The 72,089-nt window shown below is 24.9% G+C and overlaps 1 protein-coding gene across 3 annotated transcripts; it reads left to right on the plus strand.

Annotated features, from left to right (window-relative positions):
- Positions 1 to 8,069: 8,069 nt before the first annotated feature.
- LOC145849920 (furin-like protease kpc-1) lies at positions 8,070 to 38,251 on the plus strand. Of its 3 annotated transcripts, none has more exons than XM_082955027.1 (16): positions 8,070 to 8,268; positions 9,835 to 9,942; positions 10,861 to 11,004; positions 12,534 to 12,668; positions 17,600 to 17,765; positions 19,235 to 19,407; positions 24,583 to 24,795; positions 26,212 to 26,312; positions 28,071 to 28,171; positions 28,243 to 28,409; positions 30,003 to 30,148; positions 31,011 to 31,156; positions 31,803 to 31,942; positions 34,306 to 34,384; positions 34,483 to 34,533; positions 36,852 to 38,251. In XM_082955027.1, the coding sequence occupies exons 1-16, from the start codon at positions 8,080 to 8,082 to the stop codon at positions 37,376 to 37,378; spliced, it is 2,586 nt and encodes an 861-aa protein (XP_082811153.1). In that variant the 5' UTR covers positions 8,070 to 8,079; the 3' UTR covers positions 37,379 to 38,251. The 3 variants fall into 3 exon arrangements, with proteins under 3 accessions (XP_082811153.1, XP_082811154.1, XP_082811155.1); XM_082955028.1 differs by having other exon boundaries at positions 31,803 to 31,897; XM_082955029.1 differs by having other exon boundaries at positions 36,705 to 36,857.
- The last annotated feature ends 33,838 nt before the right edge of the window (positions 38,252 to 72,089 follow it).

Genomic DNA, 72,089 nt, shown 5'->3' on the forward strand with positions numbered 1-72,089 from the left:
ACACTCTAATTTAAAACTTCCCACTTATTTGATTAACTTTGTTGTTATTATACACTTTTTTATTCATAAATTAATTAAATGTTTTTATTTTTATTTTAGTATTAAATTGTACTGGAAACTGTTATAAAAATAGATTTTGAATATTTTTAAAAATCAAGAAACAACTTTGTGGCCAACAGATATACAAAAACAAATAACTTAAATAATAATATTGAAATACCATTAAATGATAAAAGAATAAATTGTCAGTTGGTGTAGTGGTCTAAAGATGATTTTAAAAACTCTCTGAATTGAACTTTTCAAGGTTTAAAAACTTCACACAACATTACTAATTAACTAAGTAAAATAAAACTTTAGTGATTATATTTGACATTTTTAAGGTAAAATTGTACTTACTAGTTAAAAAACAATACTTAATCAAAAGTTATTTACTCTAAGTAACAATTTGAAATGGGAACTAATAGCATCTTAGTAAAAAGAATCCTAGAAAAATACTAATTTTAAACTTTTACCTATTATCACGTCACAATTAAAATTTTATTTGAAATCTACTTCAGCTGGGCAAAAACGAGCATTTTTTGTTAAGGAAACTTTTATAATCTTTCAGTGTTATAAATTCAGTATTCATTATTCAAAGTTTATCAAATAACCAAAACAAAGTCAATAAACAACGTTTTTAGTGATATTCTATGAATCTTATTTTCTTTTTTCTTTTATTTTTTTTTTTCAGGGGGTTCACAGGAAATAGGAAACCAGTCTAAACACGCCCCTTAATTAAACTAAAATGCTTTTACATTAACAGATGACTCACTAATCTAAATTGATGACTTAATTAAGTTATCTCAAAAATAATGATAAAATACGTTTATCTACTCAAAACTTTAGCTGTTTTACGAACATTTGAACTCATTGTAATGCAATTTATAAAGAAATTTAAAATTAAACCGGTTGTGTTAACTATTTAAACCAAAATTAAAAAAAACCATATAATATATTTTATTAAATGAACAGCGTAATTATAAGTTTATATTACATAATCTTCTTTAATGCTTTAAAAGTTTGTTTTAATCTAAAAAGGACATTGCCACACATTTTTTGTTTTGACATGCAAGTCGAAGTTTGCCAATACAAGTAATAAAACTTGTAGTTCATTTACAAAAAAAAAAAAACTTCCTTTTGTTAATCAGAAAATTTTAAAACAATAATAATTACAAACTAATGATTAAGTACATTTTTTTGATCTTAATCTTAAATGTTATATTCAAAAGATTGTCGAAGCGTTTCTAATGCATTTGATGACAATTTTATGACATAAATTATATACAAGGAGTTTAGTTATAGGGTATATAAGAATTTAAAAGACATTTTAAAATAATATAAAAAGCGTAAAAAACTTATTTTTTTACTTACAATCTATGAACACACAAAAAAAAAACTGAAAATAATAACAACATAGTCAAAACACATTATTTTTACTACCGCCTAACTAAAATAAAATTCGCTTCTCTATTACATAATCCAAACTAAATAAAACACATTCTTCATTTTTTTTCGATTAATAAAATTTGAGTCATTTATGCGCTACAAAGTATTATTCTTCTATGATAAAAGCTGTTTTACCAATCTTTACATTAACAAAAAAATAAAAGTTGGCTTTGTATTATATATAAATATTTGTTATGTTGTTTATATTTTATTATGATTTTTTTAAATATTATAAACACAATAGTAGTTAGAGTCAGTTCATTTTTATACAATAAGCAATCATAATTACTTTAGTACAGTTTTGCTACCTTAGTTTATTTATAGTTAAGTTTAAAATTTAAAAAAGAAGTTGATAAAAATTAGAAAGTGTTTTTATTCGTTAATTTGTAGCTTATAATGGTTTTTAAATGTTAATTACATTTTGAAACGTATTTTGTCTTTAGTTTATATTAAAGAGTCACCATCATTTAAATAAAGTTAAAAAGGTTTGTAAAGATAATTTGTAAATTGTATTAGTTTATTGAGCTTAGTTCTTATAATGATATAATATCTTAACAGTAACTACATAAATTATAACTCTTTTAGTGTAGGAACAAACTTAAAATGATATATCAGCATAATAAAAGTACAATATTAAAATTATAGTAAGAAAAAAGCATAGAATTTGTTTTAACTATTAAGATGATATAAATGTTTATAAGTAAAAAAAAAACAACAATAATTACGAAGTAAGGTGATGTATCATGTTATTAAAAAAAAATTACAATTGTCCTTGCAATTTTTGATTTATATTTTTTAATTTCAAACTATTTAGCTTTGCTTTGATGGTTCAAACAAGATAAATTTTATTACAGAAAAGGCTTTAAATTTAGCATTTAAATAAATAATTTCAAGTTAGCAGTTAGAATGTCATTAGAAATTGAAATTTACTTTGTAAAAAAGACATTAAGGTTTGCACTTAGTAATAAAGTCTTTTTATTTGACCCTGGTATTAAGCAACTAATGAAATAACGAATATGAATTTTAAGTAATGAATATCGAAATGAAATGCGTACGGACGTTTCGTACTTCAATAACCAATTTAAGTTGTAGTGATTATGTTATCTCCTTCCTTAGTTTTTTTAATGTGAACTAAGCTTGAGAGCGTTTTTTAGGAATTTTATAAAAATGTCCAAACTTAAGACTTAATTATGTCCTTATCTTTTGAGCTAATTATATTATTCTAAAGAACGGTCCTTTGTCTTTAACAAAAAAAATAATTCATTGAATTGGGGTTTGACTTTTTGAATGGGCCCCTTTAAAAATGTTGTGTTTTTTTCTAGTTTTTTACTTATATAACTTTTTCTTAAAAAATAATTATTTTTTTTCAAAATTTTATTTTTAAACATACTTAATAAAATGAGTTTAATGATATTGAAAATTTTTCTCAATTTTTTTTAATACCATAAGCCTAAATAAACTTTTCAGAAAAATTCTAATTTTGCACGATTTTTATTTTTCAGATAAACAACCTTTTATGCAAAAATATTTTTTTTTTTAGTAATTTTTATTTTTAACAGACTTGTATAGTTATGTTTTATAATGTTGTGATTTTTTTTTTCCAGTTTACTTTTGCTTTTAAAATATGTGACCCATACAAATTTTACCTAAATTCTTAGCAATGCTATTTGAGGGATTTCTTGCTCAAGTGCTAAGAGTTTAGGTAAAACTTGAATGGTTTCAATTTTTATTTTTGCATGAAAGGTTGTATATCTGAAAAACAAAAATTGTGCAAAATTGGAATTTTTTTGAAAAGTTTATTCAGGCTTATGGAATAAAAAAAATTAAAAAATAAATTGAAAAAAAAAATTAACAACATTAGTAAACTCATTTTAATAAGTATGTTTGAAAACAAAATTTGGTTATGCTTACGAATCGGGGCACACGCTTTTCAACATTATTTGAAGGAACTTTTTCCTAATTTTAAAGATATTCAACATACTTTTGCTAACAGGTCCAAATTTCAAAAAGTAAAGACGTCGTAAGGTAAGAACTTTGAGAGGTACGCACCCGCGTAAGGTACGCACCCGCGTAAGGTACGCAAATTAGAAATTATCTTTTTATAGTTGGTTTTTAAAACTAAACATTTAAAAATTTTTTACAGGTATTATCAGAGACGAAGACAAGCTCTTTAAAGCAAAGTTAGAAAACTGTAACAGTAACTACCAGTGACATTTCAACTACGTTTGACATTTTTACTATATCAAAACTTTATCGTCAAATAAATGAAAATTTTAATTTTGTGAAACTTGTATTTGACTAAAACGAAATAAAATTAAAAAAAAAGTTTAGTAATATATTTAGTTAAACCAAAGTTTAGTCAAACTTGTACTAGAACTGTTTTAAAAAGAAAATTAATTATTATTATCAGTAGATAGAAATAAGAATGCAACTCTTCAAAAGAAATTAAACTCTAAAATTTATCAATATTTTTAAGTTTTAACTAACTAAGTTTAAATAACTTTTTAAGTTTAAACCACAGACCATTTTTTAAATAAATATAAAAACAACTTAAACATTGTTTTCAAAACTAATTAAGTATAACAAATATACTGTATTTTTAAAGTAAAGATACTACTCAAAGATTTTGTTTAACTTCGTTTCTTTTTTCGTTTGCTTTGTTTGCTGAAAATTAAATTAAAAAAATATTAGATCGTTTTTATACAGCATGATCTGAACATCATCTAAGTTGACAGCACAGCAGAAGTATTAAAATAGTTTCAAGTCAAATTAGTTCTAAAATATTTGAACAATTGTCAAAAGCTGAACCTGGAAATTTCGAAATTATTTTCTTATATATGATTATTTAACTAAAATAATTCTATAAAAATAAGTTTCATGGCAATTAAGAGGCGACTGCTACGCTCTTTTTATTTTTTTTTAATATAAGAAACAAAAGTAAAACATTGATGTTAACAATATTAAAAACGTATGTTAAAAAAACCACTAAAGACATTGCTATTTTTTGCTTTATTTTGTTTATATATGTTTAATCAATACTTATGTTAAATCAATTATTTAATTACTAATCAATTTAAATAAAAGTTTTGAAACCGGCCGAAATCTAATTTTATGGAAACAGTTGATCGCTTTTTTAAATCCTTCAACTTCACAAAATTTATCAAGTCTGAGAATTTTAGATGTAGATTGAGACATGTCAGATGTTTAAATAGTGTCTACAAAATAGAACTGACATTATAATTGACAAAGGTACGTATGTAAAAAATTGTCCTAAAAAAAAACTTTGCTTGGGGTAGTTTAACAAAAAGATATTCAAACTAAGTTTAAACAACAAAATACATTAGACTTAGTGGTGTAACTATTAGTACACATTAATTTATAAAGTAATTTTTTAGCATGTTTTTAATATCAGATTCTTATAGTTTTGTTTTGTAAAAATATGATACATATTTTTATAAAAAAAAATGTTGTATTGTCCCTTTTCGGGCCTGTCACTTTGCTCGTAAGTCGTATACTTATACTGATACTGTTATAGTCCCTAATATAGTAGGTGTAAAAACAAATAACAACTACTAAACTCATTTTATGTTAATTTTTAAAATACTTATGTTAAATAAACTTGTGTTTATATATTAGATTAGTTGTTGTATTATAGTTAATTAGTTAAACTTGTACCGCTTTAATCAAGGTTTTTTCTGACAAAAATTTTGAATCAAATTTGAAAATTAAATTCAAGTTGATTATTTAATAAAATGGTCTGTAGTTTAAACTTAAAAAGTTATTAGATTTTATTATTTATATAAACGATGTAGCCTTAGAGGTTATATCGCTAGGTTATATCCTTAGTTGATTCTAAAAGCAACATTAAGCTTTTTGCAGACGACACAAAAATATTTAGCCAATCTAACTTAGTTTTACAATAATCTTTAGATAAAATCTACCATTGATTAAAAGAAAGGAGATTAAACCTAAATCCCAGCAATGTCATGTTTTGAATATTCAGAAAAGTACACCTATTCCAACGTTTGATTTTAAAATAAACAATGCAATCTTACATAAAACTGAAGTATTTAAAGACCTTGGAATTTTTATTTCAGATAATTTAAAATGAACCCATCACATTAACTATATTTACCGTACTGCATCAATTTTATCTCTTAAGCACTAAAAAGCTTTATATCTACGGATTTGGTAATTCTTAAAAAACTGTACCTAGTTTACATCCGTCCTAAGATGGAATACAACACACCTTTATGGTCTCCATATTCTATAAAAGACATCAACCAAATAGAATCTATACAAAGAAAATTTACGAGATTAATCTTTAATCGGTGCAACATTTCATATACGTCATACATAGACAGACTAAAAAAGCTTAATATAAAAACTTTAGAGTACAGAAGACTTGAATTTGATCTCATTACTTTTTTTAAACTGATTAACAATGAAACTACTATTGATTCTCAAACTTTCTTTAAACCTTATGAAAATAATTACTCACTCAGAGGTAATAGTAGAAAATATACATGCAAATATCATTTCTACTATGTTGGTTGGCACAAATCTTTTTTCTATCGTTCGGTAAAAATGTAGATCAAACTTCTAAATGAACTAGTATCGTGCAAAAATCTTAAACATTTTCGATTAAACTTAAAAAAATTTGATTTAAATAAAATATTTACCAGTAAAATTTATAAGTGATTAGTTTTGTTCATCTCTTTAGCCATTGATTTGGTGTGTGGTATGTAGTTTATTGGTAGTTTAATCTGTAAGCTACACCTTCCCCTTATAGATTTTAGGTACTTTTTCAACTTTGATATTTTGGAAGGGCTATTGTTAGTGTGCTTTAGGCCTTAGATTTTAAAATTATTGGATACTCAGTTGATTCCTAAGCTAAATTTGTGAACTGTTGCTGCCACATTTTTGAAGTGATTTTTGACTGAATTTGACGTGGTGAAACTTTAAAACATAACGAGTGGCAAATAGTAGCTGAGATCAATGTTCTGCAAGATGAAGACAGGTTCTGAAGAATTTTGACAGGAGTTGCTTGTTACAGGGATTTGTTGCTTTGGAACGTATAATTGGAGATTGGTGACTTTGGAATCGTTGAATATTTGTTTGTTAAAGTTTTAGTTTATTCAGTGTGTGCCTTGTATAAGTTTTATGTTTATTTAATCACTGTAATTTGTTTTCTTTTTCTTTTTATTTTAGTGTCTTTCAGTTTAAGTGGCTTAAGTTTTAATGCCTAGGTCCTTCGTTGGACAATAAACTTAATAATAATTTAATTTTTAATTATTTCTAATTTAATTTTTATCTACTGATAAATATAATAAATATCTTATCTTAAACTAATATGAACTAATTATTAATTTTTTTTTGAACTTATTTGGTTTTAATAAAATAAATGTTTCACAAAATTAAAATTTTCATTTATTTGACGATAAAGTTTTGATATAGTAAAAATGTCAAACGTAGTTGAAATGTCACTGGTAGTTACTGTTACAGTTTTCTAACTTTGCTTTAAAGAGCTTGTCTTCGTCTCTGATAATACCTGTAAAAAATTTTTAAATGTTTAGTTTTAAAAACCAACTATAAAAAGATAATTTCTAATTTGCGTACCTTACGCGGGTGCGTACCTTACGCGGGTGCGTACCTCTCAAAGTTCTTACCTTACGACGTCTTTACTTTTTGAAATTTGGACCTGTTAGCAAAAGTATGTTGAATATCTTTAAAATTAGGAAAAAGTTCCTTCAAATAATGTTGAAAAGCGTGTGCCCCGATTCGTAAGCATAACCCAAAATTTTGTAAAAAAAGAATTATTTTTTAAGAATAGGTTGTATAAATAAAAAACTATAAAAAAACACAAAATTTTTAAACGGGCTCCATTCAATAAGTCAAACCCTAATTCAATGGATTTATTTTAAAATTAAAGACAAAGGACCGTTCTTTAGAATAAAAAAAAAGTTTTCAATTAGCTATTAAGATAAGGACATAATTGCATTTTATGTTTGGACATTTTTATTAAATTCCTAAAAACGCTCTCAAGCTAAGTTCACGCTTGTCCTTAGTTTTTTTAATTCATTTATATTTACACTTACTCTTGTGGTGGCTTCAGATTTCCACTTCTGTTTTTAGTAGCTTGTTAATCATGCAAATCATTTGCATATTTGCTGAATCAGTAAAATTTTTACGAAGAATTTTTTGTATTATTTAAAAATTAAAACTTTTTTTTGGTTTTTTTTATGTTTGGGTAAGTTGAGTTAGGGATAAGGGTATAAATATAAAAAAAAGAACAAAAAGTGCTTTATAAAAATTTTGCTGATTCAGCAAATATGCAAATGATTTGCATGATTTTCAAGCTACTAAAAAAACAGTGGAAATCGTAACATTATTCTTGTTGCCCTTTCAACAAGAGTAACCATAAAAAATGAAACAAATAACTTGTTATGAAGAAATAGATAGAGTAGTAATATCAAGCTAATTATAAACAAGTTTTTAGTATAAATGTAAGTTGCCTAAAACATAATGAACTATTTTTTAACTACTAAACAAGATCTGTTTATCATTAATATATCTACAGTTTAAGTGAATAATATGAATGAAATTAAATTAATGAATAATGTGATAGCCATTGTACTATTTCTATTAGTCTCAACCTCAGCATTAGACTTGGACAAAACAAAAGGTGAACACTATATACTTGAATGGGCAGTCAAAATACCTGGAGGCCAGAATAGAGCAGATGAAGTAGCTAAAGAACATGGATTATTAAACAGAGGATTAGTAAGTAATGTTCTATTAATATTATAATAATCAAACTTTTAGTACTATAAATGTTGTATAACAAATAGTTTATCTTTAATAACTAGGTTTTATTATGTCAGTTAAATGCTTGAAAACTTATTAATTTATCTGATAGTAGCAAAAGAATTTTAATAAATTAATAGTAAGTATTACTTAAATATATTTATACTATTTTAAGGTATTGTATTAAAGTGTTTAAAGTTCAAAAAATTTTTTAATGTAAATTTTAAAAATAAAAACAAATTGAAAAGTAATCTTTCTTTATTGTACCAATAAAGGAAGATTACTGTACAATTTGTTTTTATTTATATTCCAATGAAGTTATTTTACTAGGATCTTTTGTTAGCAAACGTTTAAACCTATATTTTGAACAGTTAAATTTTATAAACTAATTATTAATACTATTTATAAAAATGTAACAAAACACATTTCATTTTTTCTTTAAATTTATTTGAGATCTTTTGTAGTAAGTCTTATCAAAAATTATATCTTACTAAATTAAACTGAGTTGAAATTGAAATAAGAATATACTGTAATTAGAGTTTTAAAATATAAAATGACATAATAATCAAATGCAAAAACTAACTAAATGTTTACACTGTAGAACTTTGTTATACTAATAAAATTTGTTAGATTAAAATCAAACTAAAATAAACCAGCGATAAAAATATGTGTTTTTTTATATATATTTTAAATAAGTTATGCACTGGAAAAAAGCTGTTCAAATAATTCTACTTTAAACTCAATCATAAGTTTAATTTTTTTATCTTGGTAAGGGTAGGGGGTACAGCATATTTTTTTGGTCATATTGTAAAATTCATATGAGAAAATATGATTTGGATGCGTTTTTGCTTCATTAAGAAGAATCAAATAAAAAAAATAAAAAACAAAAACTTGCTGCCTCAAAAAATTATTTCAATCCCCAAAAATCACATGTTTTTTGATTTTTTGACTTAAACAGTAATATAATCACTTATACATGTCCTAGAATTATAATTTATATCTTAAATGAAAGCTTATAATTATAGGCATAAATTAAAGACATTTCAACTACTTTTGATGTATTATGACATCATTATTACACAAAATATGTAAACTTTGTCTGCAAAATCCTACTCTTTTTTAATTTAAAAAGTCATATATTTGTGGAGTCAGCTAGTCAGAAAGGTATTACTGATGTAATGTCATTTCAATTGCAAGTTGATATAGGTATAAAATACATTTTAATCACTTTCCGTTATTAGATATTATGACTATTGTGAGCACCTGTCTAAGAGTAAAAGATCTAGAAATATATATCATAGAAACTGCATGTAAATTGATTAAAACTAGTGGAATTTTATTGTTTAAATATAAAAAGTTTTTATTTATTTTAGCAATAATCATTTATTAATATTTAGTTAATTAATAAAAAAATATTAACCTAAAGAATATTTATAGTAGAAGAATATTATAAGAAATCTGAGTTGATAATAAAAATTTCAAATATCTTTTCATAGTTTAAACATGTTCTATAAATTAAATAAAACTTCAAAAAAATTTCAGATAGTGGAAGGTGATGATTACTACCGTTTTGTTCATGAAAAATCTAAATCTCACAAATCACTAACTCCAAATTTAGAGTTTCATCAAAAATTAAACAATCATCCACATGTAAGATTTTTTGTGTATATACTTTTATTTTTTTAACATTTTCATTATTGTATCAATTTTTTAACTTATTAACACATGCTCATTCATAAATAAAAATTAACAAAACAGAAAAAAGTTAAAGCATTTATCTTATAAATTATTTTATTGTTAATGGAAATCAATATAGGTTTGATGTTTATACTTTCAAAACATGATAACAATGAAGTATTCATAAGCAATTAGATATAGATCTAATAATTTTTTATAACTTGCTATTTTATAAGAAATATACTTTTTTTAATGTATCAAAAAATTTAAGTTTTTTAGTATACCTTCAATGTATACCCAAGTTATCTTATCACATAATTTTTAGTTGTATTTTTTTAGAAAATTAACGTTAAAAATTATTGATTAGAAGCGCTTGAAATATGAGCTACCATTAGTCCACTACACAAAGTAAAAGTTTTAATTAGTTTTTGCATTATAGTCAGTTTTCCAAAAAAAATTCAATACAAGTTTATAAAAGTGTTCCTACAAGTTTATAAAGTATTTTAACATTCTAAAATAAATTTAAATGTGTTGTTATATACTTTAATTTATTTTTAGTTTTTGAAAAAAAAAACTTAAATAATCTCCAGATACATTTGCTTAAAAACTGTATTTTTTTTGATTAAAGTATCCTATTTTGACTTCTTAGTTTCGCATTTCCATAAAGTATTTATCAATTCCCCATTTTTGATCTGCTATATCTCAAAAAATATTTTAATTTTTGAAAGTAGTAATAAACAACTTTTATCTTGTTTGAAAATCTGCAATTTCAAATTAAGTTTTGAAAAAACTGTCTTAACTTGATATGGCCTTTGTTCACTAATTACTAATAAACATGAATAAAGTATTAGTTAAATGTTACTTGATTACAACTAGATACTATGTACACAGATTCATTGGTTTGAACAGCAAGTTCACAGACATCGGCCAAAAAGAAGAAATATTGATAGAAATCAAAATGAAAATAATGAAAACTTACGGTTAAAACGTAACTCAGAAGATTTTCCAGATAGTTTTAATCAGCAGTGGTACTTGGTAGCTTTCTGTTTTACTTATTGTTTAATTAATACTTTTACAAGTAGTTTTATGCGTAGTTTATAAATATGATTTAGTATTTTACTATAATAATTTGTAAAAAAAAAACTTTTAAGTGCTTAAATTCAATAAAACTATTTATATATATACTCTAGTACAGTGCTTCTGAACCTTTTTCTAGTGGCGGAGCCCTTTTCTAAAGTTCAACTTTTCCGCGGAACTTCTAATTTAATTTTACATAAAATGGTAAATTAAATAAATGTTCTTTTTTAAATTTCAAAAGGCTTCGCGGAACCCCTGAGAGGTGTCGCGGAACCCTAAGGTTCCGCGGAACCCCATTTCAGAAGCACTGCTCTAGTATATATATATATATATATATATAAAATAAAGTTAATGTTTAAACGTAAACACTTTCAACTGAGCCCACATATGTTCCAGAATTTTTAAAATCGCCATTTGAATAAATTATATATATATATATATATATATATATATATATAAAGGTTTATTTAAAGATGCAAAACTCAAAGGACTCGAGTTTTTAAACCTTTTTATTAATAAAGCCCTCAAGGTGGGCTCAGTGTGAAAAATTTAATTTATTAAGTTAAATAACTTAATTCTATATATATATACTCTAGTATATCTTCCTTCTTTTCTAAAAAGCCAAAAATCTTCTACACTCTTTGGGACATGCTCTTTTGTTCTCTTTTTCCTTAGATGTCTTGTTGTTAATCTGATATAGCTTGCTTTACATCAGTAGCTGATTTGGTAAATTACTATACTTTTGTTTAAGTCTGATATTGGATCTTTACCACCTGGTGTTAATAGTAGTTTTGACGTGAAGACAATCCTAGGGTTTGCTGCATAAAAAGTATTTCTTATCAGTCGTCTAATCTGGGATTTTATTAATGTATGGGAGTTTTAAAGTAACTACACATTTTTCAAGTCCTAATGTCTTTATTTTATCCAAGTTTTCAAATGTTAATGAATTGTTTTGTTAAGTAACTCTTGTGGCAAATTCTGACAACTCAAACTCTACTATTTTTTTAAAGGGTCACATTTCAATAAGTAATATATATTTGAAAAAAAATAAAAAAGGCATATATAGGTCTTATAGATATTTATAAACACTTTTTATCTTTGAAAAATGTTGAATATTTTAAAAATATAGCTAAAATAAATTTTTATATATTTCAATAAGAATAAAATAATAAATATTTTTTCTAAAGACAAAAAATGTGTTTATAAATATTTATAAGACCTATATATGCCTTTTTTATCTTTTTGAATATATATTACTTTTCGGTTTGTGGTCCTTTGAACGTTTTTTAAGAATTTGAGTTGTCATGTAACCATTAAGACATGATTATATAATTGTATGTTTCGAATTATTGATATAAAAATTAATTTGTTTGGCTATTTTTTTAGTCAATATGAATTGATTTCAATAAAATTAAATTTGTTTTACTACTAAGATAGTAGATATAACTAGTTATGGAAACTGGTGATATAGATATATTTTAAAACAGAATGAAAAAGATAAAACCAAACCAAGTATGGGAGTAAAAGAAGCTTGGGAGGCAGGTTTCACTGGCAAAGGTGTAAAAGTAACAATTTTAGATGATGGATTGGATTACACACATAAAGATTTGGCTGATAATTATGTGAGTGATGAGCTCTGACTTAACAAATTTAAAATTTAAAACATTATATTTATAAAACTTGCTTTGTTTAACTTTCATATGTTTTCATTCAAGTCTTTATGAAAAGTTACATGGTTTAGCTGTATAAAAGTAAATTTATTTTGTTTTCTATATTGTTTTCTGTTACTTATGGTTTAAATTTCATACTTTTATTTTATTTAGAGGGTTTATTATTTTAAACGTTTTGTATGATAAATGAAGGTAAAAATATTTCACTAATTTCATAAAATGCTTAAAAAATGTCTGTTAATTATATTAGTTATACTTTTGTTGTAAAATTAATTTCTCAATACTATTTTTGCCTAATAGTGAAATATTTGATAAAATGTTTATACTTAGAATTTTTTGTAAACATGTTCTTTTCATAAAACAATAGGTTTTATAGAAAATTTAAGTATACTTTTTCAAATATATAATTACCCTCATAAAATTAATATAATTCTGATCATTGTAAATATTTTGTAGTATAGTGTCTGCTTTTTTTGTAAAACACTAAAAAAATACTCAATAAAATATCATAAACAAATGTTTTTATTTATTTTCGTAATAGTTTTAAGTATTAATAAAATAAGTATTTTCGTTCTTGAAAGTAATTTAGCTTATTTGATTTTAGAGTTATCTATTATATAGTTAGTAAGTATAATAAAATAGTTTTATAAATAATTAAATAATAAAAATATTGCAAAATTTTTTATAACTTTTTATACAGCTTTACTTAATAGAGAATAACAAAGTTTTGTCATACCATACTTATTCAAAAGCTTATTAGTTTTTACAAGCTTCACATATCTAAAAACTACTTTTCACCCTAAAGTGTTAAGTGTTGGTAATTTTTATTGGAAACCCTTATTATTTTAATGACAAATATACTGTTTTAGTTAAGTTATTTAAGGGCATAAGGGGGGGGGTAAACACCCTTTTTTGGTTTTTGATCTTATTTTATATAGTTTTTACTAAGCTACAAGATACTTTTTACAGATTTTAAAAATTCAAAATAATTTTTGAGATATAGCCGGTCAAAGTCGGAGGCAACAATAGGGATCCTTATGGGAGGCGCAAACTAAAACGGCAAATAACAAGAAATCACTAAAAATCTATCTCCTCCTATGTTTTTTGAGATAACTAACTCAAATTTTCGGGAAATGTTCCTTGCAATATTTAAAAAATTCTGTCAGAACAGATTTTGAAAAAATTAAAAAATAAAAATTTTATAAAAAAAAACAATAAAAACACTGTTTTTTTTGTTTATTTTTTATATAAAATTTTTATTTTTCAATTTTTAAAAATTCTTTCCGACAGAATTTTCTAAATATATCAAGGAACATTTCCTGAAAGTTTGAGGTAGTTATCTCAAAAAACGTAGGAGAAGATAGATTTTTAGTGAAATAGCCTATTTTTGCCGTTTTAGTTTGCGCCTCCCATAAGGAACCTACTGTTGCCTCCGACTTTGACCGGCTATATCTCAAAAATTATTTCGAATTTGTTTAATCTGTAAAAAGCATCTTGTAGCTTAGTAAAAACTATATAAAATAATATCAAAAACCAAAAAAGGGTGTTTACCCCCCTATGCCCTTAATAAACTAAATGGGGAAAATGTTGTTAGATAATCAAATGTTCTGGTGTTATTTTGTATTTTAGTTCTTAGATTTTAATTAGCAAATTTGTTTTGGTTTATTTCCTTATTTGCCTGTACACTAATTAAGCAATTACAAAACTTTTTTTTTTTGCTCTTGGTTTATTGACAACTAATGATAAACGCAAATAAATAAGTTATACATAAATCTGATGAATGTTTATAAAACTTTAATTGATGATCATAATGTATAAGGTAAAATACTAGATTGGTAAGTTTTAGAGTGGTGCTTAATTAAAACAATAGAGACTAAATAAAATTAAAACTTACGTTTAACTTATATTCTATATACGCATTAAAACATTATTTTAAATTAAAGTAAATACTTGTATACTAATCTATTAAACTACTTAGTTTTGTACATAAATTTATTTTGCATGGTTGCCAAACACTCAAGCTACTCAAGGATAACTCATGCTAGGTTTAATTTTTGATAAAATTGTACAGACTAGTAGAACTTTTTTAATCTCAAACTAGTGTTTTTTAAACTTGAATAAGTTATTATTTTAAATTTTATTGTTATTTAGTTTTATTTCAGTTTTGTTTGATTTATAGTTTTTGTTTTAGTTTTTCAATCAAATGGCTCACTTTTTAGCTAGCTTTACTTTAATAAAACTTTTCAAACTTTAATTTGAGTGCTGAAATTGAAAATGATGATGAGAACGTTAACAGTTTATACTAAAAGTAAGTGAAATGTAATTAAATTGTGCAAGTATAAATTATAAAAATATATATTCATATTTTTATAAAATTTAATTGAAATTGATCAAAGTATATGAAGGTCTTAAGTAAAAGTTAGTTTCGCCAAACACCCAACATTTTAAGTTTTAGATAATATAAGGTAAGATTCAAGGTAACTTATAGTGACTCAGGCTAGCTTTTTGACATTAAGAGTGGCAACCCTACTTTTGTTTACAGTTTTAAGTTTGGATTTAGATTCAGTCTAGATAGTGTAATTCAAAATCATTACGAGAAAGGGCAACTATACTAAAATGAATGCTAGTTTAGTTTTCTAGCAAGTTGTTTCTGATTACCAAACAATAGATGTTTTCCAGCTATAATCGCCTTCTGCTATTTAGTTTTAATTAGTTTTAGGTACGTATTATTAAGGGTATTCGTATGGTAGTCCACCTGGTATAATATAAGTCAATATTTCTTTGTTACTACAAAATATGTACTTTATTAAACTTGCGTTGGCTTAAAAACTTGTGTGAAAAACATTTATGACAGTTTTGTAATTTTTAAGGATTACGATTTGAAGAATTTATACTTCGTTATATCTATTTAAAAATAAATAATAAAAATTCTATCTACCTTTATCATACACTAATTGAGAAAAACAACAAAATATTATGTTTATTCTTTATGTAGCTTATCAAAAAGATTAGCCGTAAATTTTTATTAGACTTTATTGATAAAAAAAGCTCTCAATCTTTATTTCATGGTCATCTATCTTTTATAAAAGAAGTACAATCAAAGATTTAATTGTAACAATTAAAAGATCTTCAAAATATTTTTTCTGTAACACCAAAATAATGAGTTAAGGCCATAGGGGGGGGTCCACTTTGTTTTTTACAACTTGATCTTATTTTGTAGAATTTAATCTGAGCTATCAGACACTTTTAACCGCTTAAAAAAACTCAAAGTAACTTTTGAGATATAAGCGATCAAAGAAAGGGCGTTCAATAGGTTCCTTATGGAAGGCAAAAACTAAAAATGCGAAAAAAGACTATTTCACTAAAAAATTATCTCCTCCTTCATTTTTTGAGTAATCTTTCTCAAATTTTTACAGAATGTGTATCATTAAACTTTAAAGAGATCTATTGTAGGAATTTTTTTTAATTTTGAGTAAAAAAAAAATTATTGTCAAAAAACTACCCTTTCTTTTAGTTTTTTTTGGATAAAATTTTTATTTTTCAAAATTTCAAAAATTCCAACATTCAGATTCTTCAAAATATTAAAAGGAACATTTCCTGAAAATTTGAAGTCTCTAGGTCAAAAAATGAAGGAGGAGATAGGTTTTTAGTGAATTTTAAAATTTCCGAGAAAATTGACCGCAAAAAATTTGCGGTCCATACGTTTATATTGGAAAATTTTTAAAAAAAGTTAAATATCTCAAAAGTTAAATAAGAATATTTTTGAATTCTATAAAAACTGGCTTATAGTTTGTACTTTAAGCTTTCATATAAAAGTCAAAGTTAATTTAAGTAAAAAAAAAATGTTGGACCCCCCCCCCCCCTATGGCCTTAAAAGCACTGTTTTTACTTCTTTATCATATCAAGGGAAATATTGATCAAATGTGTGGAACAAAAAATAAATTTTAGATAGATAAGACTCTCTGAAATGTCTTATATTCTTTCTCGTAACGAGTTCGAATTACACTATCTAGACTTAACTTACATCAAGCTCAAAAATCAGAGCTGTGTGAACAAAATTAATTAGTTTAGTCGTAAAACTAGATTGTTTAAAATGCTATTGTAGCGCTAATAATTTTAATGATTTATTGTTCGTTTGTCTGTAAAGAAGTTTCATATAAATTATTTAATTTTTTAAAGTTTATATTGCATAACTTTAGTAACATCGTATATTTCTAAAAACTAAGTTTAAAGTTATACTTATTACGTCATAACTCATTGATAAGCGTTTCGTAAAAGTTCATTACATTTGTTCTTTATTACTAAACTTTCAGAAAAAGTAGTCGAGATGCCTAAACAAAAATGTTTCTACTGTTATAATTTAAATAAATTATGGTTATCTGTTCATTATTTTTATGTTAGTAATTACTATTATAAATCATTAATAATACCAGCAGTGCTAAAGAATTATAAAGTTTTTGATATACAAATATAGCATGTTGTATAAAGGTGAATTTCTTTGATAGTTCAAAAGTTATTATAATAGAATCTTGTTTAGTGAACAGCAGTCTAAAACAATAAAGGAAGTATATTTAAAAAAACCACTGTAATAAAAGATAATCTGAAGAAAGTTTTACTTAACAACAAAATATCTGAAATGACAAAAATTACATTATTACTGTATCAAATTCTAACTCTTAAAGAAATATTACAACTTATAATGATGCTGCTTGACGAAGAGTCTGTATGATAACTAACATATTTTTTTAAACTAAGTTGTTGTTAATAAAATTAAATAAATTTGTTGTTTTACAAGTTTTTTTACACAAGTTAAATATTTTTTAAACCCTTTTGCTGTATTTCATAGCATGACTCTAAGTTTTATAAAAATAAACACATCTCAGTGCGCAAACGCTTCTAAAGATTTGAACGATGGCGACAATGATCCGATGCCCAGAGCGACACATAATGATGAGAATAAGCACGGAACAAGGTGTGCTGGTGAGGTTGCTAGCAGAAGATCAGAAAGTACTTGTGGTGTTGGCATTGCGTATAATGCTGGTATTGGCGGTAAGCTAAGTATACAATAAAACGGTAACTAACCGATTAAACTGTCTTGTTTTTGACTATGCAAACTAAAAACAAAAGAACATTAAACAAGTGTTAATTAGTTGATATATGTTTATATATATTATAAAATAATGTGATTATGTAAACTAGATCACCTTCCACAGAGCCCACTTAAAGGGCTTTTAAATATTTTTTGCAAAAATTTGGATTTAAAAGTACAGATCATATGTTTCATAAAAACAATAAAATTATTTTTAATCATCAGCTGAAGGTTCAAAATTAATTGAACTTTAAGAATGTATATATATATTATTAAACTTAAGCTACTTTTTATGACTAATAACGATCCAACTGAAAAAGAGTAAAAAGCCTTGTTTAGTATCTTTCTTGACATACTATTTATTTTTTTTTTACTCTTATACTTTAATTGTGTTATATTTAAAGTTTTTTTTTCTTGTATATAGAAACTACATTTCAAGACTTTCTTAGAATAAATTAACTAAGGTGCATTATTTTTCACGGTCGTATTTTTATTCTATATCTAAACAAATATTGAAGTTTAAAAACTACTGATATAACCACTCTTGAAACATTATATGTGGTTCAGGTTCCTAAGTTAAATTAAATTATAAATCTCTAGAGTATAGGAGACTTAAGCTTGACCTTACTACATTTTTAAAATTAGTCAACGGTGAAGCTAAAATTAACAAAAAAATATTTTTTAAAAGATAGTAACAAAAAACTTTCATTAAGATATTATTTCAATAGTGATGTTTAGCATAACTCTTTATTTAACTGTCAAATTATTTTGTTGAATAAGGTCTCAAATGAAATAGTTTCTTAGGTTATTAAAATGTAACAGTTATCTTACTGAGTCATTGAATTTGGATAAATATCTATTTACTAATTAAAAGTGTAATAGAGTTTACTATAGCACTTTTTATATAAGTTACGTACTTTGTCTAAGTTGCAACACAAAAAAGTAGTGTAAGAGACATTTAAAAATTTATCTTAGCAAGTTTTGAACTTTTTTAAGTTTAACATAACTTTAACAAGTTAAAAATATATCACACCAAAAAACTTTTACAAAGCTTTGTTATAGATTATAAAATTATTAAAAACTTTTAATCCTAATCGAAAAAATTAAAACAATTAGTTTAGTACAAAAAGAGTGTAATGAACACATTATTCTGATTAATACAATTGTAATTAAACTGAATAAATTTTAGGGCAAAAATTAAACAACATTTTTAACCAGTATTAACCTGTAGATTTATTTTAGCTATAACTAAACTAAGTAAGGCAAGTAAACAATTTTATTGCTTGTGTATTTAGATAGTATGAAAAACAAACTTCTAAATTTGTTTAAAAAAAATTCATGTCCAATTTTATTTTTTTGTACTATGCTTAATAATGTAAAGAACCTACTTGTAAGCTTAGAACCTTATCTAATATGATAGTTTTATTAGGAGTGCGAATGTTGGATGGTGGAGTTACAGACAGTGTCGAAGCAGGTGCTATTGGATTTGCACCACAGGTGGTAGATATTTACTCAGCGTCATGGGGTCCTGATGATGATGGAAGGACAGTTGATGGACCCGCAAAACTTGCCAAAAATGCTTTTAAAACTGGCATTGAAAAGGTTTTATAAATTTATAGGACTGTTGTTATATTTCCGCCTTTAAATGGCTTTTTATAATTTAAAAAAATTTATTTTACTTAAATTATTTTTTCTTCAAATTTTTATGCTTTATTTATTTAAATGACTTCTTACATGAGTCATTTGATTAGACTAGGGGTGGGCAACGTCCCGGCTGGTGGTATATTTTTTACTGGAAAAAAAATTGTGCAAAATAAATAAAGTTGAACTTTTTATAAAAAAATTTTTGAAGTGTGCTGTTTATATTTAACAATTTTTTCAATTTTTAGAGTATAATTTCTCAAAACTCTGCGCCTTGCAAATATTCACCAAACACGCTAAAGACTATTTATGCTAAATCTTGTTTGTGGACTAGACAAGTCACCACCCCTGATTTAAATCTTCAAGCTATTAGGCCAATTTATTCATTTTTATACTCATCGGTTTAATCATATATACTTTTAAGTAACATTTGTATTTTTAATTACTCATTTTTTAACTTTTGATTTTGTTAATTAGTAATAGTTTTCTAATTTACTTATAAGTTCATTAACCCCATTGTGGCTACAACTGTATAACATTTTAGTTGTTAACATATTTTATTTTTATAAATTTATTTTAATTATGTGACATGAAGAACAAGTTACATAAGTTACTGTATCCCTTGTTAGTTTTTGAACATAATAAGCCATGAGATATATTCTCGGAAAAGTTTCTGATTTTCCTACTCTGAGCAGTGTGTCGGGAAGGGAAGACAGTTTGGTAAATAGCTGCTATTTCCGCAGCGAGATAGGTCATTGAAATCAGTGAAGGTTTAAAAGTCTACACAAACATTTCAATATCTAGCATTTTACAGTAAAGGTACTTTAATATCCGGCGAAACCCATCTTCGTCTGAGCTTGTAAAAACCATACGGTACAGAAGTCTCCATTTTACTGGCTCCTACAAAAAAAAACCTTTTAAGCTTAAATTTTTTTTACCCTTTTGTTTTTAGGAATGCGCGTTAGCATAAACCTCCAAAGTTTAAGCTAAACGGTGTTAGAGACAAAAATAGCTATCCAATGTGTTCGATATCACATCAGTATCTTTAAAAAAAGTTGCTGATTTTATTACTAAATAAACATTTTATGAAAACACAAAACCATCAAGTATTATACACTACTATTTAAACAAAAATATAAGGAAAGTCATTAAACAATATATGTGTCGTATATTAGCCTATCTTACATAAAAGCACGGCCAATTTTTATAGCGAGTGTAGATCCAATAGAGAATGCCAGATAAGAAACAGAAGATAACGGCCTGTATTGGAAAAAATACGTACTACATTTGGTTAAGGGCTACATGATTACGAAAGTCTCTTAAGTAGGCCTGACCACACATGCTTCCTATGTAACTAGGAACCACAAGATTGTCAGGATCCTAAACAAATTTCTTGGCGACAGAGAAAATGCGACTTGAATGTGTTGATGAAGATCCAGGATGAATAATTTGTATCAGTGGCGTCGCGTGGTATTTTTCTTAGGTGGTGCAGAAAAAAAATCCGAGTTACCGGTGCTCGAATTGCCAGTGATCGATTTGCCCCTACTAGAGTTGTCCCTGCTCGAGTTGCTTCTGCTCGAGTTGCCTCTGCTCGAGTTGCTTCTGTTTGAGTTGCTTCTGCTCGAGTTGCTTCTGCTCGAGTTGCTTCTGCTCAAATTGCCTGTGCTCAAATTGCCTGTGCTCGAGTTGCCGGTGATCGAGTTGCCTCTGCTCCAGTCACCCCTGCTCAGCTTAGCTTTGTTTTAATTTTTTTGTTTACAATAGCTTGTGGAATGATACTTAAGCATGTACTGTTTTCGGGAGTTTTCAACTTAGCTTACTTACCGCAAAATTTTATTTTGCGGTAATTATTGAAGAAATTTTGCTTTTTTGAGTTCATTTGCGGCAGCCAGCTAAGAGTTTGCGGCAGTGTAGTGAGCAAAATGGTCGTTTTCTAAATTGGAGTTATATATGAGATTTTGTTCTAAAAAATAACGAAAATGTTATAGATACTTAATTTTTTCTTACGAAATTTTAAGGTGGTGCAATTGCGGCAGTGCAACACCCCACGCGACGCCCCTGATTTGTATAAATAGCATGTGAACATTTATTAAATGATTTACAAGCAACAATAGCTGTTGCTTTTTCATTTATTAGTTTTTAGTTAGTCAATTAGTTATAATTTTTTGATTTGGGTTAGCTACCTTATCTCATAGCAGGAATCTATGCAATCCGATATACACATAATTTGTTGAATTCTACAAAAAAATGACTAATTCATTTTTCTTTAATCAAAAGATGACGCGATTTTCATTAAAAACAATACCTTTTACTTTTGAGTATTTTAGTTTTATTTGTCATGATTTACAATATAAATTATATAAATAATATAAAATCTTTTTATACGAAAAATAAATTTATTGAATACTTAAAAAATATGTTTTGTGAAACTTATTCTTTAAAAATTGTGGGTATCAAAGCATTTTTTGTACAAAAACAACTCTTGGCTCCTACAAAAATACTTCAAATATAAGCCATAAGTAAATAAACTTGTTAGAATATAAAAGTTGTCTTCTGAAACACAGACAGTTTTGTTAGAAGTTTTGCATATAAAAGTATTAGTGAAAGTTTTATTAGAATTTTGAATAACTATATTTTATAAATTATATTCTTCTAAACTTTTTAGGCTACGCATCAAATCTACCAAAATGAAATTGGTTTGAAAAAAAGTAGATTTATTGGGCTTAAAAATTATACTGAACTATTCTTTTATATTGACTAGTATTTAATTAAAAGTAAAATTTACTGGTAATTGTTTTCTAGTGTTTTTTTTTGCGCTGTCTTAGTTATAAATTTTTTTTTTTTACCACCAAAAAGAAAATTATGTTGTTAATGTTTTTGTATTCATTGTTGTAAAGCAAGAAAAATCATTATATATTTTAATAACAAGTTTAAACAAATTTTATGTAATAAAATTTTAAGTGATAGGTTATTCTAAAAACATAACTGTATTTCTCTTTATTCTAATGTTAAAGTTTAATTTAATTTACTATGTTCAATATTTATTTTATTTGTTAATACAATATTGTTTTATTTAGTATTTTAAAATATTAAAGAAATATTAAATTTAGCAAATAATAGAAATTAATGTAATGTTTTCAACAGTTTAAGTTATATTATGATAACTAAGTTAATTTAGTACAGAACATCTTAATACTTCAGTCTTTTGCATTTTAATGATCAGTTTTATAAAAATTATTGCAGACTAAAATCAAATTGTATTGATGAAATTACGTTTGATTTTATAAAATTAATTTTTGATGAAGTTGCAGGATAAAGTTTTATTTTGTTGTGTAAAAGATGAAAAAAGAATAAGTAGTTTTATTTTTGTTAAAAACTCCTTCTGTGTAAAAAATCTTAAATTAGATCAACATCACGTTAATTAACATGTACATCAAAACACATGTTGATTAGCCTGTGTTTTTTAAAAAGTAGCTCTAATCATAAATATTTAATTAGTTGTTTTTGTAAATTGTTTGATTAGGTTAACCTTATACAAAAAAATTAGGTAAAACACAATGACATTTTGTATATGTTTAGGGTATTTATATATTTTTCTTATTTAAGTATGTTATGTATTTTCTATATATTTATACTTTTGCATAGGTTTAATTAAAACTGGTTGATTCTGTTTAATAAAGAATTTTTATGCTTTAATTTTTACTTTTGAAAGTCCTCAGTAAAGTTGATATGACTCAAAAAAAATTAAAAAGACCATATCAAAAATTATTATTATAAGAATAAAGCAAGAAAACTTGATCTTACATTTAGTTAAACTGAATAAAAATTGGTTACTTATTTTAAAAAGATTTTAATTTTTTCTTGAAATGTTAATACGTGTAATTTATTTAAATTGTAAAGTAAAATTACGAATATTTTGAAATAATATTTTATATCATGTTTTGTTAACATTAAAAATATCAAAGATACTTATGACTTATGTTCAAAATAAAAAACGTAATTAAACAAATACTACAAAAGTTTTTACCAGATAAATAAGTTATTGATGTAAGTATGCTATATATAATAAATTTTTCATGCCATACTTTTAAAAATAACGCTTTCAAGCATCTGTTTATCTTTTTAGAGAAAATGATCGCTATGCAAGAAAATTAACTGCACCTTACAAATAGCATGTAGTTTAAGTAGATTGTTTTTATACTCTATCATAATTTATAAATGAAATATCGTATACACACACCTCCTAATAATTCTTTAATTAAAAGGATAAACTAAATTTCAAAAAATACATTTTAAACCATATTAATCAATATTAATTCTGAGGTATTGTACAGTACACATTACTTTTTATTGTAAAAAATATAAATGGTTTATTAAAGAAAAAACTGTTCAAAGTAATACTTAAAAATTCATAGTCAACTAATTTAAAGTATTTTATAATATTAAATAAAACTGCGTATGTAAAACTTAAAAATTCAAAGTCAATTAAATTTTATATCGAATAAAATAGATAAAGATGAATATACATGTATTTTAAAATTGTTTTTTAAAGTGTTAAACAACTGCTTAAAAATTGTTTTTTATTATAACTTATGAACAGTAATAAAATATGTATACTCAATTTAAAACAACTACTTAACGATGTGTATGATTCAATAGTTTGGTAAAAAAATATTTTGTTGTTAAAAATCAATTTTTAACACCAAGGTGAATGTAAAGGACATTTTTCTCTATTTAAACGCAAAATATATTACTTCAACTTATTTTAAAATTCGATACTTTTTTGCTTTTAACTATGGTCCTAACCAATTATATGCTTTTCTTACTTCATTTTGTCATACTTTTATGGCAATTTTTAAAACAGCTTAATTTCAATGACCATTATTTAGTTTCAACAAAAGAACTTATTTAAAATAATAATAGGTTGTTATAGTTCGCTTTACTTATAAAAAAGACAAAGTACCTACATTCACACAAAATTTTATAAAACAAACAAAACACCAAGTTAAATTTACCTGTAAGTAAACAACTGTATTTTTTATAACGTTCCAGTTCATATTGCATCGTATTTAAATTAAGTACATAAAATATATATCATATGTTGAGCCTTAGTAGTAAATAAAAGTTTATCTTCAGGGTCGAAACGGAAAAGGATCTATTTTTGTTTGGGCATCGGGTAATGGCGGCAGGAAAGGTGATGATTGTAACTGTGACGGATACACAAACTCAATATACACACTTTCTATTAGTTCTGCCACGGAGAGCGGAGATGTTCCTTGGTATAGTGAAAGTTGTGCTTCTACTTTAGCTTCTACTTATTCCAGTGGAAATCAAAATGAAAAGCAAATTGTTAGTTTTAGCATAAAAGTATCCTACAAGTGAAAATAATATTTTATTGTCGATAGGAATTTTATTGTGTTTAAATACCATTTGTAACTTAATATGAGTATTTTTTCATAAAAATAACCTTTAAGCTTTTAGAGTCTACTTGGTTCTTTTTTAAAAGTTTAATGTAATGGAAAACAGTTTTAAACATTAATAAAAAAATTTAAATTTAAATTAATTACGACGTAACTATGCAAAGTTATAAAAAATAGGCTATTCAAACTAAGTATTGAGCTTTATAGTGGAGTCAATGCTCATCGAGAAAGAAAATAAACAAAACTAAATACGCAAATATATAAAAATGGAAAAAGCCCTGTTAACAACATATTAACTCAAATTGCGTTATTAATTTTTTTTTAAATAGCATTTTTTTATAACTTTGTATAATTACGTCGTAATTAATTTAAATTCAAAATCATTTATCAATGTTCATAACTGTTTTAAATTTCATTTAACTTTTTAAAAGTAATCAAGTAGATTCAAAAAGCTTTAAGTTTATAATTTTTTATATATTTTTATAAGATATAATTTGTTTTTAAAAGAATTAAATTATTTAAAGTCCATAAAAATATCCATTTATTGCCAACATACCAAAACTTTTACTAATAAATCCAAACTGTTGCTATCTGGTATTTTGTAAAAAAAATAACAAATGTATTGAAAAAAAAACTTGAAGACTGTAACTTGTCCGTGAATCTAATTTAAAAAAATCGTTGAGTTTTCAATACAAAGTATCAAAATGATAATTTTATGATTTCTACTTTAATTTAAATAAAAAGTATTAAGTTTTGCACATCAAAATCAATCTAACCTAAACGGTTATTAACTAAATAAATTAAAAAGTCTAGATTTTTTTATAAATCGAAAACTATGTTGCTTATTGGCTGTTTCAAGCTAAAACTATTTCTTTGCAATAGGAAAATTGTTTGTAGAGGATATGCTAGCTAAATTAAATCAATATTTGAAGGATAAACTTTTAAAACTGTATTAAGTCTAATCGTACATAAGAAATGTTCCAGTATTTAAATTATATAAACAAATGTTGAACTCTTTAAGTCCTGAATTTTAACATTAATTATTTATGATAGTTACATTAAAATTGCATAAATATTTATTTGATAAAAATAGCATTTCCTGAAACACTTCAACATTAAATATGTATACACTATTTGTTATTTAGCAAGTCAGAAATTCTAGTCATATTTTGCTTAAATAATCAAATTAAAGGAAAGTTTCAAGCTTATTTTTGATGGTTACCGAAATAAAAGAACTTAATTTTTGTTTTGTTAATAATATAACTTTGTTTATTTATGTTGTATACTTTTTGTATAAAGTGTTATTATTTTAACATGACGAACGAAGCAACTTTCTAATTTTTAGGTTACAACTGACCTGCACAACTCATGCACAAACAGGCATACTGGTACTTCTGCTAGTGCTCCTTTAGCTGCTGGTATTTGCGCTCTTGCTTTGGAAGCCAAGTTAGTTCTTGTCTTAAATATATTTAATTATTTAATCACTTTCTCAACAATCACCACAAAATTTATAAAATGCAAAGTAAAGCTGCATTGTTCTTAAAGTTTTGATAATGACTCAAGGAATTTAAATAAGTTGTTTATGCAAATATAATAGAAATAACTTTTTTTATTTCCTTTCATGAAACATTAACGTCTCATATTCTAAGGGTAAAATTATGGAGAAAAACATAAATACATAAAAAGTAAATTATTTTAACTTTACAGATATTTAATAAAATAAATTCAAGATTTTTTTATATATCTTTTTGTATAATAGTTATTTAAACTTACTTAATTAAAAAATAACGTTTTGTTGTTTGATTTCTAAAAATTTTAAAAGTAGCAGAATTATATTTTTAAATATGTAATTTTAGAATAGATGAGAAACTATTTTTTAATAAGTAGCTTTAAACAAAACACTTTGTTCAGTATTTTTTGTCTTTTACTACAAAAAGTGCCTAGTGTAAATTAAACAAGCTTTAAACATATAAATTCTTTTAAGTTAAAAAAATGCTTATTAATAAGTTTTCTAAATTGTATAGCTGTTTGAAAGAAGTAACCCTGAAAAAATCTATAATTTTGAACTAAAATCAACTAAAAAGTCTGGAGCTTTAAAGAAATTTTACATCTAAAAATAGAAGTTTAGGTTATATACGAAAATCTATGATATAAAAAATATTTTTGTTCCTTTTTCGAATTTTATTTATTTTTAAACACTTTAAAGTAGCATTACAGTATCTTTTTAATATTTCTATACTATTGAAGACAGTTGTTAACCTTAAACTTAATTTTATACTACAAATAGACTAAAAAACTTGTACTTTCAAAAGCCTAGAGAAATTCAGAAAATCTGGATTTATTTTAAAAGCTTTGGTAACGCTGTAGTTAAAATTTTTCTCTTATAACATAACTTTCTAGTGGAATTATAATGTTTTATTACTAATTTCAAGTACATAGTTTTTGATAGTGGGGTTTACAAGCAAAAAATTGAAGTACTATAAAACTTAAATTTTTTTACCTCTCATGTGTTTACAACTCATTTTGATAGATAACAGATTGAGTAATCTTCTGTTTTAGATAATATTTTATAAAAGTAAAGCGATACCAATAGAACCAAGTAATGTATATAATATCAAAAAATAACTAAGTAGTTCAATAATAAATAATTGGTCATTACAATAACTAAATAAATCTTACTATTTCAAAAACTAAAAAACTTACGAGTAAAAATGTTTTAGTATACCTAAACTTGTAAAAGACTTATAGTTTTTAAAATAAGTATTTTGTATTAGTCACACTACTTATAAGTAAAAGTAGCTGTTATTTTACAGTGAACTAATTTAAACTTTTTCTTTGTTATCTAAACTGTTTTAATTTTGTGTAAACAGGAAGTGTGTTTATTTTTAAGTAGTTTATTAAATTTCTTTACCCCCTTAATTAACAATCAAATTATTCCATTTTAGTTCATAAAATTAATTTTTATATAAACTTTTATTAGTTTATTAATGATTAACATAATTTAACCATTTATATCCCATTAACTTTATACGATAGCTCTCTTAATTGAATAAATTTTGTTACGTATATTGTTTGTAAACATCATTTTTACAACAACTACAAACCATATCACTCTCAAAAAGATAACTAAGTTCAATTTATTAGTAGTTTTTAATTTTTTTTTAATATTCACTCATTGAAGTTTTACTAGCTTAATTTTTGCAGTCCAAACCTAACATGGAGAGATTTACAACATTTAGTAGTAGAAACTGCAAAACCTGAAAAGCTAAAGGGGATATGGCAAGTCAACGGTGCCAATAAAAAAGGTTTCAATTGTTTCTGAAAGTGACGTAATTCTGTGGTTCATTTTTCCTAATGTAACGTAAAATTTTGACAGTGTCAGACAAGTTTGGCTTCGGCATGATGAACGCGGGTGGTATGGTTAAGAGAGCACTGACTTGGAAAAACGTCGACGAGCAAATAAAATGTAACATATCTGTTATAAGCGCCGTAAAACCACCAAGGTTTTTAATGATGACTCAAAGTATAGATGTATTAGTAGATGTAAGTTTAAATAGAAAATATATAAAACTAACTTGCAAGTGTCAAAACTAGACATTCCTAATTTATTATTTGTTTGAATTTCTAAAATTCACTGTTGAATTGAAATGTTTTAAAAGTTGTTCGAAATATCTAGTGTATGTTTTGAATTTCCTGTAAGTTGTACCCAAAACCTTTTTTTCTTAACTTTTTTTGTTCTTAATTTCAAACTTCAGAATACCTAGTGTAAGTTAATAAAATGACTATAATACTCTGTTTTTATTTTTTAATTTTTTATATGTTTAAATATGGAAAGTCAATTATTAAGTATAAATTTGTGTATAACTAGTTCATATTTCTTAATTCTGATTTTTTGTATATTCTTTGTTATGTCAATAGAGTAGTTTTGTGTTTTTTTTTTTTGCTTAAAAAGCTACTTAAGCTGACAGCTGATTTATGGAGTCATATTTATTTAATATTGTCAATGAATATTCTTTGAATTATAACAAAAGAATTTTGTATAAATAAATATATATTTGAAGTGTATTTAAGGCCACATATTTAAGAGTTCTAAAATACAATAATGAGTATTTAATAGATCACAGTTTTATCTTTTATTGAAATGAAGTGTATAAAATCTTGTAATTGACTAGATTTGAAATATTTACTAAAAATTAAACAAAAAAGTAAATTTTTTAAAATAACTCTAGATATTATGTGACTACTACTTGAATAAAATTTCCAATAGCGAACCCCACTTTAATATTACTTATAATTACGTCATGATTGTCTATCTGACCTCACCAATTCTAATTTAGTACAGTAGTTATGAGTAAAAATCTTTTTGAAAAATCAGATAATTTTAAAAACCATTTTTTATCGATCAGATAAATTTTATTAGTTAGCCTCCTTTATTAATTATTATAGGATTGAAGAAATGTTAATGTAACTGTTGTATAGTTTTATAAGCTAAAAAGGTCTGTGTTCAAAGTTTATATAAAATGCTTTTTAATTTTTAGCCGTATATACTTAAGACTAAGTTAACTTTCAAAATATTATAAAAACATAATTTGATATAAGTGCTTTTTACTAACTTTAAAATATTTTTTGTTATGTTTTTTTCAATGCCATTTTTTCGCTGTGCTGTGTTTATTAGTTAGCTACATATAAATTATGAGCAGAAGTGTTACAAGATTTATAATTAATAAAACTTTTAAATCTTTTAATGAGAGGCCAATTTGTAGAGCTTTTATAAAATATTAATTGCAATAAAACGACATAACTCTAGTGTCGCTTTCTAATGTTTTTCAGAATTTTTAGTTAAAAATAAAAAATATTTGATAAAGTACTTTTTTTCAAACTTTTTAAGAATGAAACACTTCTGCTCATAATTGATGTGTTTATGTTATTTTGATTTTTAATTTCAAAACAGTAAGTAAAAGAGTTATTTTAGCGATAAATTAGTTAAATTATCTTTGCAATTGAACTGTTGTTAAAAATCCTTTTAATTAAATATAAATGGAAAAACTATGTAAAAAAAGCGTAAACTTATAAAAGGAAGTTTTAAACTTAAGTCGTTTTCATATACTACTGTAATTGGTTTTTTGTACATGACAGGTAACGTCTAATAAATGCAGGGGTATTTTGCCTGATAAATTAGAACATGTGCAAGCTGAAATTACATTAAACGCTAAACATAGAGGCGGAATCAGTATAATTTTAGAAAGTCCTAGCGGAACGACAAGTAATTTACTTAGCTTCAGGTAGTTATTTTTATCGGTTCTGTAGGTCTTTTGCTTTTGTAATATTTGTGTATTATCTCGTTTTATACTATTTTCGTTGCTGTAAGACTATTTAAAATTGAAGGGTTGTAGTAAAAAAATTCTGATATTCCGGATATTAAATTTTCCGTTATGTTTAAACTTTTATATACTAAAATTTACTCGTAATGTGTTTTATTAGCTTTGTCGCGCAAGTGCGATGGCATTAAAACTAAAATATATATTTGTTTTCACGTTTCAATTTTTGCGGTTTTAACGTAGTTTGATAGATGAAAAGAAAAAAAAAACCAACAATAGAATCAGAAAACTTATTTCAAATTTATCTTACTAATTTAAACTTTGCAAATTTATTTAAAAATTTTTGATATTGTGTGAACAAGGAAATGAATAAGATTTTTTTTCTTAAGATTCAGCGTATACGGAAAGTGTTAAATATTCATTTTGTTTAGTTATTTTTAATACTTGTATCTGTTATTTTAAATTATGTACAGATTAAAAAGACTAAATTAAATTATTTAAATAAAGAATAAGTAAAACATATGACTTATTTTACTCATATAAGCTAAAATTTGTTTCCGGTTTTAATATTTTCATTTACTATAATTAAATAAAACAAAAATACATTTTACTTTATTTTAGGCTTAAATTTATTCTCAAATACCATACTAAATAAATGTACTAATGTAATTTAATTTATTATTTGTTGATGAACTTAGATTTCCTCAAGTGTATGAAATTTATCTAAAAACAAAAAATATAATAACATGAAAAAAAAATTGTTAAAATAAAACTTTATACATGATTTTTAGTAAAAGTATTGACTAAGCTTTATACATACATAAAGAAAAAGTGATGAAGATTCCAGTGAAGGTTTTACTAGATGGCCGTTCATGACCACCCACAAATGGGGTGAAAATCCGGAAGGAAGATGGAAATTAACTATTCATTACAAACCAATAACGCGATTTTCAAAATCACTTAATTCTGGAAGTATGTTTTGATCAGTTGTTTAACAATTACTGCTTTACTATAAAATTGTAAATTATATGTAGTGTTTTGTATATGTTTTAGATTAACAGTCAATTTTTATAAAAAGCCGATACTTTAAAGTTTTAAACAACTGTTAAATAATATCAAAATGTATTTTGTTTTTCTGTAAGTTCTAGTTATCACTCAAAAAGTTGTTGTAAGGGAGACTTGTTTTATCACTTAAACTAAACATTTAAGTTTTGTAAACTTTTAGTTTAAAATTTAAAGTCAATTGGTAAAAATAAATGTAAATGCATTAAACAAGGTGTTTTATGTGGCTTAAAGTTAAATATATTTAGTAATGATTAAAATACAAAACCTCTAACAAAAAAGTTATTTTTATAATAAATAGTTTATTAAGCTATATAACAAAACACGTGTTTACAACTAGTAGTTTTATGATATCCTTACTAAAAATATTTTGTAAGGATTATAAAAGTTAATTATATATCATCATAATTTTCTTCTATTATTCAATTTATTTTTAAAGCAATTATTAAAACTTATAATGGTACCAAAAATAGCTGAAATATGTACAAATTTGAAAGTTTTAGATAAGTATAAAACATATTTTTTTCTTAATAACTGATTTGTAATAATTTTTCAGTTGGCGAACTTCAATATTACAACTTAATTTTGTACGGAACTTCAAAAAGTAAAACTATGTACAATAATGAAGATGGTCCTCATGAAATTAAGGAGGTAGATGTTTCTACTTCTGTTGTTAGCACCACTGTGGCATCAGTCGTGAGTAGCATGTAAAAGCATGTTACTTGAGCTTTATATTATTCTCATAATATACAAAAAAAAAAAATGCAAAAACTAAAGCTTTATTTACTTAAACATGACAGTATAAGGAGTTCGTTCCGAGAGTATAATTTTGATTAAAACAATTTGTTTAACTAGGGGTATATACCAGAAAAAGCCTTTTTTTTTCATGTTTAGATTGTTTTACATAAATAAAAAACACTCCATAACGTAAAATTGCAATGCAATGTTCAGTGACAAGCACTACTATGTGCTAAATTTCAATACAAAGTTGTTTTAATAAATATATTTTTTTTAGAGTTTAATTTTATTTACCTAGCAAGGATTTATAAATAAAATATAAAATATAAATACCTGGAATTTTAAACTGTTTTAATATGTAATGAAATTTCAATTAGAAACAAAAAATTAGTCAAAAATTAAAATTAAAATTGCATCATTTAAAACGTTATTACTTTAAAAAAATGAAAAGTAGCTTTGCATAATCTTTTTAATGTTGTTATACTATTTAAGATAGTTTATTTTTTTAAGAACAAGGGACCAAAATTTTGTACTTTTTAAAACTGGAAGAAGTTCAAAAAGTCAAAAAAATATCGAAAAACCTTAGGCAACTCTGATAATTGTATTGTTTCTAAACTATAGTGAAAGTCGTCAATAGGTTCTTAGATCAAATCTTTATACACTACTAATTTGATAATCCTTTTTTTCAATTATGCATCTTAAAAATTGTTATGTAATTTAGCATACCATAAACAGGGTGACCCAAAAATCATAATCGTAGTTTTAATTTAAATTTTTCATAAAAAATTATAATTAAAACTATAAAATTTTTAACTCAATACATACAAATATCAGTATTTTAATTATAACAACTTTAACAACAAATAAATGATAGTTAATGCAAAATTATTTTTATAAATTTCTACCATTCGCACTTTGACATATATTAGCTTTTTTAAAACCGTTTTACTGATCCGTAAAAGTTTTGGGTTATGCTTTGGGTCAGTAAAATATAATACTAAACTAACAAATAGTACACTATTTTCTTATATTTAACAATGTAAATTTTGTCGTTAAAATTATAATAATCTTTTAAACAGTATTGATTTGAATTTAAACATTACAAAATGCTAAAATCGGAAATGACTTTTAAAACATCCTGTTTTGTGATATTATAAATTGATTTGTGTTGCTAAAAAAATCTAAAATTCAGATCAAAGTATTTTCATAATAGTGTTTTTAACGTTGAGAAAGTTATGTATTTTGAAATAATAACAAAAAAGGACTGTTATTACTCTCATTTGAGATATTTCTTTTTTAGATACTGATAAAATAAAACAATTGAAGTTTTATCATTTGATTTTTAAAACTTTTCTAGCTTTAGCAATAGTATTTTTATTAAAAATGTAATCAAGTTTAAAGTTATTTAAATAAACTGTTATTTATGATTTGTTGTAAAATAACGTATTACAACTGGTGGTGATTTTTGAAACAAAAATTTGTATTGAAAAGTTAAACTTTATCCGTGAAAACATATGCTAATATAGTACTAATACTAAAAATTAAAATTCACTCTAATTTTGATTAGTTTCAAATTACTTTCAAACTATTTTTAGTTGTTATTTTAATTTCAAAATTTTTGCAGTATACTGTGTTATCTAATTTTATGATATAACGAAAATAAATTGTACTAATAAATTTCTATAAAGTTATGTTTCTATTACATACACAGGGTTGCTACTTTACCTGGAAACCTGAAAAAACCTGGAATTTGACAATTTAGGCAAAAAAAAACCTGGAATTTGAGAAATTTTGAAAAAAAACCTGGAAAAACCTCGAATTTTAACAATTTTCACATGTTTAATTGTAAAATTTCGATTTGAATCAAAAAATCTATCATCTAAATAAAACATTTTTGTAATCATCAAAGTTTTTTTTATTAAAAATCATATTTAAAGTAGCTTTATAGTATTTTTTCAATGTTTTTTTTTTACTATTTAACACAGTTTCTTACCTTTACTTAACTCTAAACTATAAATATACCCAAAAATGTATACTTATAAAAACCTGGAACACATTTGGAAAACCTGGAAAATTTTCAAAAAAACGAGTTGCAACCCTGCATACAGTGATTTAAGGATGTTAAAATTTTAACTTCCATTAATATTTTATTTAACTTTATTGTGTAAAAGTGCAGCTATTTAAGAACTGTAAAAAAGTTCTGGAAACTCTACTTATAACTCGCTGAATTTTCAAATTTTCTTTTATAAGCCGTTTAATTTTAAAGCTAATATTTTCAACTTATTATAATGTTAATCCTACTCTTATTTTTATCTAAATAGGACAAAACGCATAGAAGGGTTACACCAACTGGAGTTTTTCAAAACAATAAAACTGATGATGAGCAATCAACTAGATCTTGTGAGTATTTTACTGTCAATTTAAATAAAGATTTAAGTTTGTAAAAAAAGATATTGACTAAGAAAATTAATAGTTCTAATTGAATAATGGCTTTACAGATTCGGCAAAATGCTTACTTTTCTCGAAATTCAACGCTTCAGTTTGCATAGGTTAGTTTATAAGTATTGTAAATGTAGTTGTTGTGAAAGTGAAGTGATAAATTAGACATAAACTATATTGGATAGTTATTTTTTACTAGATTAGCTCACTTTTTTAGCACTTTTACAACATGCTTTTTTTTTGATTATTTAAAAACAACGAACTTTTTTGAATACTATATTAATTTAAACTGTATATCAGTCGTCTTTGAAAAAAAGGATACTTAATTAACTTCAAAACATACAAATTGGGAATAATTAGCTGATAAATAAGTGTAGTTAAGTTAATAGTTGCATAAATTTTTGAAATTAGTTTTTAAATAATACCTACATTAAGTTTTTTTTTTAAATTTAAATTTTTATTTGTATACAAGTAAAAGTACTGCGAAAGTCTGGACCGTTTCTTTATTTTTGCTTTAAACAAATAAGCTGTATATTTATTTACTATTGTTCATGTTGTTTTTACTACTTGATAAATCTTATTATCAACATCAAAGAAAAATAAGTTAATTTAATTTATCAGTTATGTTATCAAGGAGATTTGTTTGAAAAATTTAAAGTTGAAAGTTTTACTGAAATTTTATCTATAGATTTAATTAACTGTCATAAAGTCCCGAGTTATTTAGTAGATTTTTCAAGCTAGTAGTTCTTTAAAGTCCTAAAAATCATATTAAATAGTTGTTAGTAACTTTGGTCAAAATCAGCTTATAAAACATAAGTTTAAATTGTTTCAATAATTTTAGTAACTCTTTTTTACGATACTTCAACACACATAGGCGAATGTGGTTGTCAGGGAGTAATAGTTAATTAGGGAACCTTGTTGTATAATATTTTGCTAGTGTCATCATAAAGCGTGTAAAAGCGTCATACTAATGGATTTAATTACTAAGCCCTGATATTTTTTGTAAAAAACTCATAAAATTTTAGACAAAAGCTGATTGCATAAATCTAAGTATTTATTTTAATCAAATTTTACATAACTAAGATCAGAGTATGATCAGTCAGTGTTATGTTTAACTATGACTGTTTGACGTTTGACTTTTTCTTCATCAAGTTCTTGATTGTTACGTATTCTAAATTATTATACTTAAGACATTTCATTTTACTCTTTTTCCTAAAGTTATAAATAAAATGTCATTGTGAAAAACCCAGATAATACTTATTTATAAGTAAAGCTTGTGCATGTGTTTTGTGTATATGTTGTGTCGTGTCAATACCAACATATTAATAAGTAGTTTTTAATTATGTCTTATTTTTTAGTATGTACTGTACATATCTATTTATGGGCATAGGGTAGGGGGTGAATCTTTTTTTTTTACAACGTAATCTTATTTTGTAGATTTTTAACTAAGCTGAAAGCTCCTTTTTACAGATTTTTAAAATTCAAAATAATTTTTGAGATATAGCCGGTGAAAGTCGGAGAGTATAATAGGTTGTTTATAGAAGGCGCAAACTAAAAAAGCAAAATAAGACTATTTCACTAAAAATCTATCTGCTCCTACGCTTTTTCAGATAATTACCTCAAACTTTTAGAAAGTGTCCCTTGCAATGTTTAAAAAGTTCTGTAGGTACATAACAAAATAAACAAATACACTTTTTTTTTCATAATTTTTTCTTTTCTTAAAACTCAGTAAAATAAAATCGTAAAAGCAGTGATTTACCCCCTCCCATATGCCTTTAATAAATTTCCATTTTGATTAGTTTAATTGGCAACAACAAATTATTTTTTTTAATAAATGAAATTTTAAATATGTTAATATCCAGACTAATTACAATTTTTAATCTTTTATTTTAGTATACTAAATAAAACAAATCTTTATACTAGCTAAATTTGATATTATTTTCATTCAAGTTAGGTTAGTCAAGCTAAACTTTTGCAGTAAAATTTAGAAACGATGTAAAATCAATTTTTTTTTGTAATGATAATATACATGTATATAAGTTTAATAAATTACATTATAAAACATGAACATTAGAAAAAATATTGTATAAATATATGTGCTTATAACATAAATATTAAAATGGCTAATAAGCCAAACAATCATTTAACTTAGTTTCCCTTTAAAATAAATTCGATTTTTAAATGTTGTATTCTTTCAATTTTAAATTTAAGATACAACTTTTTAAAATCAAGTAGTGGTTCAAATAATCGCAGTACTAAATTCAAATTAACTTCCGCTTAGTTTTATTTATTTTATGTTCCTTCTTCGAATGGACAATGTGAAAACTAAATTGATGATATCACAACTTGACACTCAACAATCTTGTAATTTGTATATATACTAAAATTTGACAACCTCCATTCTGCATGATGTACCCAAAATCACCAGCTTGCCAACCTGAATTTGTTCTGAACACGAAAAACAACCGATGCGTTTTCAATTGCGGGGAGAAAATGTACGCCAAAAAGGAAAAAGTTGCTGAACAGGACAGAGAAGGAGTGCAAACGAGGCTGGTGTGCGATAACTGTCCACCTGGCTGCTTGAGCTGCCTAGATTCTGTTGACGACCGTTGCACGCAATGTGAAAACAATTTTTACATGCCTGAAAATGTTGATGAGTGCTATCCGCTGCAGGAAGGGAATATAAAAAACATGCACAACAGAGAAAACAAAACAAAGATCGCAAACGATCCCTCTAAAGTCTTTTGGGCTCTTTGCCTTGCTTTAGTAACTGTATCATTGTTAGTGTTTGTTATAGCTATGATATCATGCAAAAAAGGGCACAGTTTTGATAAGACACAAAAGTACTCGTCTTTAGCTAAGGTATCAAACTTGGAGGATTTTGACATTGGAGACGATGATGTTATCACTTACGTCAGAGGTGATGAACAAAAGGTGGCATTGTTGAAATCGTAAACAAAAAACTTATTATTACTGAAATGTTTGTTTTGTTTATCATTAGTTTTAAGCTGCTCAAAGATTCACACAAAATTGTTTTTTACAAAGCAAAACTTTAAAATCACGGTCTTGTGATTAATTATTTTATAACACAACTTACAAAACTTTATCACAAAACCAATTATAAAAAATTATAAAATGCTTAAAAATTGTATTATGTTTGTGCATGTTTTATAGTTTAACGAACAGTAAATCTTGAAAAATTACTTTTTTTATAAGTCAATATTAAAAGTTTATGTTATGTTTATCAAACTATGAAACGCTTTTCAAACTTTGTTATCAGTTTTATTTTATTAAATTTAGTTTTTGTTATGTATAAATTCCAAGTCTTTCTATTTTTGGGCTCAAGTCTGCCTTGTTTTATGTTGCAGTACGAAAATTTTTATAAACTTACCTTTTAACGAATTAATACTAAAGAAGCAAATTTTTAGAGGTATATTTGCAGTTCTTTTTTAGTCAATGTGCTTTTGGTAAAAAAAAATTAAGGAATTTTTTATAATATGAAAATAAAGTGCCTTTCTTTAAAAATAATACACATTTAACACATTCAAAATTTGTTTACCTTTTCTTATTACTTATAGTTTTGTATTTATTTTTTGCTTGAATATTCTATTTTTATTTTTCTTTAGTTTATTATGCAATCTTGGAGACATCAAACTCTGTGATTTTTCGAATCCAAACTTTTTTATTATTAGTTTTGTATTATAAGTTTTGTCTTGATACATTATCAAATATAATCAAGTACTTTTATTTACTGCACATTTTTATATTAGTGTGATTTTAGTCTTAAATTGAAAACGACTAAATTACATATACTTTACTTGCTTTATCTTTCGTACTACTTTTTTTTAAATTACATCGAATCTTTAAAACGAGTTGTTATGTATTTAGAATTATTACTATTTATTTAAAATTTACTATACTTAATTTTTATAGTAAAAGTGTAGGCAATCCTTTAGTTGATAAGCGAGATTTCTATTATTTAGTCTAACACTGGGTAATTTTTTGAAAAAAGTTAAAGAAATCATAAAATACTTAGCGTAAACTTTCGTAAACTATATGAAAATTTATAAACTAGTATTCTCAATTAATGTCTAAGACATTTTTTGGTTCATTCAAGTTATTAGCTTTATTACCTGTTTCATAGTTGTATAGAATATCATTTTTGTCTCCTCATAAGCATAAGTTAAAATTCTATATAACGTCAGTAAATGTTTTCAATCAAGTTTATTTTTATTACCTATTTAATACCGATCAATTATAAATGAAGAGGGACTTTTTTAACTGTATTTGAGGCAACACGAGAATGACCTGTTTATGTTTGGAAATTGTGTTTTGTTTTCAAACAAAAGTTTTGAAGTTATTTCCTCACATAGAGCAGTCCATGGCAATTATTTTTGTCAGTATACCCCTCCTAAATAGCTCATTTACACACACTCTGATTCCCGATAGGGTGATTCATTAGTACAAAATTTAAGTATATATGTTATTCGTATGCAACTTGCGCGGCTGGTTTTGATTGTTCAAATTAATTGCCTCCTTTTTCAAGCTCTCATTTAAATTTGAAGTGTTTGCTTATCGTACTGCAAAAGTTGCTTGCTGCAGTTTAGATATGTTTCTTATCACCCTTTTTTCATTATTTTTCTACTTGTTGTAGTTCTAACAAGATCCGATTTTTTTTTATAATTATGACTGTCTAACTCAATCTTCATGTAAGTGTTCTGAAATTTCTTATTAAAGGGTTGCCACAAGTCAGGAAAAACCAAAAAAAAGTGACAGAAGTCAGGAAAAAATGGGAGTTTTCTAAGAAAAGTCTAGAAATTTGATATAAACAAGTTCTTAATAAAAGTGTCTATCATCACTGGAAACTACATTTTGCTAATACATCGATCATACACAGATGGTTTAAATGGTGCAATGTAAGCTAGGTAGTTAAATCCAGCAAAATAACTGTTGTTTTAACCTGTATAAAAGTAGTATTGAAAACTTTACATGTTGTACATGATAAAAACTATTTTATTTTTTAGCGGTTTTAATTAAGAATTTGAGTTAAAAAGTCAGGATTTTTTTTTCAAATATGTGGCAATCCTGCTATTATTTTCTAATGTCTCTTCTAAATAAGTTTCTTTTTGTGCATGTCTATAGAATGTATGCACATAGGACTGCAAAAGCATTTATGATTTATGAAATATTTAAACAAAAGCTTGCAACATTTATGATTGTAATTTAAAAAAGTTATTTCTGAATAAAAAAAACAATATTGTATGAATTTTTTTATGGTATTATAATTCTTCAATAAAAACTGCTTAGACGCCTAATTTGAGAAAACAAATTTACATTACAATAAACATACATAAAAACTTTAACGTTTTGAGTGTTCTTTTAATAAAACATTTGGTCAAAAACGCTAAAAACTTATAGACTTAAAAAAAAGAACTATAAGGTTTTTTCTCAAAATAAAAATGTATCTCTTGTACTTATAATATATATTTAAAACACATCAAACGAAATAAGTTCATTAATCCCAGATACAGTTAAAAGCTAAATCTATTCAACCATAATATGACTTTTTTTAAATCATATCATTAACTTTTGAAGGCACTTAATTTATTATAGCTAACGAAATTTCTCTGCGCTGTGGATACCACTGATAGACAGATTTATTATAAAAATGTAAGTACCTCCAAAAATAGCACAGAGAAACGTTGTTTGGTATAAAAAACTAATGTTTCCAAAACTGTTATGATTATATTCCAACAAACTAGTTTAGTTATTTTAAAACAAAATTGGTAACTAATTTTTACAAACATTTTCTAGATATAATCATTTCAACAAAATTTTACCTTAGACATCTAAATCAAAAAGTTTTTCATATTTTTTTTGCAAAATTTGTATACACATACATCGTGCTTAACTTACAAATTCCATCAGTTCGGTCTCCTTAGTTGGATGAGAAAACAACAATATTAAGTTTTTAAGAAAAAAAATTCTTAAATTGTTTACAGGATTTCCATAAAACCTGATTTTTATTTTGTATTGATGTATTTTCAAACAATTTAGTATAATAGAAAGTAAATCTAGTATTTTAAGACTTGAAGAAAAAACTATTTTGAATTAATTAGCATTAGTTTTTTGTGTATGAGTGGAAAAGTATTAAAGAGAAAGTTATCAACTATTAATTTTATGGTTTTGTAGTATGTACCACTTCAAAAAAAAAGAATATTTTAGTACACGCTTGGATTAAACAGTACATAAACTGTCTTCTACTTATATTATCCTAATTAAATACTTAAAAACAAATCGTGTTAAAAACGGTTGACTATCATTTCTAACTCGCTTTCTAACCCGATCATGTCTAACCCGATCACTTCTAACCCGATCATTATTAACCCGATCACTTCTAACCTGAGCACTTCTAACCCGATCACTTATAACTCGATCACTTCTAACCCGGTCATTTCTAACCCGATCCCTTTTAAACTGATCATGTCGAACCCGATCACTTCTAACAAGATCATTTCTAACCCGATTTAATCCAATCATTTCTAATCCGATCGTTTCTAATCCGATTTAACCCAAAAACTTTTAACCCGATCTGTATTAATATATTTATCTACTATTGTTTTAAAATAAAAATTTGTTTTAAAAACAAATTTTTTCTCAACAAAGCTATTTTTTATTGAAAAAATAATTTATTTTGTTTAAAAAAAACTTAATATTCAGGTAGCTTTAGTTAAAATTTAACTTTTGATGTTTATTGCTATTGGAAATTTGTTGTCCTGCGCTAGACCCATGCATCAAAAACTGGACCACTTAAACTGAATGAGACATAACAAAGAAACAAAAATTTATATACTTTAAAATCAAAAACTACAGTTTTATCTAATTTTTATAGGTTAACAGTAAAAGAAATCAACACTTTAGTATAATACTAATTAACTTGTTTATGATTTAAAGTAGAAGGTTTTTAACAAATTTGGTTTTAACTTCATAATAAGCAACTAAAACGTCAACTCTTTCAACAATCAATGAGTTTCAACAAAACCAAACACAGCTGCACATTCTTTTATTTTAGAATTAACTTCCAATTTCTTTTCAACAAAAAACCTTCTCTACAAAATTCAGCAACACATGTTGAGACGATTTAGTGAATTATTTAGTGCAACAATCAGTAAAATAGTCGGAATCACGCACTTTTACATTAAAATAAAGTTCAGAGTTACTTTTAGTAAATTCATAAAGATCATACCAGAATGTCAGAATTCAAATAAACTACAAAAGTTCATGAATAAATTTTCTCCTTGTTCTAACATAAACCTGATATACACATCCTGACTTTTATAATTAGGTTCTGCACATTTGTGCAACCGTTTGGTATTTCATTGTTTTTTTATCAATAGTTTTGTAGCTTTTCCAAAGTATAATCGATACAATTAAAATAAATATTATTGGAATTAAGGTACAGACAGTTTTAAAAAAGAAATCAAAAACTTAAGTGCATTGACTAACCACTAAATTTAAAACTAAATCAAAGCACATTTAGAATGCAGGTCAAATAAATATCTATCGAAAACATTTAAAAATGGCTTATTATTTACAGAGGAAAGTCGCTGCTAACAAAAGTAAACTATAGAATGAACAAAATTATACAAATTAAATCAACGGTTTATAGGTTTAAAATTAGGTAAATTACTGATAGATAAAATAAAAGGTATCTTATCCTAATCACGTAAACATAATCAAGTTGTTCAATATTTTGCAAAGATTAGTTTTAAAGCTAATTCCTCATTTAAACTGAAATGTAATTATGACTGCATTAATTCTTTTAAAAGTTATTATTTCACAAGTTTCTAAAAACACAAAGACTTTAGATTATTTAGCGATCATTAAATATAAGTTATTAGCTTAACTTATATAACTTAAAAACTCATAATAAAAAATTTTTGCATTGTAAAACCTATTACATAGATTTAAATTTCTAATGAAGAAAAAACTCAAGACATTTATAGAAAATCAGAGATGCAAAAAACACCGAGAATAATGTCAATAGACTTCAAGCTGGCTTTACTGTAATTAATAAAAAGTAAACATGTCGCGTGTGATAATCGTCTGAAAAATAGTTGATTAAAGGAAACAAAAAACTTGATGGAGTTTTTATAGCATTTGCTCCCAGTTACACTTAATTTAACTATATTTAATTTATTATTTTATTTAATTTTTTTTAAATTCTTATTTCGTTTAAACTTACGTTATTTCAACTCTTCATAATAAAGTAAATTCTAAAGAAATATTTGTCAACTAAAGAACTAATTTAAGTCATGATTAAAACATTTCGTATAATATGTAAATTTTAGTGAAAGTTTTGAAGAAGATTACCTAGGCGAGATTTAATTACCCTCGGACTTGTTATACAAATAAACATGTCTGTTTAATTATTAGTGACTTTTTTTTGCTCTAAGACTAAGTAGGAATTTAATAATGATCTGAAATCAAGACGGTCAACCGACGTAACATACTTTTTCAGTTTGTTATATGACATAACTGTTTTAATAGCTAGGTTATATCTAAAAATAATTTTTTCCCACTTAATATAATAGAAGTATTCAACTTCTCCTAATGTTTGTTTGAATTCTATTATCTTATTAGGCCTGTGAAAGTTGTAGAACAGTTTGTATAGACTACTAAGATGAAACTCAAAACTAATTTTGTATAAAGCATTAATACATTAGTCAGCAATAATACAACATTTACGTCAGACTTACAATGTAGTCTTTAGACCGTATTATAAATTTTTTTGTATCTGAATATCACAATTATAGAGGTTTACTTTTTAAAATTATTTTGATCACGTGAATTACAATAAGATCCAACTTTTATAAAGTTATAACTGCTTACTTTATTATCTTACAAAGAAGATTTTAAAGTATAGTAAAGTAAACGATTTTGTAAGTTGTATATGATTAACAAAAACGTCTGTTAAAGTAGATTTAAAAAACAAAAAAATTGAAATAAAGAAAATAAACTGAAATTATGTGTAGGATGAAAAATCAAAAAATGAGGTAATAAAAATAAATCAAATTTATGTTAAGTTAATACTAAAATTAAAATTTTTACTAAAAATATTTTTTACGTAACACATTAAAATCTCAATATGTTTTATAAAATTAGTTTTTTTTATTTTAATAATTTTATTAAGACTTGTTTGTTTTTGCAAGAAATTCAGATTTTTAAAAAATGCAAAATAAACAAGTAAAATTAGTTAGAAACGATCAGGCTAGAAGTGATCGGTTTAGAAATGATCGGGTTAGAAGTGACCGGGTTAGAAATGATAGCGGGTTAGAAATGATCGGCTCCCGTAAAAAACACATAACTCTACACAGATAAAACACAAAAACACTTAGTAAAAGACACGTCAATCTAAAATAATTGTTACCCTTTTTTTGTTGTTCATAAGAATTATTAACCAGTAAACTGTTGTAATCTTGCACAATTTATCACCACCAAGATTTTTGTAATTAGATTTATTAAAAGTAGAAACTTCACTTACATGTTACACATGGGAACGGGTCTAATATGAATAGAGACATTTTTGCACGAAGGGACAATTTTGCACGATTACACTTTTGCATGAAGGGTCATTTTTGCTCGAGAGTAAAAAAATAAATTAAAGAAAAAAAAAAAAAAAAAACAAGAAAAAATAATTAACTGATAATAAAGAAAAAAAACTACCGACCGAGGTTAAGGGAGGGTTAGAAGTAAAAGTGATAGTAAAAAAACAAAAAAAAAAAGAAAAAGTAAACTAATAAAAAAGAAAAAAAAATACCGACCATGGGTTAGGGGTAATAATGATAGAAAAAAAATATATACCTGATAAAATTTATTTAAAAAAACAAGAAACTAAAAAAAGTTATAAAAAAGTATATTATAAAAGAAAAAAAATCGACTTAGGGTTAGGGTAATAGTGATAGTAATAAAAAAAGTTCAAGTTAAATATTTTATCAATACGTGCAAAATTGACGCCGTGCAAAAACGTATTCGTGTATACTAGACTCCTAGCCGTTACACATAGGTCCTTTGAAATAAAAAGGTTATTTAAATTTATTTCAGTTGTAGCACATGACTCTTGGTTTAGACTTTCTGTTTTGCTTTGTTATTGCCAATTTTAAAACATTTTGTAGTCAAATAAGTTGACAAGGTTTTTTTTAATAGCAACAAATTTTCACTAGATTTTATAGCTTTTTATGTTATATAAAAAAGAAAGGCTTTTAAACAATCATACAAGAAGAACTTGTTTCAAAATGTTAGTACAGGTTTCAATAGAATAAAAATTATTTTAAACAGCATTTCAATATCTTTTGAGAAAGTTGAATCGAAAAAACCCTTTTTTATCTTACCACTAAAAGTTGTCAAAAAAAGAAATACTTTGAAAAACCTGGAATAATTTCAAAAAATCTATGGCAACCCGTTATTAAGTTAGTTTATGTAAGAAAACTTTTTTTTTAATGTTTTTTTATTCAATATCGATATTTTTTTAATTTAAGTTTTGACTTTTAAATAAGTCCTCTTAAATGTTAAAAACTTTTATCAAAATCAAAATTAAGCAGTTTAAGTGAAATATCTTAAACTAGTTTTAAATTTTTATAGGGTAAACTTTCAATGTTTGTAGAGACAAAACTAAAACAACTAGTTGTATTAGAAAATAACTTTTAAGAACAAAATAACAAAAATAAATAAAGTGGAGCTATAAACCCTATCTAGTACCGAGTTGGATAGTCAAACAGGGTCTACTTAAATATAAATTCCAGTACTCCATTACAAAATTACGTTTTTTAAAACAAAACATGTAATGTTATAGACAAAAAGAAAAGAGAAATTTAATATTGAAGTTGGGAAATTTTTCAGCAACTTTATTATCATTGGAAATTACTTATCCAGTGAAAATGCTTTTTTTTTTGTATATTAATCTTTTGTATGACATTTTTTATTTTATAATGAACACTCATTGGAGCAGTTTGTAAGAGTTCGCAGATTTTAATGCTGGTTGCAGTGTCTTCTTAAGTAAATCTTTTAGTACATTGTTATAAACCTAAAGTCTAAACGTACATTTTTTCAACTGCGTGGAATTAGTTAAAGTTTCTATTTTAAAATATAAATGAAGAACTGAGTTCTTTTATTCGCTTGGCGTTTTTCAATTTCATTATTCGAACAGCAGAGGGAAATTAACCAGATCTTCTTGATGTTATTTTTTAACCAGAAACAAGGACTGAACTACATGCTTATATTAGCGCATGTTTTTATATTATTTGTGTGTTTACAACGATGCGGTACCTGAATTTTCAAAAAGTTTTTTAACACGTACAAGTTAGCTTAAAAATATTATTAATCATGCGGCTAACATATCCGTTAATAATTTTTTACTATTTTTGCAAGTTTACTTTAAAAAATATTTATTAAACTGGGCCACTTATACTGAAATACTTAAATTGAAGAGACGGAAAAAAGTATAACACATAGGGTTAATTTTGTTTAAAATCAAAAAACTAATTTTAACTTTAAGTTTATAGATAACACAAAAAACAAAATTTTTAGCACATAAAACTTATACTTATCAAGTTATTTACGCTTTGGTTTAAAATATTTTACCAATCTTATCTTTTTACTTCATAATAAGCAATTTCATCATCAACACTTTCAATGATCTGATTTTCAACAGTAGCAAAAACAATTGCATAACTTTCCAACTTAACATCAACTTACAGCTTTTCACCAATAGAAAACCCTCTCTGCAAAACTCAGGACTAACATACTGAGGCGCTTAAGTAAATTACTTAAGTGATTTGATGCAAAAATCAGCTACATGGTGAACCATGCACGTCTACATCAAAATGGGTTCTGAGTCACCTTTTTACTAAGTCAATTATAACACACCAGAATTTTAAATTTCAAATCAACAATAAAAACTGAAGACTGAATTTTATTATTAACAAACACCAGCCCAATAAACATGGTTTATTAAACAAAAACGAAAAAATTCTCAAAATTTTTTGGTTCAAGGACCTAGATACGCAAAAAGACCTCTCGGTCATCGAGTTGCATACGCAACTTAATTAAAACTATAAAAATTAAAACTATATGAAAAAAAAAACTATACAGTCAAAATTTAAACTCTAAAACGAAAAACATACTTATCTTGAATTTCAGACTTTGGTTCTGCACATTTTTGCAACTGTTTTTTTTAAATACTTGTTTTATTTTTTTTGCTTTGCAAAGGCATAATCGATATAGTTTAAAACGTGCAACATCAGAACTAAGGTACAGTAAAGATAATTAAAAAAAAACATTAAAAATTTAAATGTATTGACTAAAAAAAAACTATAAACTCAAAGCCCCATGCACATTAAGAAAAGACAGGCCAAACAATTATTTATTGAACATGCTGAAATATATCCTTTAATAAAAAATAGGTTTTCCATAGGTATGCTATAATTCTTATCAGTTTTTATCTACTAAAATCTAAAAGAATTGAAGTTTCTCCATACAAGTCTTTTATAATAGTATTAATAAAACACTTATTTTTAGGAAGTAAACAAAATATTTGTTTTAAAGTTCTATAAAATAAAAGTTTAAACACTTCAGCGTTTTGATTTTATTGAAATTTTGTATAAAAACACTAAAATTCGACACTTATTAATATAGGCTAAACCTGTTATGAAAATAATATAAGAAAAGTGTTTACAATTCGTTGTTTTAATATAAAATAAAGTTACTTGTTTTCAATAAAATATCTTACTTGTCAGTACGTAAAGTTAGATGCCCTTCATTAAAGATTTAGTACTTTTTTGGTTTCTAAAAACCATTTCATAGTCAGTAATCAGTATTTTAAGTAAAAATTATAATTGATCTTTCTTTCGATTTTAGAAATACTAGTAGAAGCACCATTTATCTTATATGCATTAATATATATGATACAAACATATTGATACTACTGTGTTTAAATGACTGTTACAATTTAAAGTTTTTAACTAATAAAAGATAGCAATAAAAAAAAGTCAGTCCTTCTCTACTTTGAAACTTTTTTAATTCTGAGAAAAGAACAGTAAAAGTTTAATTAGGTTTAGTGAAGGCTTTTGTAAACTTTATTATTTTTGTTGTAAGTTCAATAAAAATTTCGAGTTAAAAAATCTAAATCGAAAAAAATCACTAAATAGTGATCAACTTATTGTTCTGTTTAATTTTCAATTTGCTACATTTTTCAAATAAATCAATGGTTGGGTAAAATTTGTTTTAAAGCTAGTCAGAAGATTTATTATTTTAGATGGGACCTTTATTTTTCCGTTTGGTTAATTGACAAACCTTTTTTTAACCTTTATAATGTTGTTTTCAAACCCCAGTCTGACGGATTTTGTGCTTTACTTTATGAAAAAGTTCTTAACTAAATTTTACGGTATATTATTTATTCTTAAATAAATCAAAAGGAATATAGGTACAGTAGAAAAATTTTGGAACACTGTAAGAAATTATTCAATATACTTTTATTAATAAACCAAGATTTGTAGATATAGCATTGATTAAAAAACTTTATAATTTTGAACACAAACCAAAACTTTGTCGGAAGTTTTAGGTTAATACACCTTTTAACTTATATAAACACTCAGAATAATTCAGTATGATATATTTTAGATACTGTAAGTACCTAAACTTAAAGCTAAATTTTTGTATAACTTGTTTAGATAAAAACTTTGTGTACAGCGTTTATTTTGTTATTAAAGCAGTGCAAAGTATAAAACACAGACTAGTTAAATATTTACAATACTTAAAAGACATTAAATTTTTTTAGTACTTATATAAAATAGTTTTTTTTGTTTAAAGTAAATTACTTATGTGTTAAGTATTCTGACAAAATATAAAAATATTTATAGTTAAGAATTCGACATAGACAAGATCAATAAGTTAATTTTTAAATATATACTATCAACTATCTTAAATTTGTATATAAAAACATGCAACGCAACTAATATCATAAACGAATGTACTAAATTGTAATCAAAGTGTGGTTTTTAGTCTAATATATTTGACCATATAAGTTTTATCGACTTGTCTTTTTTTTATTTACTGACTTGGCATGTTAGAGAATTCTTATAGAATATTTAAAACTGTTTTGTTAAAAAAATAAACTAATCAAAAATTTATCTAAATAAACATTTTCAAATTCGAAATAAAACATTTTTGAAATTAAGAAAAGATATGAACAATCAATTATTAAAGTAAAAAAAGATAGTAACAGATTTAATTATGTTTTTTTTTCATAATGCTAAGATTGTAGAACACGGTTTTCAAAAGTAGGCCAAGTGGCCCCCTTAGCGGCCAAGAGGTAATAATAATATAAAAACAGTTTTTAATGGTAGTTTTGAAACATACACTACATATTATGGAAATGATAATAAAAAGCAAAAAAAGATCTTAGGTGTTTTCAATGGTAGTTTTGAAACTTACACTATATATTCTGACGTTGATGATGAAAAGCAAAAAAAAATTTAAAACTAGGTTTAGATATTTTTAATGGTAGTTTTTCGAGTATATGAGTATCTTGTTGAAGGGGCTATAGCTTTTTTAATTTCTTTAGAGAGGGACTTTTGAAAACTAAATTGGAAAACCCTTTTATAGAAACTACTGTTTTAGCAAATATGTTTAAAGAAAATAAAAATTATCTAAAAAAGTTTATATACTTATACCTAAATTTTTTTAGAATAAATAATTTAATTTTATGCTTGTATTGGGTTCTTGCAATTAGTTTGAATTAAAATTGTGAAAATCATTTATTTATAGTTAATCAGAAAAAGTATATAATGATTTTAATGATAAAAATAATCGCATATATTAGTTAGTTTTTCAATACACGAATTAATTAATATTTACAAAAAATAAATATACTTATTCATGCTCTAAACACCATTAACGCAAAAAAACTTCACAAACTATATTAAAAACTAAAATTTACACACTTAACATGTAACTATTCTTAACAAAATTTATATGTTTAACTTTTAATAATACTTTGCTCAAATTATTCTTAAATCCTAATTTTGAAAAACTGTGTTATTTATTTTTGAGCTAATGAGAAATACACTAAAATTAGTTTATTTAATAGCAGTATAAAAAGTTAGTTTAAGTACTTTTAATTTAAAAACTAAAAGTTCCTTTCTTCTAATTTTAGTATGAATATAAATTTAATTCAGAAAAATGTATCTAACAATTAATAATTTTTATTAAGATTTAAACTGTATAAAACAGTTTCAAAACTACTTAAAAAGCTATTTTTTGTGATGTTTATTTTGTATTGGAAAATTTTAATTTTTTATTTAGATAAATACATCTATCCTAGAATAGGGCTTTCTAAAATCATAATCGCGGGCTTTAAAAAAAATTACCTCGGTTTTTCACATATTCAAGAACATCTAGTGTAAGTAGGTTGCTGCCCCCTTACTAGTTATCGCCAAAAAAAAATCTCTTTCCTACTAGTTTTTGCCTCTAACTTACTTAAATCAAATCTGTTCTAGAAGATTCTTAAGTCTGTTCATAAATTTTGGAAAATCAAATAGTCTTCAAGATAAAACGATATGTTTTCTAAAACTACATCTATAAGTAAATTTTAAAATTTATTTTTCGGTAGTGAAATTAAATTGATCTAGAAAATAATTAAAGTATCTAGTTTATGTTGCAGTTATCACATAAAGATATTGTACAGAATTTATAACGGTTTGAAAAAGTTTTGTGGAGACTATTATTGAAAAAACTTTTAACTTAATAAAAATTAAGAAAAAACTTACATAAAATCAATAAGTGTCTCCGTGATACGACTTACCTAGTATAGATAAGTCATAATTGCCTCGCGCAAAACAATTTTCAACTAAAAACTGTGAGGTTGCATTTGTTTGGTCTCATACAGTTTACATTTAAGTTGTTTATAGAAAATAGCCTCCATTAAAACTTTTTAGGAAAGCTATAACTTTGTTCAATGTGGTTTTATGATATTTTCCAAATAAAAACAAGTTTTCTTCCAGAAAACTCAAAGATCACATTTTTATAAGCACCTTAGTTAACAGTTGTATTTATATTCAAATAACTTTTTATTTCCCGTTAAAATTTGTAACAACAAAAAATAAGAGTGCTTATAAGAGCACTTTCAGCGAAAACTTAAAATGTAAAAACACTTGGTAAAAAATTAGTTAAACAAAAACTGAAAATGTAAAAACGAACTTATAATTTAAAAATAATGCAAAAACCTGCTAATTCAAATTCAGCTTTGTGATTTAAAAATGTGTATATGCAAAATAATGTAACAGTAAGCGTAATTTTTAGTCTTCACTGTTAATAGTAGTGTCACAAACTTTTAACCAGTATTAAAAAACTAGAAAGCTATGTTACAGAAAAGCTAGACACAAAGCAGAAGGCTACATAATATTAGTTGAAACTTATCTATAATACTAATAAAAACTAAATAGTAGAACTTAAATTGACTAAAAAATATCAGAACGTTGAAAATGTAATCAAATCAAACTAATTTGACCTGAATTAGACCAAAATTAAAAACAACAAGCCTGAGTTTCCAAAAAAGAATTAACTAGTTTAAGTCTGCTAAATTTTTCAAAACCCTTTAAAAAATTCGAGTTATCCGGATTTAATGGCATTCCTGAAAATGTTTGATACAAAGAAAAAAAAAGTAAATTAATATGAAGGTTAAAATATCAAAATTCATTACTAGTTAAATTCTGTTTGATAAATATCACCATTGGAAAAACTCTAAACATTAAAATAATAAACTTATTGAAAGTTTAGTATAATTTTTTTTCAACAAACTTTACTTATTATAAGCTGATAGTTATATAAATATTTTTTCATGTTCAAAAAACCTTATAAATATTAAACAAAAAAATATTATTTGTTATTTACAAATGATTCATTTTATCTTGCAAAAAGATACATAAAAAACTTAATATTTTATTAAGAAAATAATAGGATAAAAAATATGCATAAAACTACATTTTTAAGCTATAAATAAACGACTTAGATAACAATTTTACGATTAAATCATAAAAGCTCATTTAAATATTACAAAAAGGTTACATTGCTACTAGATTACCACTCTTAGAGCAAACAATAAATTTTATAGAAATCTTAAGTTTTTGAATACAGCTAAAAGGATTGCATAATGGGCGCTATATTTGCCTTATACGTTGATTAAGGGCATAGGGGGGGGGGGGGGGGGGGGGGTAAACACCCTTTTTTGGTTTTCGATCTTATTTTATATAGTTTTTACTAAGCTACAAGATGCTTTTTACAGATTTGAAAAATTCAAAATAATTTTTGAGATATAGCCGGTCAAAGTTTGAGGCAACAATAGGATCATTTTGGGAGGCGCAAACTAAAACGGCAAATAACTAGAAATCACTAAAAATCTATCTCCTCCAACGTTTTTTGAGATAACTACCTCAAATTTTCAGAAATTGTTCCTTGCAGTATTTAGAAAATTCTGTCAGAAGTAATTTAAAAAAAATTTATAATAAAAAAACAAAAAAAACTGTTTTTTTTGTTTAATTTTTATATAATTTTTTTATTTCAGCTTTTTTTTTTTTTTTTTTCCGACAGAATTTTCTAAATATATCAAGGAACACTTCCTGAAAGTTTGAGGTTGTCACTCAAAAAACGTAGGAGAAGATAGATTTTTAGAGAAATAGTCTATTTTAGCCGTTTTAGTTTGCACCTCCCATAAGGAACCTATTGACGGCTCCAACTTTGACCGGCTATATCTCAAAATTTATTTTGAATTTTTAAAATCTGTAAAAAGCATCTTGTAGCTTAGTAAAAACTATATAAAATAAGATCAAAAACCAAAAAAGGGTGTTTACCCCCCCCCCTATGCCCTTAAGTTATAAATTGTTATAAATTTAGCAATTACAATTTTAAAGAACGTGACAACGTTTTTTAAACTAACTATAAAACTTTATTTGTATAAATTTTATAAATTAGACAAACTAAAAATATTAAGATTTGTAAATTATAATTGAAGTGTGTGTGTAAATTAATTTACCAACTTTATATAACTGCACTGCACAGTTGTTAAAATTAATGTTTTCGACCAGCTAATTCAGAATTTATTTATTATTTTTTAAAACTTCGTAGAAAACTATTACTTGCAGCGAGTTATAAGTAATAAATATACCAGTTGTTCCAGTTTATTATATAGCATTAATAGACTTTAAAAACAAAAATGTGAGAAGTAAACTACTTAAGTAGTGATAGCAATATGGTAGAAATCTTAGTTGATAGATTTTATATAACAAAATAACAAACACTAATATATGAGACAAACTTGGACATATAAAAAAACAAAAAAGAATATAATACATAATTTATTTAATATCATAAAAATGTAAAGTGTCTTGAGTTTGAAAAGTCGAAGTAGCTTAAGTTTAAAATTAAATAAACTGACTTGAGCTATTGTTAATGTTGTAAAAAACAATTAGCCTCATCAAGTTGCAGCTTAGTCACCAGTTTAAATTTTTTCTACTTACATATAATAATAAGTATAAACAAAAAAAAATTATGGTAAAACAAACATAAAGTAACTGATAATATACTTTATTCTACAATTATCTATGAGTAACAAAATTCTATAACTTATTATGATAATACAAATAAATTAAATTAAGTTTACTTTAGTAGTTTAAACAATTTTCCACTTTCAAATAATTTTTTTACTTCTGTTCCACCTCCTATAAAGTTTCTATTTATAAACACCTGAGGAACAGTTTTCATTTTGGTTAAATTAACAAGTTCATCTTGAATTTTAGACCCATTTGCTAAAAGATCTAGTTCAAGTACAGCCAAATTTTTAACACCAGCTTTGTTGAGAACTGTCTTTGCCATATCACAAAAAGGACAAAAAGATTTTGAAAACATTGCAACTTTGTTTCCATTAATGAAGCTTTGTATAAATTTTTTGGTAGTCATATTAAAAAAAATACTAAAAAATGTAAAAAGTTATTTTTAACATAATCTATAAAAATAAATGACATATTTAGGAAGGAGTTAATAGAAGATTAACAACTTAACTGTTCAAAATATAGATTTAATCGTTTGCTAACAAAAGATCTTAGTGAAACAAGTTCACTGGAATATAAGTAAAAACAAATTATACAGTAATCTTCCTTTATTGTACCAACATATGTTTCTGTGTGTTAACAAATCAACACACAGAAACATATGTTGGTACAATAAAGGAAGATTACTGTATAATTTGATCAAGGGCATAGGGGGGTCTGACTTTTTTTTTATTAAAAATAACATTGGATCTTATATAAAAGCTTTAAGTACAAACTACAAGCCAGTTTTTATAGATTAAAAAAATCTTATTTAAACTTTAAGTTATTGAAATTTTTATAAAAAGCTTCCAATACAAATGTATAGACTGCAACTTTTTTTGGGTCAATTTTCTTGGAAATTTAAAAAATCACTAAAAACCTACCTTCTCATTTATTTTTTGAGCTAGAGACCTTAAATTTCAGGAAACATTCCTTTTATAATTTAAAAGACTTTGAATGTTGGAATATTAAAAATACTAAATAATAAAAATTTTAGATAAAAAAAAGAAAAAAAATAGGTAGTTTTTTTTTTATAAAAAAATTATTTTTCAAAATTAAAAAAATTCCTGCTTTCAATTTTTTTTAAATTTAATATTACAATTTCTGTAAAAACTTGAAGAAGATTACTTAAAAATTGAAGGAGGAGATAAATTTTTAGTGAAATGGTCTTTTTTTGCGCTTTTAGTTTGTGCCTTCCATTAGAAACTTATTGAGGCCACCGACTTTGATTGCTCATATCTCAAAAAATACTTTTAATTTTTTAAAGGGGTTAAAAATTTCTGATAGCTCAGATGAAACTCTATAAAATAAGATCAACTTGTAAAAATCAAGGTTAACCTCCCTATGCCCTTAAGAATTTATAAATTTTATATTAACAAGATATTTAAGATTTACCTAGATAACAATTTAAATAACTTTGAGCATCAAGGGCAAAATTTTCTACAAGCATGATTGCTATTCTTTGAGGTAAAAAGGCAGATTGAACAACTAATACCTAGCTAAAGTTACGTTACACTAAGCTAACCTGAGTTGGCTTAAGTTTATGAAAAAATGAAAAAAAAAACTGATATGAGCCAAAACTAAAAACAATACTTTTAATCAAGTAAGTCCCTAAAAATATTAAAGCATGAACAATTAAAAATACTTCCACACAAATGCAAAGTTTTTAGAAAAAATACTTATTGAAATAAAAAGTTTGAGAACTAGATCAAAGCTCACCTGAGTTTCTCAAAAAAAAAAACTATCTTGAGTTTTTCAAACTAGTCTGAGTAGGTGGAAACCCTGTAAAGACAAAAGCAGAATTTCTTCATGAGAAAATCCTATAAAAAAATGTTTCTCATAAAAAAAATTTAGATCCAAAGTATTCCAAAACATTGAGCAAAATGGGAGTCAAGTATAAAATAACTCTTTTGCTTACTACAAAAATAAATTAAGAGCAATACATTGTTAAATATAACTTGATATCTATTTTCTCAAACCCTGCTTTCTTTTTTCAGCTCCAAATACATACAGGGTTGATAAAAAATTTTCTATAATTTTTAAAAATAAGGTTTTTGGTCTATTTTTCGTATAAAACTAAACTTAAGTTAAAAAATCTGTCTTTAATAGTAAAACAACATTGAAAAGATACTGTAAAGCTACTTAAATGTGTTTTTTATTTTTAATGAAGAAAAGAATCAATATAACAAAAAAAATTGGCATGGTAAAATCTATATATCTAATTGAAATTTAGTTATTTTACATGTAAAAATAGCTTAAAACTCCAGGTTTTTTTGCTTAGCTTGTCTTCAAAGTCTCTTCAGGGTTCCAGATTTTTTGGCAACCCTCTACTTGTAATAAGGGGTATCTTGTTTTTATAGTTTATTAAACAAAAATAAAAAAATAAAATATCTTTAAAATTTTTTGTTCAAGGACACTAAACTGAAGTTTGATCGATATATAGATACACGATATATACGATATATATCTGTATTCTCTATCTTAGACGTCAAACCTTTATTTTACGTTCTATTGTTTTGATACTTTGCAATTGTGTTCTGATAAGTCGTCTCAAAATGAGTGCTCAATTGCAAATCAAATAAACTAATATTTACGTCATAATCGACATATAAAGACGAAAACCAGTATACATCGTAAATTTTCGTCTTATCTTAGACGTTAAACTTTTATTTTACGTTCTAAAGTTTTGATACTTTGCAATTGTGTTCTGATAAGTCGTCATGAAATGGGTGCGAAGTTGCAAATTAAATAAACTAATATTTACGTCACAATCGACATATAAAGACAAAAAACCCGTATAAATCGTAAGTTTACATCTTAGACGTTAAACCTTTATTTTACGTTCTATCATTTCGATACTTTGCAATTTTGTTTTTTATAAGTCGTCTCAAAATAGGTGCCAAATTGCAAATCAAATAAACTAATATTACGTCATAATCGACATATAAAGACAAAAAAACCGATTAAATCGTGAATTTACATCTTATCTTAGACGTTAAACTTTTATTTTACGTCCTATCGTTTTGATACTTTGCAATTGTGTTTTGATAAGTCGTCTCCAAATGGGATCAAAATAAGAAATCAAGTAAACTAATATTTACGTCACAATCGACATTTAAAGACGAAATCCGTATAAACCGTAAATTTACGTCTTTTCTTAGACGCCAAACTTTTATTTTACATCCTATCGTTTTGATACTTTGCAATTATGTTCTGATGGGTAGGTCTTTTTATGGATAATATTTTATGGGTAGAATTGCTGCAATCAAATCTACCCATAACTTAATGTGACGTCATTTAGGTGTTGCTGCAATTAAGATACTGCAATTAATTGAAATTTTTGTCGTTTTAATTTGTAAACAAAAAAAAAGTGTCTACGTCTCTAATATCTAGCTAAACTAATTTTTGTTTGTAAAAAATATAAATTGCCTAAATGTACTTATAAATCAAACAATTTATGTGTATCCAAGTTTTTGTTTTGTATATAAAATTTATAAATACAAACACAATCAATAATATTTATTCAAAACAAGCCACTACTTCTATAACGTTAGTAAATATGAAACACATAAATATACTAATAAATGAAACAGCTGGTTTGTTTGTTTAAGTTTTTTTTTTGTTTTAAAATCTTAAAATACAAAAAAAAATCCTAATATTTTTGGTATACTATCAAAATCCACCCGCGTTCAAAATCCACCCGATCAAAATCCACCCGCATTCAAAATCCACCCGATCAAAATCCACCCGGTTCAAAATCCACCCGATCAAAATCCACCCGGGTCAAAATCCACCCGATCAAAATCCACCCGAGTCAAAATCTACCCGATCAAAATCAACCCGAGTCAAAATCCACCCGATCAAAATCAACCCGGTTCAAAATCCATCCGATCAAAATCCACCCGATCAAAATCCACCCGAGTTAAAATCCACCCGATCAAAATCAACCCGACTCTAAATCCACCCGATCAAAATCCACCCGGTTCAAAATCCACCCGATCAAAATCAACCCAACTCTAAATCCACCCGTTTCAAAATCCACCCGATCAAAATCCACCCGGTTTAAAATCCACCCGATCAAAATCAACCCGAGTCAAAATCCACCCGATCAAAATCCACCCGAGTCAAAATCCACCCGATCAAAATTCATCCGAGTTAAAATCAACCCGAGTCAAAATCCTACCGACACAAAATCAACCAAAGTCAAAATCCAAGCGAATCGAAAAAAGCACCTTGTTTATTTATTTCTTTTTAAATCAAGTATCATTTAAACAAATCTCACCACTCTAAAGTACCAATCTTAAACAAGCTTTATTTAAAAAAAACTTATAAAATCTTGTATTTTTGTCCCTTATAAATTGACTTAAGAATATAAAAACTGTACTACAGATTGAACTTATTTTGTGAGGTTTTTTGAGTTGTTATTTGGTATTTTTGCTTATTATAAGGAATTTTTGACAAAAATATTTTTGTTTTTTTGATTACTGAATATAATTTTGAATAGCTACAGCCGGCAAGCAGCTTTTAAAGGTACTGTTGTTTTTGATATAAGTATAACTATAAGAGCTAATAAAAGTTTAACAACGTCAGGATAAATAAATTAAAGTTTTACTATACAAATATGACTATGTTAAAACTTTTAGAAAACTAAAGGATGTGCCAGAAAAAATAATCTTGTATTATCTCAATCACAATTACACGACAATCAATTATAATTTACTGTTTCTAGGTATAAAATTTAATAATTTAGAACTTTTAAGTAATTTTTAAACAAATACGTCACACGACATAATTTTTATAAAAACTGAGTATTACAAGTGAAAGCTACCATTTATACTTCAAATTAATCCATTTAATTTAGGGGTCAGCAAACTGCGGCCCTCGAAGTGTAAATATGTGGCCCTCGAGCATGTAAATTTGGTCAACTAAACAAAACAAAATTTAAATTGAAATTTTCAAAAAAGAAAAAGAAATTATAATAGTTTGTTTTTAAGTTTCTGAATATCATTTAAAAATCATTTATTATGCTTAAGCCTTAGATGTGAAAAAAGACAGATAGTAAATCTAGAAGTTTTTCTTTAAAGTTTAGACTTTACTTTTCCTTTTAAACAACAAAAGCTTACGTACTTGGATAAATTACTTATATAATATTGCAAAGTTTTTTTAATTGGCAATTTTACATGTTTTTAACTTTTAAAAACACGGTGACTGGGTTGAAGTAACTGTTGTACTTTTTTTGTTTCAAAAAGTTGCAACCCGAAAAACTTTAGATAGATTATTAAGGTATTTAAAGTTTTAAAAGAAAAACTTACACTGTTTAAAATGAAAGTATTAATATTTGTTTATATTTTAACTAGTTTAACAAAATCACTAAAAAAATACAAATAAAATAATAGAAATTGATTATAAAAAGTGTACATAATGATCTACACTGTTTTTAATGATCTACACCTTGTAAATAATGATAGAAATAATAATATGACACAAGTTTAAAAAAAAAAAGTTTTCGACTTTAGAAAAAAATATACATTTTAAATATGCCAGGCCTGATCCCTTTAAGTAGATAAACGTGACTAAAACAGATTAAAAACAAAAATTGAATAAAACAACGGCTCGCGGAAAAAATTGAAACATGAAATTTGGCCCGAGATAAACAATTGTCTGCCGACTCTGATTAAATCCAACTGCATCTTCGTTACTTTTAATTACAAAAAAGTAAAAGGCAAACGTTTAAAATTCATTTAGTTTGTGTTTTTTTTAATATAATTTTTTTATGTGAAAGGTCTTAACAAGATATTTATCTATAAAAGTTCTCTTTGTTAAGAAAAGGTCACTAATTTACTTTAGATAGTTACCTTTACTGTAATGCCATTTAAAGATTTTTCAATATTAACTTTAAATTAAATATTTATTAATTTTCGGTTTTATTTGTTAGACAAAATTTTCACGCTTTTAAAGTTAATTTGTCTACTAAACAATTTGTTATAACAATAGTTGTCTTTACCGTTTAAATTCGTTATAACCAATATAAAATTTTGTTTAATTTTAATATTGTTTCATTTTTAATTAAATTACTTAAAATTTCTTAAGTTTTAACAAATGGACTTTTTTTATATGAAGATTATATTTAAAAAAAATAGTGGTAAATAATAACATTTCCATTTCTATGAACTAAAAAATATCAATATAATATTGAACAGTAATAATAATTTATCTTACTTAATTACAATTTCTATGCAACTTTATATTTATAAAAAAACATAAAACGTTTACAACTAATTAATTAAAAACATGCATTTATAGCTTTTAACTTAAATTGTCGGAAATTAATTCAAGAAAATTTATCGCATGTAAATTAAAAGTTTTAGATTAGACAATTTTAAATTTAAACGTTAACCAAAAGAGATTAAATTTTATAAAACCACTCAATTAATCACTTTCAAAACTGGCCTTAACCTATTAATAAAATTAATAATACGATTGTTTAAGTTGATACAGTCTGGTACAAAAATTCATAAAAATAACTTATACTTGAATTTAAATTCTCTTGTCTGAAATACATACTTTTTTTAATGAACCTATGTAAAAATAGAACATTTTAATAATAAATTAAAAATGTTATAAGTTTTTTTTTTGTAATATTTGTTATAAATATAGTGTCATTTCTAAAAAACTCAACTTATTTGTTTACTACTACAATTCTAAAGTATATAATTTCCCTAGCTCAAGTCTAACTACTAACTTTTTTAGTTGCAATTTACAAGCTATTTGAGCAAACTCAATGAATTGTAGAGTCGATATTTGTTTTATGTAAAGGACTTTAGAATTCATAGAAAAATGTTTAGCTTTTTAATTTGTACTATTAGTTAAAAACTAGCAAATTAAGTTGTTATCTAATTAAAAATAACTTATAACTTTAGTTACTTTAGACGAAACTATTTTTAGTTTTTTTAAAAATAGATGGTTTATAAAAAAAATATTTAATAAAATAAAATTCAATTAACTTAAACACTTTGAAAAAAAGATAATAGCAGCTAAAATTATTGTATAAATTAAAAAAAATAACTAAAAAGTATTTGTAACAAAAATTAGATAGAAAACAATAAAATTGTTTTAAAACAGTTATTGATTTCTTACATATTCCTCATTTATATTTTTAGTAAATTAGTTTTCGTATTTTTATATTAAAATTTATGTTCTGTTTTTAAAAATTACTAATAAAAGAAACGTCAATAAATTGTTTACTAAACGACAAATAAAAGTGCTCAAAATATTTGGTCCTAAGTCCTCTTGCACGAACATACCTTAAAGTTATCGAGTCGCACACCAAAAATATCTTTTAACGTCTTTTCCACGTCAAAAACAATAATGTTTAAAATATAATTAATAGGTGATAGTTTTTCCAAATTTAACAAAGGATTTTTATTTTATTATCACGTAGCAATTTTATATTATTCTTTATCTATATTTTATTTTTTATAAACACTGTTAGTTGAAATTTTTTATATAATAAAATATTGTATGTAATACTATTTTGAAATTTAAGTAAAGCACAAAACACAAAACTTTTTACATCAAAAAAAAAAACTCAAAAATTTTAGATTAATATTTTAATTATCTTTTTGTAACATTTAATTAACATTTTCCATAAATTTACATTATTTGGTATTTGATTTTTGTAATTTTCTTTAGCTTAATAAATGTTATTAAAGATTCTTCTAATGTATAAACTTCTATAGTTTTGATATTTTAATTTACTATGAGTTATCCTTAGTAAATATTTTTATTTAATTATGATTGACTTTGGGAAGTTAAATTAGAAGGAAGTTTAAATGGATTGAAACTGAGCGTAATTCTTTTTTTATTTTTTTTTAACTTCTTTTTTTAAAAGTAACACCAACACTACTAACATTAATAAATTATAAACATTTTAAATACTTGTAAAGCTACTATGAATTTTTTTTTTAATGCTGTTTAATTATATTGTTTAACTTATTTTTTTAATTATTTTATTAAATAAATTAAAATTTCTTTCTTTATAAATACTTACTCTTTTTTATACCAATAGTTGTTTAAACATATAACTTTATTCAATATTACAAAATTCTATTAGAAATTAATTCTTATTTCGAAAAAAAATGAACTCGGGTTGATTTTGATCGGGTGGATTTTGAACCGGGTGGATTTTGACTCGGGTTGATTTTGACTCGGATGAATTTTGATCGGGTGGATTTTGAACCGGGTTGATTTTGATCGGGTGGATTTTGAACCGGGTTGATTTTGAACGGGTGGATTTTGAACGGGTGGATTTTGACTCGGGTGGATTTAGACTCGGGTTGATTTTGATCGGGTTGATTTTAATCGGGTGGATTTTGAACCGGGTTGATTTTGAACGGGTGGATTTTGATCGGGTTGATTTTGAACGGGTGGATTTTGACTCGGGTGGATTTTGAACCGGGTAGATTTTGATCGGGTGGATTTTGACCCGGGTGGATTTTGATCGGGTGGATTTTGACTCGGGTGGATTTTGATCGGGTGGATTTTGATCGGGTGGATTTTGATCGGGTGGATTTTGATCGCGGGTGGATTTTGATTGCGGGTGGATTTTGAACGTGTCCCATATTTTTATAGGCTAAGCCAATACTTCAATAACTTTACTAATTATAAATTACATTAATGTATTTGTAAATCAAACAATGTATGTTCAAGTTTCTATTTATTTTTTTTTTATAAACATTTAACTACAAAAACAATCCATAAATCTACATTTAACTACAAAATATATAAAAGGCCTAGTCACTATTTTTTTTTCATTTAATTGCAGCAAGTTAATTGCAGCAACTTCTCAATACTACCCATAATTTAGATGAAATCACATCAAATTTTGGGCAGATTTGATTACAGCAATAAATTTAATTGTTTTATTAATAGTTAATTAATAGTTAGTTAATAGTTAATAATTAATTTAATTGATTGCACTATTAAACAGTGCTCATAAAATATTACCCATAAAAAGTCCTACCGCAATAATAAAAAAACCTTTGCCTAAAGAGAGAAAGAGTTTAAATTAGGGACTTTTATATTCTACTAAAAGAATATACATTTATGGTAAACGATCAAACTTCAGCTTAGTGTCACAAAAATTGACCTCTCGGTCATCTAGTTGCATACCCAAGTTTTATCAAAAATATAATTAGCTAAAAAAAAAAAAGACTTAGCAGTCATAACTTAAACTAAAAAAAACGAAAAACGATATGAAAAGTAAGACTGTTAAACTTTACAACATTAAATATTTTCTAAAAGAAAAATATCAAAACAAAAAAAGAATTTTTATAGAACAGTATTTAACATTAAACACACATAAAGTATATATTGAACTCTATGTTTTAAGGCAAAGTATTAATTTCAAATGTTTTTAAATTTATCAAAAATTTTAGCAAATAATTTAATCTTTTATCAGGGTTGCCACTTGTTTTTTTCCAGGTTTTCAAAATTTCCTCAATGTTTTTAAAAGTACACATTTTTGGGTCTAATTTTAGTTTAAAGCTAAGTTTAAGGTAAAAAACTGTGTAATAGTATAAAAACATCGAAAAGATACTGTAGTGCTACTTCAAATGTAATTTTTGATAAAAAAATTTTGATAATGACAAACATTTTTTATCTATATAGTCTGTTTTTTGCGTCAGACCAAATTTTGGTTATGGTCTTTTAGGGGCCCATATTTATTTATTAAATTCATCTTTTTTACAGGTATTTTTTATCATAATATTCAATTTTTTATATTAGCAGGGCTACGCCTGCTAATATTATTATATGTTAATTATTTATATTAGTATTATAATAAAACAAATGTTTAAGCACTGCTTTGGTTTATTACCTGGTTTCGGTGAGCGTTAGCTGACCTTGTCAAATAAATTCAAAACAGTAAATAACATTTAGACATTGGCAGTAATGTGAATCTGAACTCATTGATGCGTAAAAAAATAAATAAACATTAACTATTCAAATTTTAATGAAAAATGCATAATTAGGTGAACTAAATATTGGTATTAATTAATAAATAAAAATTAAAAAAAAAAATTAAAAAAAAAACTAAATGCAATATAAACGAAAACACAACAAATTCTTAACAAAATTCTGAAATAAAACAATATTATTAGTATTATAATTTATTAATATGTTATTATTAAATAATAATCTACGCCCTGCTAATATTTACATTTATTGTCGAAGTTGCTATAGTACTAAACTATATTTACTTTGGGAACGGGTAAAAAATGCATTACGACAAAATTGCACGAGGGGGCTATTTGCACGTAGACAATTTTGCACCAAGGGTCAAATTTGCACGAAGACAAATTTAAGCCAAGATACCTCTGCACGAAGACAAATTTGCACGAGGGACAAAATTTCAAGAAGACGCTTTTGCAAAATGGGGCAATTTTGCTCGATAGTAAAAAAAAACAGAAAAATAATTTTTAAAAAATAAATAAGTAATAGATAAATTAATAACTAGCTAAACAAAAAAAGCATGAACAATTAAAAACACTTACACACAAAATGCAAAGTTTTTAGAAAAAATACTGACAGTGATAGTAAAATTTAAAATATAATTTATAAGTATTATTATTAAAAAAAATAATAATAAATAAATAAAAATAAACTAATTAATAAGAAAAAAATCTACCGACTAAGTGTAAGGGTTAGGCGTAGAAACTAAAAAATTTAAAAAAATCTGTATAGTTTTAATTACTGTTGTAAGGTTTATTGCTCGACTTTAAAAGAAGTGCAAAAAAAGAAAAACGTAATAAAACAACTTGACTACAAAAATTAAGTCTTTAAAATTTATTACTTTGCTTTCTTAAATTTTTCTTTTAAAATGTGAAACATAATGAGCAAAAAAAATTCTAGTTTTCAAAAAAATATTAAAGTTTTCAAAATTTAGGATTGCGAAAACAATTTCCACGAATAATAGTACAAACAACTTATTTACTAATTTTCAAGATAATTAAAACTATAAGTTGTTAGATAAATTCATATTACTTAAAACCTACTAATAAAATACCTAAAATTGTTTGTTTTGTAAAACCTATTATATAGATTAAAGATTCTAATGAAGAAAATACTTATACCACTTGTAGAAATTTAATGGTACAAAAAAACCAAAGTCAATAGACTTCAAGCTGGCTTTATTGTAATAAAAAAAAGCAAATAAATTGCAATGAATAACCGTCTAAAAATAATTGATCTAAGGAAGCAAAAAACTTTGATATAATTTTTATTAGCTTCTGCTTCTAATTATACTTATTTTAGCTGTATTCAGTTAAAAAAAAATCAGTTTTTTTATCGTTTTTACTTACAATATTTCGATTGTTCTTACTTAAGTATATTTTAAAAATATATTTGTCAGCTTAGGTACTAATATAAGTCGTAGTTAAAAAACTTCAGATATTGTATAAACTTGAATAAAATTTTCAAAAAAGGATAACTAAACAAGTCTGTTTAAGTTTCAGTGACTTTTTTTGCTCTAAGTCTAAGTAGGAACTCATTAATTGTTAATTAAATTTAAGACGCTTAATCGACACAACATACTTTTGCAGTTTGTTACATGACATAACTGTTTTATTAGCTAGGTTACATCTAAAAATTGTGCTTTTCAACTTTATATTACAAAGTTTTTTCAATTCTCCCAATGTTTGTTTAAATTAATTTATCTTTATTAGCCCCTTGAAGTTTTAAAGCAATTTGTATAAGTTTTTAAGATGTAACTGAAAACTAACCGACTATTAAACAGTAAAAGAATAGTCAACAATAATACAACATTTATGCCAGACTTACAATGTAGTTTGTAGACCGTAATATAAATATTTTGTATCTCAATATTACATTTGTAAAGGTTTAGTTTTTAAAACTTACTTTCGTTAAAATTATCATAGCTACGTAAATTACAAGAAAATCCAACATAATATAGTTATAATTGCTTACTTTAAGAATCCTACAAAGCACAGTTAAATATATTATTATATGTATATTTAAACGATTTAATAATTCTATACAATTAAAAAAAGTTTTTTAAAATTAAACTTTGAATTTAATGACAATGTTAACTTTATAATACGTTTAAATTAAAAAACTTTACTTCTTTAATAAAAAAATATTTAAGATTATCAACGACTATTTAAAAGTGTAATTGTTTTTTTTAACTTACTTTATTTATATATTTTACTATAACTGTTACCCCTAAACCTTACCCTCGGTCAGTAACTTATTCTATTTAATTTTTTATTATTAATTTTTTTTTAATAACTTTTTTTTACTACTACCCCTAACACTTACCCTCGGTCTGTAGCTTTTTTTTTTTAATTAACTTAATTTTATTCATTCATATTCTTGGTTTTTTTTATTAATATTTATAAACTATTTTTTATCTTTACTATCACTGTTACCTATAACCCTCGTCAGTTACAACTTTTTGATTTTTATTAAGTTATCTTTTAGTTTTTTTCTGTTTTTTTAACTCTCGTGCAAAATTGACTCTTGGTGTAAAATTGTCTTAGTATAATTTTATCCTCTCGTGCAAATTTGTCTTGGTGCAAAAGTATCTTCGTGCAAAATTGACCCTTGATGCAAATTGTCCTTGTGCAATTTTGTTCTTTCGTGCAAATTTGTCTTCATGAAATTTAGTCCTGTCGTACAATTTTGTCTCTGAGCAAAAGTATCTTCGTTCAAAATTGTCACTTGGTGAAAAACTTTGATTGTGAAATTTTGTCATCTCGTGCAAATTTGTCTTCCTGCAATTTTGACCTGTTCCCAAAATAATATAGTTTAGCTACTAAACTTTAGTACTATACTATAGTACTATAGCAACTTTGATGATAAATGTAAATATTAGCAGGGCTAAAAATTTGAATATAATGTCTAAAAGTACCTCTGAAATAAATTAATTTAAGTAAAATACGCGCCGTTAAAAGCGACCATAACCCAATTTTTTTCTACTTAACATGTAAAAATTGTTTAAAATTACAGATTTTCCAGATTTTTTTGCCTAAATTGTCTAATTCTAGGTTTTTCTAGGTAATGTGGCAACCCTGATTTTAAACAATTTATATAACTAAACAAAAAATTAAATAAATAAATTATAAGTTTTAAAATGTATGTTTAAGAATTTAGATTCTACTACCAACTTATTTTAACTTATAAGTAATAATAAAATAAAACTATAACATTATTGAAAACTAAAATAAAATAAAGGGTTATAAGCACGAATCGGGGCACACAATATTCAAAATTATTTTCAGAAGTTTTTTCCTATATTCTTATTGATATTTAGTATATATTTACTAACAGGTCCAAATTTTTTCAATATGATTTTCAAAAATTAAGACATCGGTAAGGTACGCACTTTGAGAGGTACGCACCCACGTAATATTCGCAATAAGTTCTGTTATTTTTTATTCAAAACTAAATATTTATAAAATTTTTACAGGTGTTATCAGAGACGAAGACAAGCTTTTTAAAGCAAAGATAGAAAACTGTAACTACTAGTGACATTTCAACTACGTTTGACATTTATATTATATAAAAACTTTATCGTCTGAAAAATAAAAATTACATTTTTTTAATAAATGTATTTGACTAAAACTAAATAAAAAAATAGTTAGGTTTAAAGTAAGTTTAATATAAATAAACTTAAACCAAAGTTTAACTAAACTTGTAAAAAAACTGTTAAAAGAAAAATATATATTTATCAGTAGATAAAATAAGAATGCAACTATTTCAAAAAAATGAAACTCTAAAATTTATCTTACTTAAATAAAGTATACTAACTTCTTAAGTTTAAACTGCTAACCTTTTTTTTAACAAATAAACAAACAACTTGAATTTAGTTTCAAATATTATTCATCAAATTTTGTCAGTAAAAAACCTGATCATAGCGGTACAAGATTTACTAAACAACTATAATATAAAAACTAATCTAATTATTTAACACAAACTTAATTAACAAAAGTATATTTAAACTAACACAAAATGAGTTTAATTATTGTTTTTCGTTTCTACACACTTAAAGTTTTACTATTTTAAACACTGCATCGTTAAACTAGTGAAATTAATTAATAATAAAAATAATTTATATATAAATTGTTTAGAATTATTTTCGTTCAATTCTTTTAAATGTTACAATTTAAATCAAAAAATATCAGCAAAAATTATCTTTCAATGCCGAAATTTGGATTTTTGTGAGCTGAGAGACTAGCTCAAGTTAACATAAAGTTTTTATTTTGTCATTTCAATCTTTAGACAACGATTAAGTTCAATTAATGCTCTATAGGAATAAGTTAGTTTTTTAATATGAAACTCCACTTAAAATGATTAAAAACTGTTAAAGTAAACGAGTATAGAATATATTTAATTGAATTAAACATGTTAACCACTTTTAGGTAATGATATTAACTTAACTTAAAGTTTAAATACATGTTCTTAACCAGTAAGAATAAGTTTAGCTCAGTCAACTGTACATCTGTATCAAGACTACAGTCGGAGCACACATACTTAAATGTAATCAGACAATATATACAACTATTTGGGCACGACTGCTTTTTAACTTTTTATTGATTTTAAATTTTTAGAAAAGTTTAAGTGTCTGTTTTGTTTACAATTTTTCAAGTAAATATACTATTCAGAATGTTCATTTTGCTTACTTTCTTTTTTTGGTTGTATTATTTCTTAAAGTTAAAAATACTATATAAATGTTATAAATGTACGTTATAAATGTTGCAACAAACTGGTAGATTTTTAAACCATCGTTTATTTATTTTTTGTAACTACTGATGCAAGGAAAAAAATTACCAGTAAAAACAATTGACTCGTGTCCTGGACCGATTTGCGAATTACTTATAAATCTTGTTAAAGATAAAAAAACTTATTTTATTACATCGTAATAGGTTGTATAAGCATGTTGTGTACGACTCGATAACCAAAAGGTTTGATCTTACATCAGGTCTTTAGACCACGTTTTTTGAGCGTTTTATATCGTTTGATAAAAAATATTATTAAGCGTAAACTTTAGCCGAATTTAAAAGCTTAAAAAAACTAACAAACAATCTTAAATAAACCAATCCTAATTTATTTCAAAAAGAACTATTATTTGTATCAGAAACTTAGCCTCAAAAATACAATAACTTTAACATTTTTTATTTAAAAACAGCTTGTACCCATGACTCGTACTTGGTTTTGAAACTTAGATTACTTTTTAAGCGTGACTACTTCATTGTATGACTGACTTGACTTTAGCAAAACATAATATATATTCTAATGTAGTTAAAAAATGCTATAAAAAATAAATTATTTCATAAACTCTTATACAGAAATCTACCTTTTCATTGTTTAAACATATAAAAATATAAAACTAATTATGATGCTTTTGTATCAGCGCTTTTTATTACTTACGAAAAAAATTCAATAATACTAACAACTTAATTATAAAGAAATATCTTAAAATGGACAATAAAGAAAACTTTAGTACTTTTAACTAACTGATTTTAATTAAATACTAAAAACATCATTCTGTTCGTAGAGGAGTTCGTAATAAAAAATTAGTCTTCTTCTTCTTCGTACGGGAATGACTTCCCGCACTCAATCAACATTTAATGAAACTTGTTTATTTTGTGCTTTTTCATAAAAAAGTATCTTAACATTTTTTTAATATTTTCAACCCTTTGCCGCGACCACTTATGTGGTCCTTTAGATCTCCCCAAAACATTTTTACCGTTTGGGTTGTTGTAGGCGGGCCAGCAGTCGCTCATTATAATTGATCCTGTTCTTAAATGTGTTTTTAATGAGGGGCTCAAGGTTCGGCATGCTTTGGCTATCGCCAAGCCCGAAAGACACACAAAACCTTCGGCCCTATGTCTCTCGTTGCCCCCGAACGCCCAAATATGTTCCCTTACTACGTCTCTTCCAACATGGTACTTAGCTTTAGAGATAAGGTGGGTTTCGTAAACTTCGACGACCACACCTACCCCTTCTTGAATTTGTTGGTCTTCGATTGCATCTTTACAAACCTTAAAATTGCGAACCATGTTTAATTTATTAGTGTTAGTATTGCAATATATGAGATTTTGTAATTTTTATGAAATTAAGAAAGTATAATTAGTTTTTATTTAAAACAGTTCTTTTACAAGTTTAAGTAAACTTATTTAAATCTATTTTTTTTTTTTTTTTTAGTTTTAGTCGTTTATTTTTTCATAAATATACATTTTTCATAAAAATAATAACTTTTATTTATCAGACGATAAAGTTTTATATAGTAAAGATGTCAAACGTAGTTGAAATGTCACTAGAAGTTACAGTTTTTCTATCTTTGCTTTAAGAAGCTTCTCTTCGTCTCTGATAATACCTGTAAAAATTTTATAAATATTTAGTTTTAAATAATGTTGAATATTGTGTGCCCCTATTCGTGCGTATAACCCAATTTTCTACAAACTATACTGGACCAATGCTATTGAAACATAATTAACGAGCATAAAGTTAATTTTATAGGCAAATTTATTAATTTTTCAAAAAACATAAAACTTTAATGTCAATTATTTTCCTTATCTTAAAAGCTATCTAAAATTTTTTTTTTTTATTTTAGAGAACGCACCTTTGTCTTTAATTTAAAAAAAAATATTTGGTTTGGGGTTGGAATTATTTAATGGGGTCCCTCAAAAAATAAAGTTTTTTTTGTTTTTTTTTTCATCATATGGTATTAAAACCAAAAATAATTTTTTTTTTATAATTTTATTTACTTTTTCCCTTAGTTTGCATGTAATTTAAACTCTTAAATGTTTATTTTATAAATAATGTTAATATCTTTTACGATTTGGCCCCAAATCAAAATGTAGTATATTACACTATCATTTGCCTTGGCCATTTCCTAGATAAAAATTTGATAAAAGGAAAAAAAAAAGTTAATAAGAACGTGAATTACATCAAATTTAATTAAAATAAAATAATTTAATTAAATTTGTTGTAATTCACATTCTTATTAATTATTTTTTTTTCCTTTTATCAATTTTTTATCTAGGAAATGGCCAAGGCAAATGATAGTGTAGTATACATCATTTTGATTTGGGGCCAAATCGTAAAAAATATTAACATTAATTATAAAATAAACATTTAAGAGTTTAAATAACATGCAAACTAAGGGAAAAAGAAAATAAAAAATATTAAAAAAAATATTTATTTTTGGTTTTAGTACCATATGATCAAAAAAAACAAAAAAAAACCTTTATTTTTTGAGGGACCCCATTAAATAATTCCAACCCCAAACCAAATATATTTTTTTTAAATTAAAGACAAAGGTGCGTTCTCTAAAATAAAATAAAAATTTTTTAGATAGCTTTTAAGATAAGGAAAATAATTGACATTAAAGTTTTATGTTTTTTGAAAAATTAATAAATTTGCCTATAAAATTAACTTTATGCTCGTACATAATTAATATACTCAAAAATATATAAATATAATATTACTCACATGAAAATTGAATACTTCTCTACTGTTTATAAATAAAAATCCTGTTCATCTTATACAAACTCTATTTAATTAGTTGATCATTTAATAGATTATCCTTCAGTTCAACCTGGAACCTTCCAAGATGGCTTTGGTCCTTTAAATTAAATGTGTTGGTCTATACTCTACCTTATCCAAAGCTTACTACCCTGATAAACTATTAGTTTATGACCATTACTGTTTTTTAACCTTGTTAAGAAAAAAATTAACGGTTATTGAGTACGAAACATCCAACTCGTTTCATTTTGATGTTCATTATTTTTTCTATTGATATTCGTTATTTCTTAGTTAGAGCTTGGGTCAAGTAAATAGACTTTATTATTAATTGAAAATGTTAGTGTCGTTATTACAAAATATTATGATGTCACTTAAACATTTTAATAACATTTAAAATTTTCATTAGAACGGCGAAATTCAAACTGTTATAATGATAAAAAATGTTAATTTAAATACAAACAAATATTTTCACTCTAAAAAATCTAAAAACAAGTTGTTAATTAAAGTTTTAACATCTCCTTGAAAATATATTTTGACATCTTTTACAACTATAAACTTGTAATTTAATTATTACTCTTACCTCACAATTAAATTAAATTTTAAACATATTAGTTAATTTTTATAACATTCTGCAAGTAATTTACTTATACTTTAATACTTTTTAACAAAACAAAGTTAATTACCTTTAGTATTATTGTTACATGGTTTAATGATGATAATTGTTTATGTAGATGAGCCCAGCTCGTCAGTTAGTAGAGCATTGGAATCTCAATCTAACAGTCGTGGGTTTCGAGTCCCACATTAAAAAAGTCCTTGACAATGACGATATACTGTATTTTAATGGTGTACGAATCATTAACCAAAAGTTGCTTTGTACACCAGGTTGTTAGACCAAATGTTTTGTGTGATTTTATTCATTTATCAAAAATTAGTTAAATGAAATTCTTTTTCATCAAAATGTTTTTTACTAATCTAAATTGATGACTTTATTTGATAGTTTAAAAAATAATTATAAAATTCGTTTTTTTACTTAAAACTTTAGCTGTTTAAAAAAAATCAGACATCATTAATGCAATTTAAGACTAAACGGGTAATTTTGTTTATTAGAACAAAGTAAATGACAAATTTTTTTAGACAAATTCTTGAAAACTGAACTAAATACAAACAAAAGATAAAAAGTATATATATAAAATGAAGATCCTAGTTGTAAGTTTCTCCTACATAGTCTTATTTAATACTTTAAAAGATAGTTTTTATCTAAAAATACATTTCCGCATATTTTTAGTTTTGACATGCAAATCGAAGTTTGCCGACACAAGTATTATAACTTGTAGTTCAATTAGTAAGAAAAAACTTTTTTCCTAGATAAAATATTATTTGAAAACAAATCTTAATTACTAACTAATAGTTAAATACATTTATTTATCTTAATCCCAAAATGTTATGGTAAAAAGATCGTCGAAACGTTTCTAATGCATTTT

This window comes from Thalia democratica, chromosome 2, assembly GCF_965202585.1.
Source record: "Thalia democratica chromosome 2, ktThaDemo2.hap1.1, whole genome shotgun sequence".
Classification (NCBI taxonomy): Eukaryota; Metazoa; Chordata; class Thaliacea; order Salpida; family Salpidae; genus Thalia; species Thalia democratica.

Bases quoted from the DNA above. Each gene is read 5' to 3' on its own strand.
- LOC145849920 (XM_082955027.1), top strand. From the start codon at position 8,080: ATGAATGAAATTAAATTAATGAATAATGTGATAGCCATTGTACTATTT. The intron at 8,269-9,834 runs GTAAGTAATGTT...AAAAAATTTCAG, and splicing joins GATTATTAAACAGAGGATTA to ATAGTGGAAGGTGATGATTA. The intron at 9,943-10,860 runs GTAAGATTTTTT...CTATGTACACAG, and splicing joins AATTAAACAATCATCCACAT to ATTCATTGGTTTGAACAGCA.